At 46.7% G+C, this 62514-nt stretch overlaps 3 protein-coding genes across 3 annotated transcripts; all 3 read left to right on the top strand.

Annotated features, from left to right (window-relative positions):
• LOC121833969 (ras-related protein Ral-a-like) lies at positions 1-18047 on the top strand. Its single transcript, XM_042287694.1, has 5 exons — positions 1-255; positions 7313-7445; positions 9181-9389; positions 11913-12087; positions 16259-18047. The coding sequence occupies exons 2-5, from the start codon at positions 7341-7343 to the stop codon at positions 16370-16372; spliced, it is 603 nt and encodes a 200-aa protein (XP_042143628.1). The 5' UTR covers positions 1-255; positions 7313-7340; the 3' UTR covers positions 16373-18047.
• A 3430-nt stretch (positions 18048-21477) lies between these two features.
• On the top strand, positions 21478-23210 carry LOC121833966. The gene is made up of 2 exons (XM_042287691.1): positions 21478-23053; positions 23139-23210. Exons 1-2 carry the CDS (start codon positions 21695-21697, stop codon positions 23208-23210), a joined length of 1431 nt encoding a protein of 476 aa, XP_042143625.1. The 5' UTR covers positions 21478-21694.
• Positions 23211-32734: 9524 nt separating this feature from the next.
• On the top strand, positions 32735-42468 carry LOC121833965 (zinc finger protein 2 homolog). Its single transcript, XM_042287690.1, has 3 exons — positions 32735-32966; positions 33426-33540; positions 40850-42468. The coding sequence occupies exons 1-3, from the start codon at positions 32892-32894 to the stop codon at positions 42466-42468; spliced, it is 1809 nt and encodes a 602-aa protein (XP_042143624.1). The 5' UTR covers positions 32735-32891.
• Positions 42469-62514: the final 20046 nt, after the last annotated feature.

Raw genomic sequence — 62514 nt, 5'->3', positions numbered from 1 at the left:
ATAAAAACAAAAGTAGGTTAGTGGCGCCACCTCGCGTTATAAAAGAGAACGGAAGTAATCTCCCACAATTCCTAGCGGCGTCCATGACTTTTTTGAGGGAAGTGATCTGGGTGATGCGGCTGTCTGCGACTCGTGATCCTCGGCTGGATTAATCGACAGACTTCGTTCAATTTTTTTCCCGTGGATGATGCGCACCTCGAAGGTCTCCCTGCGTCTCTGAGAAACCGCCACCGTTGGAGCGAAACACACCCGGGGGTAAGGCGGGTAGCTCTCTTATCTAGCTTTCACGCCAGGCGCGGCGGCGGTCGTGATTCCGCACTTGCGCGGGCAAAAGAGAGCCGTTTCTTCGCCCATTTCACCTCAAACCTCGGCACGCTCTCAAAAAAACAAGCGGCTCGTTCCTTTCTCTTTGTGACGGGGCGTTGCGGGTGTCCGACTCAATACCATTCGACGTTCCCCGGGCTCAAACTTTGGGCGTACCCCTCCATAGGCGTACGTACCGTACCGCGGCTTTCGTTGTGGAATCGCTAGGTCGGTCCGTTTTTGCCCGACATTCGCGCAGTTTTGACATTAGACGCTGCAAATGCGGAAATGACCCAAGCTCGTCTCGAAAAGCAAAAAACGAAAAAAAAGCTAAAGCGTGCAGTCTGGTCCACGAAGGACTTCGTGATATTTTCTTTCTATTTTCTTCCTTCACGGCGTTACTCGGCGAGTTGACAGATATATCACGCGGTTCAATGAGGCCGAAGGCCTCATTGAACCGCGTGATATATCGTTGAACCGCTCGCTCATCGGGGCGGAAGCGCCTGTTGGTTGTCGCGAATTTCCACTGCATATCTTATTGGCGGTTATGTCTGGCAGGCGTGAGACGAAGAGACAGCACAGACGATTTCCCCCGCTCGCTCATCGGGGCGGAAGCGCCTGTTGGTTGTCGCGAATTTCCACTGCATATCTTATTGGCGGTTATGTCTGGCAGGCGTGAGACGAAGAGACAGCACAGATTTCGTGCCTAGATTGCTGCCGGCGAACGCGCTACTACTGCAACATCAGTGTATTCTGCGTAGAATCAAACGGCGCACTTGTGAAATCTTACGCCGCTAGCAGAAACACAAGAAGTTTTGTGTGCGTCGAATACTTCCTTTTGGGGCAGACTCGGGTGTTTCCAGGTGTCCGAGGGATTAGAGTTTATCGCCCCTCGAAAGAGTGAGACGCTCCAGCCGTGATAAGCGACTTCCAGGCTTCAACCCACCGCAATACGAGTACTTTGAGCATACCTACTCACATTCATTCTAGCCTGATGCATAAACAGGGGTGCAATTTGAATCGGAAAGCTGCAGCTTGTTAAGCCAAGTCTCCACAAAGTTTTCTTGTAAGTTTTACACGTCAGAGTGGTGTCGAGCATACTGTTAGGCTCATCAGCACGCGTTTAAGCATTTTCTGCCTGTCGACTCGCTAATACCTAAAAATTTAGTTTGCTGTAGCACTAATGTTGAGATAAAACTCAAGCTGAAGAATTGTTTCCTTGTTGATTACAAAACAAGCAGCCCGCACTCAGTTATTTTAGATGTATTCAAGCGAACGACTTGTGCGCGTTACTGGGGAAATAAGAAATGTCATGTATCTTGTCGAAGTGGACTTTTTTCAGGAGATTAGTCTTTGATCGGCCACCTGGCCAGCAAGTACATTGTATACCAACTGATTATCGCGAGGGGTGGCTTTATTTTGGCCGCCCCTGTGCTAAAGAATATGAAGGCGGGTCCTTCTATTCGTAGTGTAAGGCTACATATGCGTGACAAATCAGAGGGGAAGTTTGCAAGCATGTTATACCTCGTGGTTGCCTGCTTGCTGTCTGTGACTGCATCGGGCTTGCCGACTCCATAACAATGCTGCCTTGAGAGTCTCCACGCAGAAAAACCCTAGTCTATATTGTATTAAAATGAATGATCTGCCAAGCATAAAGGTTAGTAAAAGGCCCACCAATATGCTTGGGAAGTTTAATTGAACTTTGTTTCGCCTTGCTCTCGAATGCAGGAGCTCAAATCGTGATTCTCCCAGCCTACTTGTCATTATTGGGCACTAAAACCGTCATCTTGTCATTGAAAACGGCTTCTTGCAATTTACTTTACATTTTGTCTAGAGCTTTCGGGGACATTGTTTGAAGGTCTTTCTATCTCCATATGCTAAGCGTTGAATGTCAAATTTGGTGAGTGGGTCTTGCATATCAACTGCTTCCGGTCCATTCTCACATGTTTTCTAATGCCTTTCAGGCAGCTAAGGTTTTGAGGATTCACCTTGTGCGTCCGGAGACTGCTTGTAACGTAGGCTACCAGACTAGCCGCTCAATGAGTGCTCGGAAGGGATTGAGACATTGTATCCAATTGTCACATTTGTTGTTCGACATCAAGTGTGTAATTTTTAACATGCCGCTGCAGTTTTTTTGTAAGAACTTAACAGACAGCTTCACCTAGAGAAAGTAAGTCCAGAGAGAAAATCGTCCGTAAGCTTCGTTACGGGGTGGCATTTCATCGAGTGCAAACTGAAGTCTCTCATTATGGTTGCAAGGCCTCATTGCCTTCAGAGGCTAAAAGGCACTAAGTTCTCAAACAGGAATTTTCTTCAGCATATTATACTACTTTTTTTTTTTTATGGCAGGTAAATTGCTCCTCATTTTCTTCGTGTTATTTGCTTGTGTAGCTTGCAGTGTAAAGTGCTCGCTATATACAATGAGTAATTTACCTTCACAACTCCGCCGATGTGCCTCGAAAGTATTGGGATATGCTTTTATCCTGTAAAACCTTCTGTGGCGCATTCTTGTAACGAAACAGTCTCTAATTCCCTAAAAGTTTTCACCATGCTTTCAAAATGAATTTGGCTATTCATTGAAAGCTGGGCGCTTTCAGCATGTCTTCTTGAGGTTCTCATTGCCTCTTGCATCGTATTAAACTGACAACCTCTGAATGGATTTTGTGTGATTTAAGCATATACATTTTGTGCAAAGTCCGGTCACTTTGAGTGCTTACGACTAATAAATAGAGCTAAAACAATATTGGGATGACCATGCTTTTAGAATACCTTGTACTATAATACATCAACAACCAAAGTTTGGTAGACAGTGCTGAATAGAACACACATTATGGGTTCTACCAACTCGACCTGGGCCGGCTTACTAGAAGCAGCGCCTTGAATGAGACTGTCTTATCTTAGACGAAGGAAGCACTGCCAAGCCTGGGGCGCGCCAGCGTTTGAGACGCGACTTCACGTGCCACTCCGCTCGTGCGTTAGCTTTAGCAGCGCTTTTTTCGTCTCAGATAAGGCAGTCTTATTTGAGACGCTGGTTCTAGCAAGCCAGCCCTGGATATGTTTGGTGTTGTAAATCTTAGTTAAAGAAAATAAAAATTGTTGAGGGCTCTCTTATTTTTTGGCATTAACTGAGTTAGTCTGCACCATCAGGCCAAAATCGTTCCTTTTTCATTTTTAGTGGATGGAGTTTTTTTGTCTTGCTGAGCATTATTCGCTAAATTGAACTGAAAACTGTTGTGAGGATCTATTTCAGTAGGTGCCCAACCTGGTGGGGGAGTGTTTGTTTGTTCAAGCTATTTCAAAAGACCGCGGTGGCTAGAAGGTCACTACTCTCCTTTGAGTGGGCCCAAAACGTGGTGTAGGGGCTGGCGAGACTGATCTGTGATGATGCCCTTCTGTTGCGGTCTGTGCACGTTAAATACATCCAAGTTCAAGCTGATTTGTTCATCTCATACTGTGTCAATCATCTCATTCCGTGTGGATCACCTCATCCCGTATGGTTCGTCAGCATAAAGTTGGAGTACCAAGCTCATTAGCAAGAGTATTTCACTCATCTTTCTTCCTCGCACAGTATATAAATGGGACAATTTCCCCAAACTGGATTGCTGCTATCGCTCATCCTAACCTGTTTCGAAATTCTGTCTCTGTTTTTGTAATAATCCATGAACTGTTTGAATATTTGTTTCTCATATGATTATTGTTTATTTGTTATGGTTTTACTACCCGTTTTTGTATCTGCTCTCCCCTTCTATAATGCCCTCGAGCTCTGAAGGTATTTCAGTAAATAAAGAAATAAACGAGGGTGTCCCTTAGAATCTTTATTGATTATCATTTGCTCTAATGTAAGCGAGACACTTGTGCAGAATAAAAATATAGATCATCGTGCAGATACAATGATCCTTGCACTTCATAGATACAATGATTTTTACACTTCATATGCTGCTTCAATTTGGCAATATATCCCCAGATAAGATGATATTTACAAAAATTTGTGTTATCCACAAAGGTAGTGCATATGAAAATCTCAGTAACTGTAGACCTATATCTTTATTGCCCCCTTTTTCAAAAGTCGCAGAGAAAATAATCAAGTGAAGACTTTAAGGGGATACTACAACGAAATTTCGGCACTCATTTTTGGGTCTATATGTGTTCAAAGGAGCAGTATCACATCGAACATACTAATATTTTGTTAAAAAAATCTCGAAAAGGAATTTTAAAACGAATTAAACGATTAGCAAAGAGCACCTGGTGGATGTCGCTAACGTCTCGCTTGTAATGCCCGTCTAGGAACCTTGACGGCTAGTGACGGAGGTTGTCTCTGCTCCGGCCACGACGAGAGAAGAGGGGAAGGAGGAACTCCCCTCTTCTTGAGAATGCCTTTTGTGTGTCGCAGAAGTCGCTATTGTCCCCCTACAAGATTATAAAAGATTAACCTGTCGCTCAAAATTCGTACAAAAGCAGCCGCTCCGGTGGCTGGAACGACTAGGCCATCCTCTCGACGTCAGCCTCGCCGTAGCTTTGCTTGTCCCGAGACGACCTACGTCACGATTGCGTTGGATGTCACGTGGTCTCTGCTGGGCCTTCTCCGAGCGCTTGCCAGAGTGGGCCGTTTATAACGAAAAATACAGCCACCAGGCTCAAAATACAAACGTGCGATTGTCATTTACGGATATTGTGGATCATATTCAAACTATTTTTGAACACGACTGGATTATTTCAAATTTCGTTGAAGTATCCCTTTAATCATATCGACAATTGATAAGTCGTAACCGAGCACCAGCTTGGTTTTCAGAAAAATAAATCAACAGAGCCAACCTTGATGCACATTGCAGATAAAATAGAGAACATTGAAAACCATACATACACAGTTTGTATCTTTTTAGATTTTAGAAAGGCATTTGACTGTCAAGCAGGGGCAATGCACTAGAAATAATTCATAGCCATTTGTTTTTACGGTTCCAGTATACAGTTACATATATTTAATTTGCAACTCTCACCAATAATATATGGTGTTCCAGAAGGTTCTGTACCTCTCCTTTTGTGCAAACTTTAAATGAAAAAAATATTATTTTATATGCTGACTATAGAAATATATATATTTTTTTTTTTTTTTTCTGGTAAGGACCTAGTTTATCGGAAACATGTATCAGTTATCTGGCTCAGAGATTTATTTCTGAATAAAATACTATCAACTTCATCTAAACACTAGAAAAACAAAATTTGTTCTGTTTAAGTAAAAAAATAAACATACCTTGTATGACCTAAATATCTATTTTGAAGGATAAAAAAATTTAGCATGTTAAAACAAGTTTCTTGGTGTGTGTGTGTGTGTGTGTGTGTGTTTTTTATGGAACTCTTAGCTGGGCTTTACATATTGAGAAACTAAGACACTCCATATCTAGAGCAATAAATATTTAAACAAGTTAAATCATTTATTACCGAAGTGGTTAAAGTTACAACTATACCATTCACTTATCTATTTATGCCTACGTATTGTTTAGTGGTATGGGGGGCAACAATACAAACTAATTCAAACAAGTTATTTATCTTACAAAAGAAAGCCATTCAATTTATTGGAAACCTTACAAGGTATCAGGACTCAATGTCAATCTTTCAACAGTAGAAAATATGAACTATTTAGCAAACCATAACCCGTAAGTTATCAGTCATTATTTTTAAAGAAATCTGGCAGAATCGATCACTTTTCTTAAACTACTCTCATAAAACACCAGGGGACTACAATTTAAGGTGCAGTTACTATGTAAAAAGCAAAGTTTCTACAAACTATGGTTTGCCACAACTTACATATCTCCTTCCTGACATACTAAAAAATAGTTGAATTGGCTCGCACTATTAGCTTGTTTGAGAGATTAAAAAAGAAAACAGTTAGAAATATATTACCATTGTCTCATGATCTGCAGTTGGTACCCCAACTTGTTAGTCTATATGCATTATTCAAAATGTGTCAAATGTCCTGCTGATGTTCATGAGCGTTTTTTTTTTTTCCCTTTCTTTTTTTTTGCGAGTGCTATATCCAGGTGGTAGGGCCCAATCAGAAGGCAATTTCATCTTCTCTTGCCCTAGCTCCTCAGACATTTTTCCATCTGAAAGTAAAGAATTCATCATTCATAAGCCAAAATGATGGGACAGTCTATATCTTTCTTGTTTAATGTAGTGCTCACGGTAGCAATTTTCTGCAGTCGTGTCTGGCAACATAAAGCATCAAGGCTCCCTTGATTCTATGTCCGAGTGAAGCATGGGTTAATGACCCCAGATAAAATAAACAAGAAAGATAGTAAGAGCTGGTAGGAGGCAATTCGAAATCAATTCCTTGGAAGCGGCAGCTGGTATTTCATGACTGGCTTAACTCTGTTGGGAACCTGTTCTACGCCCCACACTAACATGTGCAGTGCTGTGTTCTAAAATGATGCAAGAAATAGTTTGCAGACACCTAAACTTAAGTGTCAAAGGTGGGACGAACCTTGCTCAGCAATCTTTGGATACGGCTGTAGGCTCCTTCAAGCTGGACAGTTTGAGTCCCCTGTTTTTCAGACCACACTTTTCTATATTGTTTGTCACGAGGTGCTTAGCAGGATTCAGCCGGTATCCATTTCATGCCCCCCCAATGACAAATTGGATCCTCAACTTTTTTTTTTTACTCTTTCTGACCTAGAACCTGGCCCTTCATTGACACGCATGCAGCTTATGTATACAGGTTAGACAGCTCTGATGTGGACTTTTCCACTATTAATATTGAGAAGTTCCAAGGCTTTCGCGTCATGTATGGCTGGCAGCCCCCCAAGGCCTGCCAGCCATTTTAGGGCACAGTAAACATGAACTGATTAATCCATTGATTATTCGTAACAAGAGTGCTATCAAGCGACTTGGCTCATTTCAATTAGCTGGCCATGAAAATGCCAGGGTTTACGTTAATGGTGCCCCGAGTCTCGCGAGAATGCGAAAAGACCGAGGACTTCCAAGTAATGAACGCCGCATTTTTGCGTGTGTGCAGGGAAGCTGGCCCGTGACTGCCCAGCACCATGTCCAAGCCAAAGAATGCCCAGCCTGCGTTGCACAAGGTCATCATGGTGGGGAGTGGAGGCGTCGGAAAGTCGGCCCTCACTTTGCAGTTTATGTACGACGAGGTGAGTACTCCGGATTCGGGTCCGGACTCCAGATCCGGCTCCAGATTTTGCTCCGGAGTCGCCTCTGGAATTTGAGTACTGGCCAACCGTGGCCCACAACCGCGAATGTGTGATAGCCTTAGGGTGAAGTCTGAGCAGAAATAGACTGTCTTCAAAACGCCATTCAGCAGCATGGGTGGTCGCCATCTCTTGGGCATGAGGGACGTTATTGGATCAGAGTCTACGCCAACGCTGTTCTCTGTGCGAGCCAAGCAGAGTTCACACTGAATGCTGAAAAGCCCTTGTGTCCAGTACATGCTCGAAATGTATGCCTAAACAGTAGCGTACTCGGATGATTGTCAAAGTAGCGTCTAGATGGCTCACACTTTTGAAAAGGGTCTATTGAATGAAGGGTTGTGCTGGGATGCGACTGCAGCAAAACTTCCCATCTAGAACACTGATGCTGTTTAGAGTCACTCTCCATAGCAGCTTTGGCCATGAGAGTAATGGCACTAGGCAAAGGTACTACTTCGAGCAAAACGGAATGTGGATGCACAATCCAAGAAGCAGTGATATCTTCATTTTGCCCTTGAGACTCAATGTGAGTGGCAGCTATTTTATAATAATATATATAATTATACTGATCTTTATTTCGTTTCATATTTTAAACTGGGGGAAAGGGAAAAAAAACACTGCATCATAGCTTGTCGGATGTTTTAAGTTTCCCCTACAGATGATTCCAAAACACAAAAAGAGAAACAATTAGGACAACAATGAAGAAAAACCAGCACGTCACTCTGGCGGGAACAAATTTTGCATGACACAAATATTCGCGGCGCAGCAATATGAGTGCTGTAAAGACAAACAATCCCTACCTAATCGCAAAACATAAAAATGTACGTACCTCCGCCGGCGTCATTGCATCAGTGTCCACATTCTTTCTGAATAAATAATTTAATATAGCGGTTAATTGATGGTTTTATTGTCTGTACGGCGTATGCAAGTTTGATTGCCCCATTCACTCGAGCATGTTTATTTGAGCTTTGGGGCATGATCTGGTACAACAAATATATGCAGCGTATATTTTCTCCTCGACAAAATGCACAGCTTCCATTGCACATTCTTTGCTCAATAAAATAGACAAATTCCAGCATATTTTATTTCTCATTGCTGGTAGCACCTTTCTTAGTGCCCATAAGCAGCAATCGGTGCTGGCTATGTTTTCCTTCGGTGCGACAGTAATTTGATTGTTACAATTCTCAAACATCGCATACCGCCGCACATTAAAAGCTGGTTCGCACACCCGCGGCTGTTTACGATTGGGTGCGTCACTACCTCTCGAGACATCTTCCAACCAGAGAAGAGACCGGCATGCTGGCGCCACCTATGGGGTGGCCCTTGAACTACATTTCACAAGAGGAAAGGTTTTGCTGTATTTGCGAGATCAGATGTATGTACTATCAATGAGAGACGGTTGTTGATAACATTCTCGAAAAGTTTACTAAACCAATAGTGAAAGGATGAAGCGCAGAAATAAAATGGGAATCGCGAGTGTCCCAGGGCCACCCGACAGATAGTGCCGGCGCGCTCAGAGATCACAAGAGGTCGTAACGCATTAGGTCATAAGCAGTCGCAGGCATGTGAACTAGCCTGAAGCCGATCGATCGGTCCCGAGTTCAGGCGGGGAGGTTTCGTTTGGTCGTCGTCTTCGGAGAAACGAGACGCTCATGCGGACGTTTGCACACCGCGCTCGCAGTTTGTGGAAGACTACGAGCCGACCAAGGCCGACTCCTACCGCAAGAAGGTGATCCTGGATGGGGAAGAGGTTCAGATCGACATCCTGGACACAGCAGGGCAGGAGGACTACGCCGCCATCCGGGACAACTACTTCCGGTCGGGCGAGGGCTTCCTCTGCGTCTTCAGCATCGAGGAGCCCGAGAACTTTGCCGCCACCACCGAGTTCAGGTGGGCGGTCGGGGACACACTGACCAGAACTGTGCTACAGTGTCTGGGACACGTCCTTGACCGGTGGGGTTACCGTCCCGCCCGTGCATCGAAGCTAGTCTCGAAGTGGCAACGAATTGCCAAATTTTCTGGCCTATGAGTGGCACTTTTGTATAGAAGTCCAGCCCCCTGTAAAAGGCTGTTTTTAGAAAATACAAGGAGCATTTCTGCACGAGTCGTGCCTATGTATTAGTACATTCGGTGCGGCAAAACTGCATTAAAAAGCCCGCCTATGTGTGTCCCGATTGAAGCGTGCTTGTAGGCGAGAGAAAGGTTCGATATTCTTGTCGGTGAATTGCACGAGGGATGTAACCCCCGTGACAAATTTCCGCAGTTAGTTAAAGGGAAGCTGAAGAGGTGAGTGAGGTGAATTCTAATGTATTCTTGTCTCTTGAATTTGAATGTCAAAAGCATTTGACCCAAATCTATCGATAGACTCAAAAAGGAAAAAAAGACAAAAAAAAAAAAGACAGATTGCGGCTGTTTGATCAAAACCGAAACCATACCACTCCGTTCCGTGGCCAACTGGTTCCCAGTGTGCCACACATGCACTATTGCATGGGGGGATTTTTGAAAGTGGCTTATTGCAGAAAACAGATGCGACTTATACGATAGAAAATAGGGTACTTCGCAACGGCGCCCCTTGCATCTGCTCACTTTTTTCTTTGCCACTTCTACAACCGACCATCAGGGTCACGGCATCTGACGGCGTGACATGCTGGCTTGTGTGACTTGCTTGTTGCTGCTCTGGGACAACCCCGGATGCATGGTGTTAGGTTACGCCGAACACACCCAGCGAAAGTGTGCATTGCAGCGTCATCCAAAGCATGAACACAAACGAGCATGTTAAGTTTATACGAGCACATTCTCGACGGAAGCATTTGGTAATGTTGTGCATTTATGTCCGTGCGACCCGAAACATTGCGCAGAAATCTCGAGGCATAAGAGTTTTGGTGCGGCTTTTTGGTGCCTCGATTGACGGACCACTTGTGGAGAGCAATGGCTGTGCTGGAGTGACAGGTTCAGTGCTCTGTGAAACAAACAAAAACTGATGCTCGTTTTGCTGTAGATACCGGCTGGGTTATTACTGGCACTGTGTCACTGCTGCGGGAGGAGCTAAGAAATCCCGGCAAACAGACGATTGAGGTCAGGGAAGGTCAGTGGTTCATTTTCGGTGATTCGAAATGAAAGGATGCCCGAATCCATTTGAATTCTTGGATGTTTTAGGGTTTCTATAAAAGATGGTTCTACAGAGGAATGCGCTTCATGCCACCACTTCATACTCGCTGCTCTACAGGGTTAGACGGGTCCAAGGTGCAACACATTTGCTGTCTTCAATATATTTGCCGTGGTGTCGGACTCTACAGTGTTCTGTACTTCGTAATTATTGTAGCAAATGCTGCTTCGGTAAATTAACTTCTAAGACATTATGTTTGTGGTCAGTTGCTCTGTACTGCGTATAATTTTGAGCTTGATGTGGAATGGAAGTACTGGAGTCTACTGAGCAGTACTGACTTCACCGAAAAGCTTTTCTTGTGCTTCGTTCGAAGGTTTAGCGAGACCTAGCCATTGTAAGTTTTAGTCTGCTTGTATTAAACCACCAAGTTAACAGATGCTGCACACAATGTTAAACCCCGACACTGGGGCAAAGACGGGTCAAACAGAAAGAGGTCTGAAAATAAAGTGGATAGACGACATTTCAATGCTGTCTGTCCACTTTTTTCTGTCCTTCTGATTTATCTATATTTGCCCCAGTCATGTTCAAGATACACCAGTTCAAATGCACTCTAAGCATTTTTTTGTCTGCAGACACCCTTGGCAGAACTTTGGTGCATGTTTAAACGGGCCTCATCGCAACTCCGTATGTAGCCCGTTTTAGAGATGATGTTTAAAGCAGGTGACGCAGTCACATTTTCTTTTTAATTGGCTAGACAAACTAAAGAAATTTCGTGACTGCCTGGAGCTGAGCCGGTTGGTATGACATGATTTCTGAAGGTTTCCAGCTGAACGTAGAAGTAAAAACCAAGGAGTGGAGAAAAAGAAACTTTTGGCCAATTACAGCCCTCATTTTGTATTTTAACCGTCAGGTGGTGGAGGTCAAGAGAAACAGTTTATTTCCTTTATTTTTTAACTCTCACTTAGAAATTGAGTCACATTTGCCAACTTTGTTTGAGTTGGCCTGCATCAATGTCGACAGCTTCGAGGGAAAATTGGATCCCCATTCGGCGGATTCGAACCTTGGCCAAGGTAACTAATCCGAGGCTTGCTGTCGAGATTCTGGTTGCATACGAAAGGATCCTCGGTGTCTCGTTGTCAGCCCAACACATAAGATGGCCTTCTGTTCGTTCCTGGGCCAACAGGGAGCAGACCCTGTTGGTGAAGGGTGACGACCTGGTCCCATTAGATCTTCTGATGGTACAGGAGTGGTTACTCAGTTCTTTGTAGAGGCATGCCAAATGACCGCTTGGAACCCCTTGGACGCAGGGAGCAGATCCTGCGGGTGAAGGGTGACGAACAGATCCCCTTCATCCTGGTGGGCAATAAGGCGGACATGGAGGACAGCCGCAAGGTGTCCCTCGAGGAGGCCCAGGAGAGGGCCCGGCTCTGGGGGGTGCCCTACGTGGAGACCTCGGCCAAGCACCGCACCAACGTTGACAAGGTGGGGGCCTGCCTCGGAGTTCCCGTCAGCAGCTAGGCTATGTGGCACAAGTTACCACCCTGTACAAGGGGTAGAACCACTACCGTTCGTCCATCCAGCTTGGAGTTCATAACCGTAATCCAATCCAAGAAGCTCAGATTCCAACATAACATAGTTCAGAACCATTTTTCAAAAGCTTTGGTGCTTAGATTTCATAACCATAATTCAATCCAGTGCAAAAAGCTTAAGTTTCATAACTAAAATCCAGTTCAATCGAAAATGCTTGGATTCCAACATCAGAAAGTGCTTGGATTTCAAAACCATGTTCCGATCCACTCCCGTAGTGCTTGGATTTCATGACTGCAATCCAATCCAATGCAAAAGGCTAAAGGTCCATGCGCGCATTCACGTTTGAACGCGTTTGAGTGTGTTGCGGAGTCCTTGCGGCCAGGAGCGGTCGCTTGCGGTGTGATGCGCGCCTTCCCGCAATGCTCCGTAGCGCGACGTAAGCGAGTAGAGACTCTCTCAACTTTCCGAAGCGTTGCGGTGCGTTCGACCAATGAGAAGCCGAGAGAGGAGAGGAGGGTGACGTGTCCGCTCGCGCCACTCGGCCGACTCGGCGAGGCATATCTGGTTTCCCGCTCGCAGAATTGCTTTTTCGTTTTGGGGAGAGGTGGGGAGCGTATTTTCCAAGGCTGCGGTGGTTCAAGCTTGACAAAACGTCGGGGAAGCCAGAGGGATTGTCCCAAGATCGAACACTTCGACGCTGTTGCTGTGCGCCGCGATGTTGCCTTGGATTTCGCTTACTATTGGTGAGCTGCTAGCGACGATAGCGCATTCTTATTGGCTCTTGACTGCGGTTGACTGCATGTCAGCGCAACTGTGCGTACAAGTTTGGCGCAAGCGCTCTTCAGCAACGCAACGCGTCCGCTTGCCGCTACAGAATGCACCGCGCTCAAATGCGAATGTGCATATGGGCCTTTAGATTTCATTTGAATATTTTAATCCAATCTCAAAGCTTGGATGTTATCATCATGTAGTGCTTAGATTTCAAAACTATACTTTGTTCCTGTCCTGTAGTGCTTGATTTTCATAACCATATGCCAATCCAGTTCAAAAAAAAACTTTGATTTTGTACCTGGAGTCTAACATTATTCGGTCAATTCAGTTGTGGAACTCCTGCAGGGGATAGCCTCTTCTCCTCTTCAAGCTTGCCACCCACAGCCGTGTATTGGGAGAGTTTGGCCATACATTGGTTTCAATAGGCGAGCATCTCGGGGCCAACCACAGGACGCGATATAGCCCCTAGCGGTGATCATGAGCTCTAAAACGCGACTCGACTAATTTCAGCCGTTTTAGCGTCGCTCGAGCAAAAAGGTATAACTCTTGGTGACTGAAAAGTTGGCGCATGTGAGGTTTTCGTCACGCCCATATCCAAGGGTAGGATTAATGAACGTGCACTCCAAACCAGGGCTTACTTGCTAGAAACAGCGTCTCAGCTGAGACGGGGAAAAAAAGCACTGGCTAAAGGCTAGCGCGCGGGCCCAGCGGGACTCCGCGTCTCGAGACGCTCGTGCGCCCCACTCTTTGCACCGTTTTCTTTCAGCCAGTCTCAGCTGAGACGCTGTTCTAGCAAGCCGGCCCAGAGCAAACCGTCACCGAGAGGCCGAGATTGAACGCCTCTATTTTACGCTTGAAATGTTGTTTCCAATATTGTGATGTCGTGGTTTGCTGATTGGTCAACGTTGTGTCAGACCATTAGTTTACGCTCTAACCACGGGGGGAGTATTCGGCGCTGGTGGCGACCTTTGCTCTGCCCATTGGCCAAACTCTCCTAATATGCGACTCTGGCCACCCATCTTTTGAAGTGGCTGCATTTCAAAACTTTATTTTTTAAAGACTTTACGGTAAAGCGCCACCCATGTACTGTGCTTCGAAACCTGTAACTGTAGTTATCATAGCAATTGTCCCCCCAGGAAACGGTGGTGCGCCAAACGACGAGAGGCGGACCTTGGGGGGAGAGGGGGTGTTCTCCTTGTGGAACAGCGTCTAAGTGCAATAGGTGAGCGGCGTTTGGCGACTTCTGGTTCATTAGGAAATTTTGTTTAGCTGCTGACAAAACGACGACAATGATCTACAAGCCTGTCTAAACTTGGTTCTGAAAACTTTGCTCTGGAAGTTTCTGAGTTATGCTTGCACAGGCTTGCAGCTCATTGTCATCGTTTGTCAACAGTGGAAAAAAATTTCCAAAGGAACTGGGAGTTGCCAAACTCCGCTCACCTGCTCCCTAACTGAGTTGATCTAATAATAATGTTGCTATAATCCAATTCAATTGGCTTGGGTTTCAACATAACATAGTGCTTGAATTTTATGATCCGATTCAATCCAAAATGCTTAGATTCCAGCACCATGTGGCGTTTGGATTCGCTGGGGACGATGGAGAAATGGACTGTAGGAGGGTTGCAGTCACTAAGAGGAAGTTGGAAGATAGGTCGACGAGGAATTCAGGGCAAAATTTAGAGGGTGTGCACGTGTTGTAGGCGAGGCGATGAAAGCTTTGACCTGATGTAAAGGGTATAGCCACTTCAGTCCATCTGTGCATCTAGTCGGGGTTAAAGGGTGACTGCAAAGAAAAAAAAGTGTATTTTTGAATAGCCTAAAGCATGTCACAAAACAATTTTTCCACCCAAAACAAAAAAATTTTTACAGCAATATTTATGGCGTGGGACTGATTTTAGTTTGCAGTTATTTCGTCTGTTTTAAATCGCACACCACAAAGTTGGTACTGTACGTCACGGATTGGCTGCTATACGTCACGGAGTGACATATAACAGCCACTCCATGTGCATAGAAAAAGCGGGAGTTTCAAATCTAGAGAGGTTGTGACTCCGACTAAATTACGTCCTGTGGCTTAAATATTGCTAAAAAAAATTGTTTTTTTTGCGGAAGATTTGTTTTGTGACATGCCTGTCCAAATTAGGCTGTTTAAAAAGACACTTCTATTTCTTTGCAGTTACCCTTTAAAGGGACTCTGAACCGAAATTTCGAGGTCACTAAACAAGGCCGGGCGCATAGGCGGGAAGCTGCAAAACCAAAAAATATCACTCGTACAGCGATATATCTAACGGATCGCCGTATTTTTTGGAAAAGAAGTGCGAAATTGAACCCGGCCGACGATGCCCATGAGACAAGGCACGTCGCAATTCCCATTCTCTCTCCTCCTCGCTACGTCCCGTCAAGCTGGTGAATCGAAGCGAGGAAGAGAGAAGCAAGGCCGCTTCTCCTCATTCTCAAATTCTCCCGTAGGACAGTTATGTCGATGAATTCGCTTGATCGCGCCCTTCGTTTCCAAAAGTACAGCCATCCGTTTGAGATATCGATGTACGAGTGATGTTTAGAGTTTGTAGCGTCCCGTTCAACACTTCTACAGCCTTACTTTGCGAAATCCATATTTCGGTTCAGTATCCCTTTAAGGTGCTTTTAAAAGGAGCTAGGGGAAAAAGCGGTGCCGGAATAAAATGCATACTCCAATAAAATACGGTAAAAACAAGGCTGGATGCTCCGCTTCCTCCACCCAGCATGCTTGGCCACACCACATTCCGACTGCATAAGCCATCTGCCAGTAGTATTGGGCCCAATGCTTAACATAGTGTAAAGTTCACTGCAGACAAGTTAAGCCACAACATTATGACTAAAGAGATTTGTGTTTATTGTTACAAGATATAAATAGCATGGAAAGGAGTTAGACAAACATGTGTAGACAGATATCACTTTTCAGATAGCTTACCAGCAGACAACACTCTCACTGTTTACATTCCTTCAACCTTGCATTTGCGATGAGTAAGCAGTAGCAAAGCGCACTACAGGCGTAATATTTGACAACCACTTGAATCGTGTGTTCTTATACATATTTTTAATCGTTACCAAATAGTGCCCTGTGCAGAGTATATGTTTATGCCTACCGTAGATTATCTTGTCCCCGAGACTTGTGCGAAGGAAACATCTTTCCCTCTTGTATTGTTAAATGTAACCCTTTCCAGCCCTGTTAGTTCAGGAGTCTGGCTTCAATAGAAGCCAGTTCCTTTTTTATGCTTAGCCACCACAAACCACTTGGGTTATCTTTGTTGACGACGCATATACACTCACCGTCTGTCGTAGTCCTGTTCTCTGATGTGCGTTCTGTTTCCTGCAGGTGTTTTTTGACCTGATGCGGGAAATACGCAACCGCAAGAAGACGGACAAGACGGTCAGCAACGGGCCGCGCAAGAAGCCGCGCCCCATCAAGAAGAAGTGTGTCATCCTCTAACCGAATACCCGCAAAACAAAACCCCTTACTTTGTTCACCTTTCCGCCCCCCCGTGACCTTCGAGCGTGTGCCGCCATTTTACCGTTGTCGTCGTCTTTCGTTGTAATTTCGAGCTTCAGTCGTTTGTTGTGACGGCACGCGCGCCTCTTTCGGAACGCGCATTGTCGTTCCATTCCCAGCTGTTTCATCTCAAACACCGGGCAGCGGGCTGACCGCAGCCTCGGAGCCCCCTCTTCCGTTTATACCTTTCCCCTTATGCCAGTGAAAACGGAGGAGCTTCTTTTTCTCCAAAACAAGCCAAGTTTGTTTCATGTTTTTCTTCTTCTCGTTGCGTACGTTATATTCGTCCTGTTACTTTTTAAAGGCTGAAATGATTCCAGTGTTTACACGAGCTTGTAGTGCCCCTTCCCGGCGAGCTTAACGGCACGCTTCCGTTCGGCTCGAATCGAAAAGCGCCTACGACGGATGTGGTTGCCGAGGCGGGTGGACTCGTTCCCTGCGCCGCGGCCTTTTCCGGACGCACTTCCGTCGTCTTAGGAAAGGAGTTGTGCCTTCGTGCCTTCGGCATTTGTATTTATTTGTACCTCTGGAAAGAACAAACGGGCAAAAAGAGAATGAACAGTCGAGGCACATTCTGAACTTCGTTTTTGTAAGTTGGCAACCAAACGTTGCTCCTACAAGCTCACCAATACGTCGAGACGCCAAAGGTGGTGCCGTTCGGAATCGAAACGGAGAACACTGAGCGGTGGCAAACCGGTGCATGACGTGCTACTTGGTTAATGGCTTCCGAGACGAGCTGGTGGCTCTCTAAAACCGAGCGCTGCCACTTGTTCGGAAAGATGCTGCTTGTCTCAACAAAAGGGCGTGGTCGCCGGGTGGCACGACATGTAATCGTCTGCTGCTCGTATGTTTTCGCATTAGTTTCGGACGACTGCGCCCCAAGTGGGATTTTAAGGCTGTCCGAGAAAGGGTAGTAGTTTAATGTAAGTAGATTCTAAAGTGTGCACAGTAAATTGAGGAATGGCATTTGCAAGGAAAATTGTGCGAAGGAAGGCTTCGTGCTGTGGTGCAATAAGGACGTTTCTGCCCTGTTGCCCGCAGCACCCATTTGGGCTCGTTCTATCGTATCATAGTGGGGAATGCTGGTGTGTTATTACTTGTGTGGCTGTTTAGGCTCAACTCCCGCTCTGATCGGGCAAATCAAGTTTCCCGCTTAGCAGACCTTTAGGCATACCAGTCTTGGTTTCCTTGCTGCAGCATTGAACGAGCCCCTAAAAATGCGGAAATGCTCCTCGCAATTGGTGGCTGGCTTCTCTTGCTACGAAACCAGCCATGGCCATCTAATCTTTTTGAGCAGCTTGGACACGCGAGCTATCGTCGAGTTCCACACGTCTTTTGCACCCACGAGCTTGTCCACGCTCGTTCGGCCGTTCATTTCGGGGAGAAACTGGCGTGGAGAGTTTGTGGTGTTCTGCTGGCCCCAGAAGCCAGGGAGTGTTTCTCGTGTGCCAAAAAGATGTGTTCTTTTGGAGGGTTCTTTTGCAATTGGATGTTTATAGAAACAATGCTTTGGAATTGGTATAATAAGCTTGTTTGAGCTCAAGGCAGGCAATTTGGCAGGCTCTCAAGTTGAGCACATTGAGGAATAAATTGTCACTGCAAGAGTGCACCTTGATGCAAAGGCTCTTCTTTGTATTGTGCTTCTCCGATTTGCCAAGTTGTCCTAAAAAATGGTAAGTCGCCATACGTTACATTCAAGTTGTCTCGGGAGGAATTTTAAGGTCATGTGACCGGCTCCGTGGGGACAAGTAACTAAATGTACCGAGCATTCCAAGCAAATGGCTGCTGCAAGTCCGTCCTCTCTGATTATTCAAGTTCAATTTCACGCGCAGAAAGGTTGAACAGGCTTGAAATGCAAGTTAAATTAGTCACATTTGTGTTCTTCAGGAGCGGCATATAAAGTTATTTCTGTGAAAGGTTGTGTTATGAAAATGTTGGGCAAGGCTTGTGTCTGCCGAGTGGAATCTACTGGAATGCTAGGTACTTCCTCTCCATGGAGCTGGTCGCATGATCTCAAAGTCCCTCTTGTGGCTAGTTTCTCCGTCTGGAGAGATGCAGACCTTCACCAGCAAAATGGTCTTCGGGAATGGCTCGATTTGACCGGTCTTCCGACTGCAGTGGGCGGTGTCCACGAGACAATCTACATATTGGTATAGTGGGGCTGTAAATGTGTATTGGACATTGATGTGCTTTTTGTATGTCATTTGATCTGCCTAGCATTCACCTGCTTTACTTGCAAGGTGTCGCAACAGACGAGAAGAAGGAACTGAAACCATTTTGTGCCTCGGAGATGTTGGCTTTACTGCATCGAAAACGGGTGCAATGGACTCCGAGCGAATGCATCACAACACGGTGTCGTTATCCCTACGAGCCGTTGCCAAGGCTGTCGTTATCGACAAGTGCATGGGGGCTCGACGCGAGGTTAAAATTTGTCTTGTGAAAAAGTTTATTTTTTTTAAAGCAACTCGAAATATTTAATGACAGACTTTTATTGCTTTAATGCCATATGCATATCACAATGGTAAGAACTTGTGAAGATTACAGCCTGTTCTGCTTTCGTAGCAGACGTCGCGATGGATTCGGGGGTCCCATGGCCCTCTCTGATGGAGCCCGTGACTGAATGAGTGGGAAAGCGGCTGTCCTAAGGGGGAGGGGGGGCGGGCAACTTTCTGTGGCAGAAGAGAGGAGAAAGTGCGACAAGATTGGAGGAATTCGAAAGGTTAAGTGTGACGAGAAGTTGCTCAAGCGCTTGTAAACTTTAGTTTTATACAGTGTGCAGTTCCAGTATTTTCCTGCAAATTAAACTAGAAAAGAAGGTGCAGTCCTTAGAGGTGATGTATTACTGCTTGAATCGCTGATATCCGCGTTTAATCCCCACCGTCCCCAAGCGGCCCCAATGCATGGGCTCCAACTAAAATGGGCCGTAAACGGCGCTTGCAGTAGCAATCAAAACTTTTGGTTAAAGGTATATTTCACAGGTCAATTTTATCATGGAAAATTATAAAGTGTAGCTCCCTTTCTTAAAAGAAAAAAAATGGGGCCGAGAAACTGGCCAGGGTCAACGGGAAACGGCGACGCAGACCACCGAGTCGAGTGGCGGGCCGAGTTTGGCGCAACCGTATCGTAATGGTGCTCCCAGGGCGGCCTTGTTGGATCCAAGGCCGCACTGCGGGAAGCTACCGTCGCTTGTGCAGGAGATCGGAGGCGCGGATGTGGCGTAGCAGAGAACATATGCCGACGTTCAATCATGTCGCCTGTTTCTCTCTATGCCCTCGGTGGAACATGGTAGCCGACGAAAACGTCGCCCCCACTGGGGTCGCCCCCTCGCAAGCCGCAGCTTCTCGTTGTTGCTGGTCCGACTTCGAGGTGTCCGGACCGGATGCGCCGGTCGCGTAGTACTCCACGAGCGCAGCAGACGCGAGCAAGGCGATCGTTCTCAGTGTCGTCTGCTTTCCGGTTTGGAATCGTGTTTTAAAACATTGCTCGCGTTATAAAACGACGCGATTATACTGTACCCAGTGGATACACAACGTTCAATGGTCAAAAAACTTTGTAGTTCGTTAGATTTTAGAGTAGGGCGTGTATTTCGAAGCAGTTCGTTAGATTTTAGCGTAGGGCGTGTATTTCGCAAACGCAAAGCGAGAAACACGATTCGTCTGAAACTCTGCGCGTGCAAGGTCGCTTTCCCTCTAAAGGTCGGATCCAGCAAGGAAAAGAAACGCAATACCAGCGATACTCTAGGTACCAGCAGAGCCTCTGTGTGCCGGTAAAGGCCCGGTGCCGTCGACGTCGTGAACAAGCGACATGCGTTCGATCAGAGCCTCTGGTTCGATATTTTGCTCGGATACCGAAACAAGCCAACGAAGCGACCAAGCCATATGACCGAGCCAGACCAAGCCACCAAGCCAGTCATGTAGCCGAACAAATGCTTTCTTCGCGTCACAACTAGGGGTGTCGCGAACCGGCCGCGGTCGAGTTCGACCAGGTTCGACTTTTTCGAACTTTTAGTGGAAAGTTCGACGAACCTTGTATTGAGGTTCGACTCGTGTGCGCATGCGCGACAGGCTGGCCAGTTGGCTTCGGATTGGATGGTAATGGCTAAAAGATGAATTAAGTGCAGCGCTGATTGTCTATTTTAGTCAATACAGTACTAAACATTAAGTTATTAACTTATTTAGTGATTAGAATTAGTTTCTTTTAATTGCAGCTGTTCAAAAAATAAAATAACCCCTTGCATAAAAAAAAAATCTCCAAACTTAGACATGCTTGTATTAAGGTCTGGCCACACTGTCCATAAAGTAGACCTGTGCGCCGCCGCACCGCGCCGCCGCCGCCGCCTGTTTTGCTTTCGCCGCCCTGCGCCGCCGCCGGAATCCCCAGAGCCAGCACGCCGCCGCCGCCGCCGCACAATAAATTCAACGCGCCGCCGGCGCCGCCATCTTTTTCTTTTTTTTTTTTTTTTTGAGGGGGGGGGGGGGGGGGGGGTATTGGTGTTTTTTTTTCTGCTGTGTCTGTATGCTTTTTTCCCTTTCATTTTTACTCCTGTAAATATATCAATAAATGTAGAAGTTCCATAGAAAACGGAGACACGGAACGATAAAAAAAAAAACGGACAAAACAACAAGTCTCAAACACAGTTTGTAGTTTATTTGAACAACGAACGTTGTTACATATACCTCGAGACCCTCACCACCAAAAAAGAAACACCTCCTCTTCACTAGGTCACCGAGAGACGTACACTCAGACAGAACCCATATGATGCATGATTCAGACATATCTAAATAATTCACACCAACCAGCCACCCTGATGACCTCGCTTGAGGGCTGACCAGCCACATGCGATAACAGGCAACTCCAGCTCCACCACAACCCTTACAATTCTTAGAAAACCCATAAAACAAGACCTTATATAGACACAAAAAACGCTTCATATCACTGTCCAGTGCTAAGGACGGTGTGCTTACACAAGGGGCCAGATCAAGACACCCCCAGTAGTACAGACGATACAGTCGGACAGCTCGTTGAAGGGGTGGGGGCATGCTCGGAGGGGTGGACGATCGGGCATCACTGGACACCACTCCAATCCACTTGGCACATCAATGCCCTGGAGCTGATGGCAGCCTTCCTGGCCCTTCAGGCGCTGGCAAAGAATGTGTCTCGGGGCTCCATCCTCCTCGAGCTAGACAACACAGCAGCAGTAGCGGCCATCAACAGGAGGGGCAGCACCTGCTCTCCACAACTCACCAGGATAGCCCACAAGCTATGGTCGTGGTGTTGGGCGAGGGGAATATCAGTCAGGGCGCAACATATTCCGGGGCACATGAACACGGATGCAGACCAAGCATCCAGGAGAGTGATGGATGCCAGCAGTTGGAAGCTGTGCCCGTTCACATTCAGCAGGATCAACTGTCTGTGGGGCCCCGTGCACACGGACCTTTTTGCAGACTTCTCCAACCACCAGGTGAGGCACTACTACAGCTGGAAGCCGGATCCTCAGGCGGCAGCAGTGGATGCTCTCAGCCAGGACTGGACGGGTCAGGGCCTCTATGCCTTCCCACCGTTCAGCCTTGTGAGCAGATGCATTGCCAAGTTGCAGAGCTCCAACAGTCCGCTCATTCTAGTAGCTCCAGTTTGGCCATCTCAGCCATGGTATGCCTCGCTGCTGCACCACTCATACGAGGAACCGCGTCTTCTTCCCCAATCACACGACCTACTGCGCAGCCACGACGGGCAGGTACATCCAATGCTCAGCACGGGGAGCCTGACACTAGCAGCATGGAGACTGACCAACTCCAGCAAACTCATAGCCAACTTTCGGAGCAGGCTGCACACCTCATTGAGGCATCATGGAGGCGGGGAACACAGCTCACCTACACCTCTTGCTGGCGCAGGTGGGAACGCTGGTGCCATTCAAGGACTGTTGATCCCTTTTCTCCCACTCTAACACAGGTGCTCAACTTCCTCGCTAGCCTCTTTAAGGAGGGCCTGGCGTATCGCACTATAGGGTGTTACCGTTCTGCCTTGTCTCAGATCTTGCATAACTTTGACGGTTGCCCTCTAGGGGAACACCCATCAGTTGTGCGCCTTATGAAGGGAGTGTTTAATTCTAACCCCCCCAAACCCCGATACCCCACAACTTGGAGGGTTGAAACGGTGACAACCCTCCTGCAGTCGTGGGGTCCTAACAAGGATCTTAGCCTCAAGATGCTCACTAGCAAGCTAGCTATGCTATTAGCCCTTGCCTCAGCAGGCAGGACGTCAGACTTGTGCCTGCTTTCAACATGCCACATCCGTAAACAATCCGCGGGTTGGGAGCTTGGGCTCAGTGGCCTCAGAAAGACTTCTGGGGCATCTAAACCCCTTCCCACCCTCTTCTTCCCAGCATTCGAAGAGGTTCGGGAATTGTGTCCAGTGGAATGCTTGCAGGTGTACCTCGAACGAACTGCAGGACTCCGAGGCGCCCACACGCAGCTTCTGCTCACTACGCAGAAGCCTTTCCGCCCAGCAGCACGGGACACAGTAGCTCACTGGATAAAACACACACTAACGTTTGCGGGCATTGACACGTCGGTTTTCAAAGCGCACTCAACGCGAGGAGCGGCCACCTCCAAAGCTGTGGAGGTCGGAGTACCACTTGCCGACATCTTAGCAGCAGCCGACTGGTCCTCCGAGGCGACATTTAACCGCTTTTACCGACGGCAATCAGATACCCGGGCTCACTTTGGAACCCATGCAGGTGCTGAGAACACATGCGAAAGCTTTGAACAAGCAGTTGTGAACTTGATAGTAAGTGCGACAGAGGCTGAAGTATAATTACCAGTTCTGACGAATGGTACTTACCTGAAGTTAGAGCGGGAATTATACGAAGCCTATGGAAGCACTTACTATCAAGTTCACACTCCCACCACATCCCTGCCCATTTTCGGGGTAAATTATCACATTCTCTTCCCTGTCGCAGGTCGAGGTGGTTCAACATGGCACCAGAGGTAACGCATAGCGAGAGCTCCAACCATGCAGGTGCCATCACCAGAACAGGAAATAAAAGTGTTCTGAGTGCACAAGTGCCTATACTCTATCTTTCTTGTGGGGGCCCCACCATCTCAATGCAGCCGCAAGCTGTGCTGTAACCATTAACTCGGAAAGATGAAGACGGAAGGGGAGAATACTTCCCTAAGGGGGAGCGCCTAGGGCGCCACCTATTTTTTATTTTCAAAATAGCTTTGAAACGTTGACGTCAGTTCCGGTATAGAAGGGAAAGCAGTTGTGAACTTGATAGTAAGTGCTTCCATAGGCTTCGTATAATTCCCGCTCTAACTTCAGGTAAGTACCATTCGTCAGAACTGGTAATTGTTGGGCGAGTTGGTATTGTGCGTGAGAAAACATGATTGCGCTTTAAGACATAGACAGAGGAAGAACACCACAGAGCGCTTACTTTAAACTGATTTAATCCAAGAGCATCAGCGTAGATACACACTGCGTCACTGCACCACATCTCAACCAAACCGTGGCCCCGCCGCGGACCGCAAATACACTATCTCTTCTTCTGCAAAGTCAATTGAAACCACGCATGACTGCATGTGAAAACCATTATTTGCTTCTTCCAGTGTTCTCGCTAGGCACAAAGATAAGACTTTTAGAGAGATAATTGAGGCGGACGCCATCACCGGCACGTGCTGTGCACGTGTTTTTTTTCTGGCACCCCTGAGGACCACCCGAAAAGGAGGTTAACCTTTCTAATTTGTGCTGAGCTTTGAAAACTAAATTTGCACAGATCCTCTTTGCCACTGATATAAAGTTTTGAGAGATTCCAAGGTAGTTAGTTGGACACACACACATTCTTTACAACCGGCTTTTTTCCCCACAGGAGCCGGATTAAACGTACGTTCCTCCTTACACGTTGAGCAACTGTGACAATCCCATCCTGGTGTAATTGTTAAAATGGTTGTGAACGAAAATTGAGTTTGGCAAAAGGTCTTGACGGTTTTTATCCAGAAATGCCTGACAGAGATGGAGCAAGAGTCCATTGTCACTCAAAAGCTCTGAGCAATTCATTGAAATATTGAATCCGCATCATGGAAGAAGGTGCGATGTGACAACTGTAGACATCAAGGACTACTCTATGGATAAGTCGGAGCTCTTAATAAGGGTCAGGAGGTGGTGTGATGATAATCTAGTAAAGTTGCAGTCTGCCACTGGGATTGATGTAGATAGTTTTATCAGCATTCTGGAGTTTCATTTAGAGTCCACTGCCGCAGACCTTGGTGGTTCTCTTTTTATTCAAAAACAGGGTGTGTGTATCCGGTCGTGAATCGCTCCAGTGTTTTCCGAGATTTTTTTTTTTTAAACGAGACTTATGTTTACGTTGACATGGTTGTGCGGTCCTTGTCGAGTGGACCGCACAGCCCTGCCATCGCAACAGTCGAATTAAGTACTTATAGACCTACTGTTGCACACGGAAAAGGGCCTGTGCTGGAGGTACGGCAAGGAATCAGCCAAGCCTCTGTTGGCAGCTGACAGCTGCCGCTTGAAAATAGTTACGAGTGGTGTAATTGCGTCTGCGATGGATTACGCCTATAAACAATCCCGTATGTTTTGGGTTGGTGAGGCAGTTGAGTTGCAAAAGATGCGTCGTTTGGAAGCGGGCCATCACCACGATGTAATTGTTAGAGCTGTGCTCAAGGTGCTGAAGGTTTAATCCGGCTCCCGTTGAAAAGGCGGTTGTGAAGAATGTTGTGTGTGTGCCTTACTACCATGCAATCTTTTATAACTTTATGTCAGTGGCAAAGAGGTTTGGAGTAAATTTAGGTTTCAAAACTCAGCACAAATTATAAAGGTTAGCCCCTTTCTGGGGCTCCTCAGGGGTGTTAGAAAAAACATAAAAACCCAGATGTAACTTGTCACGTAGGAGTGGTGTACGGGACCCTCTCATTTCGTCGAAACTCGTTTCGTGGAATTACGTATCCCAGACAACTTTTCATGGGCACACGTTTCACGGACACACGTTTTGTCGGCACGATCGTTTCATCGACACTCGTTAAGCGAATTGCACGCTGTAGGGACATCTCGTCACGCGTGTATCATATTAGTAAGGGTTCTGATGGAGTTGCCTGTTTTCGTATGTGGCTGGTCAGTCATCGAGCGGGGTCGTCTGGGTGGCAGGTTGGTGTGACTATGAATCATTTGGATCTGTCTGAGTGTCCGGCTTTCAGTGAACTACACTTTAAAAAAAGGGTGTATTCTCACACCCTTTGTCCCATATAAGACATCCCAAAACTTCAGACGTCGATCTGACAGTACTAACTTTCACAAGAGGCTTAAAAGCCGTGTGGTACAACTTATTAAAATAGCTAATGTACGTTTTACTGACTACAAAAAAAAAAAAAAAAAAAATCGGGGTTTTTTTGGCTTTACAGCAAAACCTCAGTGTTTTCTTTCTGTGGTCTTTGATACGTACTTCAGCTATTTAATAAGTTACATCGCTTCATTATCAAGCCCCTCGTAAAATGTATGGCCGTCTGTGCGCTCTGCGTCGAAGATACCCTTTATTTAAAGAGTTATTTTTTGATGGTGAGGGTTTTGACTCTTGACGTATATATAAGAGCGTTCGTTGTTCAAGTAAACTATACCCGTTTTTTTCAAGAAAAAAAAGAGAAAGTTTTGAGCATTTTATTTATTTATTTATTTATTAAAGTACCCTCAGGGCCCAAAGGCATTACAGAGGGGGAAAGCACATACATGAAATAAAGATGTTCGTATACGCGACGCAAAGTCTTACGAGATTTGGTTGTCGGAGAAAAAAGTGATGATTTTGGCGCTGGAACGTGCATGCACGTCTTGATAATATATATATATATATATTAGAGTCCAGCATCATATATCTTAATTCTCCACATAAAGGTGGAAATTAGTAATGGTTCGTGAGGATTCAGACTCTTTTTACTAAAGTTCTTGACGTGAAAACGGGTATAAAAGTTGTGTTTGAGACTTGTCTTGTCCGTTATTTTTATCGTTCCGTGTCTCCCGTTACTATGGAAGTTCTTCACCGGCTCGCCTGTGTTTTTAAAGTGTTATAACGAATTAAACGGAATGAACGGTTTTGTAAACTGCAAAACGATTTAATGAAAACTTTGTGAAATAATTTGATGCAAGCCGGGCTATATTCGCGTCCGTTTTTAGGCTTCTTTCAAACGTATTTTATTTTGATCCACACGCCTGGCTTGTTCCTGACACATCGTGTTTCTAGGGGTCCTCCTTTCTCGTTTTCACGCGTAGATCCAGCATCGGGGGTCGAAGTCGAGCCCCCATCCGGTCGAGTCGGGGAGGCTCTCCTAATTACGGGTCTTTGCCGCCAGCGTATTTGCTTACACTCCCGAGCTCAAAATCCTTGCGCCCTCGCACATTTTGTTAATGTTGTCATGATCCTCTCGTTATGCGTCTAGCCATCGTGGAGGGCGGCGTCGGCGTGATGCGCTTGTAATCGGAGGATCTGCCGCGGTGCAAGGCGAGTTGGTTGAAATCGACGTCAATAACTGCAGGTTGTTCGTGGGAAAAAAAAAAGTGCTATCGTGCGGGAGCTTGGCGGCAATCCGGTGTGCCTTGCGGAGCAAACCCGGAAATGGTGTAGGTTTGATTGTTCACGTTGGTGATGACAACGCGTACGGTCCGTGGAAAAGCAGGCCAAGTTTTGAGGTAGGAAGGCCGTTCGTGTGCCATACCCTGTCCCTGACGCTGTGTGGAGCTGGTCGATGTTTTGCATCGTAGGAGGAACGCTTCATGCCGTGAAGGTAAGCGAGGTTCGCGTTTGCAGCGTTGCAGTTCGCGCGGACGTCGCCGACCTCGTCGGGAAGCGGGGAAAATTCCATTGGTCAGCGTGCCAAAGTTGAACAGGAGTTCAAACGGTGATGTCTGGAGTCCGGCGTACGGCTGCTGGTTCACTTGAAAGCTGGTTGCCTGGAGGTAATCGCTCCAATGGTTGATGTCGCCGTTGACGTTCTTTCGCGCAGACATGGAAGGATTTTTCCGTTGGTGCGTTCGACAAAGCCGTTAGCTTCGGGAGCGTAAAGTACTGTTAGGGACGCTCTGAATGTGCCTGTCGGCGAGGTACCGCGAAGCCGAACGAGAGGTTAGGACCCTGTCGTTGTCGGTGATGACGGCTTGCGGCGTACCGCGTGCTCGATCGACTTGTTAGGCACGGGGCGCGCGACAAGCGCGTGGTGAGGTGGGACGCGGGGATAAAATACCTGTTGTCGTCGGTCCTCGTCTTGCGGAGGATCTCGGGCCGCGGCTGCCAGCCGGCGACATATTCTCTTACAAACGAGGGTAAATAAAATGCCGAAGTACCTGATTCTTCTAACGGATGTACTCTTCACAGCGAAGGCAATATCCAGAAAGCGAAGGCTCTCCAGAAAAAAATAAAATAAAAAAGTGTGTTGCTTTTTATGGTATTTGCATCTTGTTTTCTAAATTCAAACGACTCTTTTCTCTCTCCCCCTCACTCTCTAATTTACACCCCTCCCCTCCCTTCCCTCTTCCGCGCCACGCCGCCGCCGATCAACAAGACAAGGCCGTAGCGCTCTTCTCGTGACGTCGCAAAGGAAGGCCATCGGGGGCGCGCGTCGAAGCGAAGGCAACGCGCGTGGATCGACCGTCGTAACGCGTTTTTAGTCACATACGCGTGTCATATTAGCTAAAATGAAAGCTTCACATAGCAACGGGTATAGAAAACATTTTATTACACGAGCAAAATATTACACCGCTAAATAATCGGTACGAAATGGCACGACGTATGCGTATAAGCACATGACGTCATTTCCGATACCCTCCAGAGAAGAGGGGGAGAAGGAGCTCCCCTCTTATCAGGACCCTCCTTTGTGCCTTCCGGATTTGCGCAGGCGTCGCTATTCTCCTCCCAGAAGATTATAGAAGATTAACCCGTCACTCAAAATTCTTACAAAAGCAGCTTCCCTCTCCTCCTTTTACTTGGTGTGCAAATGTGTGCGATGTGACGTCAATGCAAGGAGCCTATAGACCGACACGCGGAGCGGCTCTGTTTACCAACACGGCCGGAAGGCCGCGCATGCGCGGTAGCTATGTGGGCAAAAGCAGCCCGGCTCTCCGTGTTTTCGCCATTGCGCTCTATGGCGTGCGCTCGTTGTTGACGTTGTGGGGACGCTTGTATCTTTATTTGTGCGTCGCATTTCCTCACAACGTATGTCGTATGCTATGCCCGACTATTTGAGCTCGTTGCCCGAGCCTGAACGGTAGCGATATCGAAACAAACTGTGCGTGGACGGCGTTGCCTGCGAGGATCCGTACGCCGTAAACAAGGCCTGCTGGACTTCCGACGTAAAGTTGCTGCCTCGGAAGACGACGGCTCAGGTCGTCGTTTATTTAGTTTTTTCGCCAAGACAGTTCACGGCCGACACGGTGCAGGCGTACAAGTCCCTCGAGGTCTACGATTACATCGAGTCGGTTTCCGCACTGCCGGCGGGATCAGCGATCAGTAGACTGTGGGTCTGCGGAAGTGTGTGTATTCATTCATTGATTAAATACACAGAGCGTCTTCAGGTCAAGGTATGATATTTTTCCTACCCTCATGACTACAAGGCATTACAAGCAGTAAAGGTTTGTCCGTTCTTCAGTCTTGGCGGTAACAGGTTACAAGTAACGGCGTTACCAGGAACGCGTTACTTTTTTCAGTAACGTACGTAGTAACCTACTCGTTGCGTTTTCGACACAGTAACGGGTAACGTTCTATGTTACTATTTCAAGTAACGCAGTTACGTTAGCCGTTACTACTTCCCAAGTCTCAAAGAAATTACACTTCAATTGTTTCCGTGTTTTAGGCGTCAAGCCATGTTTTTCTTTGCGTTTTTTTCGTAAGTGTTTAGGTGAAACCGTAAAAAGAGATAAAGTAATTATGTTCAGTTTCTGCATGAACATAATGTTTCTTGATATATGACCTGCATCGTCAAAACCGTAAAATGTGTTAAATCATAATTTAAAGTAACGCAGAAGTAACGTGCGTTACTTTTTATCGATAGCGGTAACGCATTCCTTTTATTTTTAGATAACGTAGCTCAGCAACGCGTACCTTTTATTTGCAAGTAACGAGTAACGTATTTCGTTACTTTTTTTTCGGCAACGCCTACAACACTGCCGTTCTGTCGCCGACCCCCTTCTGCTCGGTAGCACGGGCGTAGCGAGCCTCTGACGAGCGCTTGGCCGGTGTGTTGAGCGCGAACACCGTGGGAACAAAATCCGGGTGGTCTCGATCACAGCGGCTTCCCTGCACATAAGGAAGACTCGGGACGGAGACTGAAATGGAAGCCGCACTTGCCTCCAAGATAGTGTTTGCCGCACAAACGGTCGTTCGCGCGAGGCAACCATTCTTTTCGATCCATGGATATTATCCACCTTCTATGCCTTTCAGAGTTCGCTGGGAACTTGTGGAAATTCATTCCACTAATTTTTCTGTACCTTTCGGTGCAATTAACGGCAACACAGCTTCGCGGCATGCTGAAATGCTTTGACGCCCATGCGAAACGTGCGCGCTTTTGCCCACACCCCCGGCTCCGGCGCGATCGCAGCGCCGCCGCAGCTCCGTGACGTCAAGCCCGCGTGTCGGTCTATAGAAAGATGATTATTTTAAGTCGAAAACATTGAGTCATGCAATTATTGTTGTAGGAATGCATATTTTATACAGAAACACTTCGACAAAATGGCGAGACACGCAGTGATTTGGAAACAGCAAAACAGAACAGTTAAAAATCATTTAGACGTAGTCAACGCGGACAAGGCAAGGCAAGTGTTTCTCACGATCATGTAAGCGACGTTATCGCGTGAAGTCACTGAATTCTTGCATCATACCCCGGCCACATGGCAAAATTAATGCAATTTCGATTGAATGACATTATGGGGTCGACAAATCCGCTTGCGGCGCTCGTATAATCACTCAAGACCGCGAGCTCATTAAATCCTATATAACTGAATGAAAATATATTAACTTTTCCGTGTGGCAGCGGTACTAAACGTGCTACTTAGTCTACAAATTTACCTCTCCCTATGGGCTCGAGCTGTCTTAGAACAAAACATAACTTATTTTGTATATAATAATACTATTACCTTAACAGTTAAGATTCTAGTATAAACGCGGTAAAGGTAATACAATAACCTTAGTATAAATAAACACAGAACCACAAACAACGCACTTTCAATAATCACAAACTTGTTTTTCACCTTCCAGTGAAAGCTAGATTACCGCGCATATTTACAAAGAGTAATGCTATATGCACTGCGGAGTGCAGCTCGGCCGGAAATTGCTATATGCACTACGTTTGTCTCGTATAAAATGAATGATCACAACGAGTTTTTCCAACCGGTGGCATAGCGTAGGGGTTAGCGTGTCTGCTTCGTACGCAAGTGGACGCAGGTTCGAATCGTGGTGATCGTACCTTTTTTTTTTTTCTTTTTTTCTTGAACGTTGTTTTGACGAGGCATTTGGCGATATTCATATTTCTTTTTTGCGATGAACACTAAAAAAAAAAAAAAAGAAAAAAACACCGAATGTTGTCGACGAAACTTCGCAGACTTCGCAGATCCGGGACAGTGGGGCTTGGGTTGCCGGCTGGACGCCGCGAAGCGGCGTGTACTGGTTAACTTTTCTAATTAGCAGCCGCATACTGTCGCCGCGAAGCGGCGTGAACGCAGGCGGGGGGCTGGGTTAAAGGCCGTGGACCAGACTGGAGATTCTGCAAGGCAGAAGATCCTCCTCACCATGGGGGAGGAGGAAACAGGCAACGGTGGACAGTTTAGAAGGGGGGAAAGGAGGAAGCCAGGGAAAAGTGGAAAGCGCGAACTGGTCGTCGGCCTTTAACGAGCTCCCCAGTGATACACGCGCAGTTCGAAAAAGGGTGGCCCGAGCGGCATGAGCTCTCAGCGTAGTGCATATAGCAATTTCCGTCCAAAGTGCACTACATAGTGCATATAGCATCGCTCATTTACAAATGTCGACGCAACTGCATACGAATTAATGTGGCGATGCAGGCGAGTTGGTTATGCATGTTGAAAGTAGTGAAAGCGCACAATAAAGACAAATACGAAGACGGAGAGGCAAACAGGACGAGCGCTGTGCTCGTCCTGTTTGCCTCTCCGTCTTCGTCTTTATTGTGCGCTTTCACTACTTTCAACATGCATACGAATAACGACAAATAACAAAATTGCAATCTATCATGCGATTAAAAAAACGAGTGCAGCATTTTACTTGCGTCCTACGCGACCAAAAAAGCCCGTAAACAAGTTGTTTCTCACCTTTCAATCGTATCCATACGTCCCACAATATCCCTGACGAACACATTTGAACACGAACTCCAATCCTCTCTCTGCCGAGAGAGGTCTATCGATTAATCGACCAGAGTCTTCGTTGGCTAGTTGTCACACGTCACTCAAATCGTAGCAGGACTTGTTTCACGAATCCACGTAAATGCCGTAGTACCCAAGCGAACACAAAAAAAAACTACCCGAGACTACGGTGATGACAGAAATACGACGGGAAGCAAGTCTCAAGAGTACCACACACGAGAGCAGCGGCGACGAAAGGCTTAACGTTGTCGACCCATCTCTTGCTGGTGTGCGCTCCCTGCGACAATGACTGGATTCCTTTTCGGTTTCCTTCCCTTCTGAGATGTCTCAGCGTTCCTTTTCAGACAGTCAGCAGCTCACACACAACGTAAATTTACCAGAATCGGAGCCATGTGCCATGTGGCATCGGCAGCATCGCAGCCGGTCCTTTCGAAAAGTGTGGGGTGCTGCGGAACTGCACGTAGTCCCGCGGTTACGGGGATATTCATAAATATAAATTTGGTATTCTCAACCTTGGAAGCGCGTTGTATATTACGTTTATATTATATATATAATAAATTGTACAAGACTGCGCCTTTAAAACGTAAATTAACGTCGGATAAACGCGCATGAACGAACACCACCGCGCCGCTTTTCAACGATCATTGTTTTCACGTCGATAGCGTATTCTCACGTAGTTGCGCCATGGACTTCCTTGCTCCGCCATTGTGACGTAAGCTCTCAGAGCGCTATGGCCTTGTCTTCTAGGAGGTGTTGCGCCGATCCGTTGATCCCCGCGCCGTCAACACGCCGCCGCCGGAGGTACAAACACCGGCGCGCCGCCGCCGGCGATTTCTGACCGGCGCACAGGTCTACCATAAAGTCGAACCGGTCGATTCTGGTGAAAAGTTCGAAGGTTCGTCGAACCGGTTCGACTCAGTCGAACCCCGGAAGTTCGACCAAAAAATCTGGTTCGACAAAAGTTCGCGACACCCCTAGTCACAACAAGCTGCGTGGTGAGACAAGTGAGTGATTTGCACGCAAGATTCCAAACTCGACATAATCGAAGACGTCAACGAACCGATGTCCTCTGGCCGATCTGCTTGGAGAATTTCTAGGCATGACTGAACGGGTGTTCGAAAACCACTTCTCCGACCACGACGGCAGCTCGGACGTCGTTCTGCCGGACGGAGAGGTGCGTCCACATTTCTGCATTCCCGTCAAGCTAGGGTAACCAGACGTCCCGTTTATGGGCAGGACAGTCCCGTTTTAAAACAATGAAACAGTGTGGAAAGCTAACGACGAAAGTCACTTGTCCGACTCCGGAACAATGTGCCCATAGTTCACTTTTGTACCCCCCCCCCCCCCCCCCCCCCCTCTTATAAAGGCCGACGTACAACCTCGGTTTCTTGCAGGGAAAATAATCATCTTATCTTTCCCCTTTTCTAAGCTGCGAGGGAAGCTAAGTTGGGGCAAGGTAAAAAGTGGAGAGGATATAGTAAAGGAGGAGGCGAGCAAAACTGGAAAGCGCGAAGTGTGTATCGGCCTTTAAACCAGAGCCTCCCGTTTTTTACCCTGAGGAATATGGTCACCTGACTTCAAGCGCGCTGCCAAAACGCCGGAAACCGAAACTATCGCGGCCGATTTGTTTCAGTTCACGAACAAGTTGGAGCGGGAGAGGCGCGTCCTGGAGCTGGCGGGAGTGCTGGAGAAGGACCTTGTCAAGCACACCAACTGGAATGACGTTTCGGTGTACACCGGCACCACAGGTGTGAATTAAGGCTTATCGAGCATTAGTTCGCAGTTTCTTGTATTAGGAGCAGATGCAGGTGCTCTCAGAGTGAGGGAGGGATAAGGGGAACAGAGAGGGAGGAGGGGTTAGCGTATCAGGCGTATGGGAAAACACGGCTTTTCGCCAAAAGTTTTGGCAGATTTATTTATTTGAAGTTACCCCGCATCACCAGAGGCATAGCAAGGGGGGTACATTTTTGCGAAAACAGAAGTACACTTCACATGTATCAAAACAGAAGAAAGACCACAAGCACTCAGTTAAAAACTGTGGACACATGCGGAATTCAAGGGAGGAGGAGGAGGAGAAATCGCGCCCCTCCCCACTTCCCTCTAAATCCACCCCTGTTACTACAAATGCCATTCCGAAAATCAGTTTGAGCGAGTTGTTGGTGTCGTGCGCATACCTAATGCATGGGTGCCAGTCTTTCTGCAACACTGGTACACCCTGCACGTTCCTAGCCACCCAAAGTGCAAAAAATATCAATATTGCACATTAAATCAAAAGGCCGGATTGACCGTTCCAATCAATGGCAGTACGTGAAAAAAAAAAGGAGTTTTGAAAGATGACGGTTCTTGACATCGGGAGTCTTACATCGAGATTATGGCCAGTACGATGATGGCGGCATTCTCGAGGATTGATGTACTTTAGTCTGAGACACGGGCTGGAGAAAAATTTGTGAAGAAGAGATAGCCTTGCAAGTTTGCAACATTGGGAGAGGAGTGGGAGCCTGACAGGGGTTCGAAGAGATGTGATGGTTGTAAAAGAAGAACAATCCGGATAAATAAAATTAAACACTCGATGCTGAGCCGTTTTAATGTTATTTATGAGGTAGGCTTGATGGAGGTACCAGATGGCAGATCCGTATTCAAGTCTTGGGTGGATAAAGGATGAGTAAGCAAGCATTTTTAAATGAGGAGTGGTCATTTTCAAGTTGCGCTTCAAATCACCTAAAGAGCAACTAACAGGGGAGATGTATGACTGATATGAGTGACTCAGAAAAAATCAAATGAAAGCAAGATATTTATAAAATTAATGTTTTACAAGGGAACGCTGTTCAGTGAATAGAAGAAATTTGAAGGTTTAGAGCCACAAGTAAAGGACACAGTCTTGCACTTTTGGACGTTGAGGGACATCTGCCATGTTTCACACCGTGCTAGGATGTGGATGAGGTCATCTTGGATGAGCAGGTGATCTGATGGATTAGTCGCTTATGATATGCTCCATTACTTTGCACGAGCCAATTGTTAGGGAGATGGGACGATAGTTCCAAGGGGAGTACTTGTTGCCATTCTTCGAAATTGGGACAATCTTCCTCACCTTAAAGTCCGACCTACAGAATCGTCTTCTACCGGGGAGAAAACCGGTTCCCAGTTTCATTCCCTCCATTTCCACTCGCCCACGTTTCCCCTCCTCTCCATACAGGAGCGGATCTCTGAACTACTCCCGGTAGAGAGGAGGAGGGTCTCCCTCTTTCTCAAATGGAACAAAGGAATTGAGGGAAAGTTTGCTTCTTTCTGCTTGTTGGTCGGCCTTTAAGGCCCGTTCACACATTTGCGACTTCTTAAGACCGAGTGCCTTGGAACCTCTTAAAGGGGCCCTGCAGTCCAATTTACACGTCTACCTTTTTTTCAGTTTCCACGTCTCTTGTAATTCGGGCAACGCTGCGGGCACAGAATGAGTAACTAAATATCAGTGCATCAAATTTTATCCGGACGACTCGGAAACCTTTTCCCACTTTGGAAGAGCTGCCCAAGGGTGTCGAACGCGCGGAGCATGGGACGAAATCGTGACTTTTTGGTCCTTAAAGGGGCAGTGCAACGATTTTCAGACTTTGGCCAATTAACTGCGGAAATTAATCTGCGTCACCTATGAAACGAAAAACTGAAAGCTGCATTTTCTTGCGAGCGCTAGTTCTTATTTAAAAAAAAAATGAAACAAATTGAAGGTCGAAGTGCCTCTCAACTCTCCACGCCGACTTTCAAGTGACGTGCCTGGGGGTTCACGTGGTTTCCCCTTGGGCCCTCTCTTCAGAGACTCCAGCCGCTTCCTCCGCGATTGTCGACTTTCAAAGGATTAGCCTCGTGAAGGTCGCGGCGAGCGATAAACACTAAGGACGGTTCGCCACGGGGCTGACGGCGAGTGTAGCAGAGGAGGGGGACAGGGTTTGTTGACTTCCGCGTATCCCCCAGATATGCCGCCATTTTAGTTCCCGTAGCCACCACCGGCGGCTGCAGATCGGCAAATCATTCGTTTTTTGCCTTGTGATTACGCAACAGAATAGCCTTTTTTTTTTTAAAGTGATGCGTTTTTGGTCACTTGGGCTTGTATGAACATATAAAAAATGCAAACTGGCAATTCTTTCAACATTAAAACCATTGCACTGCTTCTTTAACGTCAGCCGAGGGGAGAAAGCTGTTCTGTTCCCGGGCAGCTCTCTCTCCTCGCAAATACGATATAGGTAGCTCCGCTAATGCTGGAAACTCTCCCGAAAACCTATGGGAGTGGCGGCGAACGTGACAGTGGCGCCTCTAGCGGACTCGGAGTCTACGGAAGCAGGCGATGCAATGGAAAAGTATAGGCTCCACGACGCCCTCAAGCTTTGCGTGCCCCGTTTCGTCACTACGGTCAGTCCGCTTGCAAAGCGGAATCCACTTATCGCAACTACAGCGACAAATAAATAACAACACGTGCAGAAACGAAGATAGAGCAGTTTATTTAGCAGTCTCAAACGCCACTCAATGTATGAAACGCATTTGAAGCGCATCTGGGAAGCAAAAAAAAAAAAAATTGTTTAGCTACTCGATTTTTGTTGTAAGAGGTTACTGTTTATACGTTACAAACTGCATTGTCACCATTTCTTACCTGAATAGCTGGTTATTAAAACTGCTCAAACAACATGTTAAACTTACCAGAGCAAGCACACCAGCCTCTGCGGCATTACAAAAACAAAAGGTAATGAGAAAAATGACCCTGCAAACACTTTCAGAACTTTGCAGAAAAGTTGGAGTCCTTATCCCAGACGAAAATAAAAAAAAATGGGGGAACAGTCGCGAACAACGGCAAATGAAACAAAAAAGTTAGCGGACGATACAAAGATACAAATCGCCTAGCAAAGACCTCCTTCCACGACGACGATCGCACATGGCGTTGGTAGGAGCATTGAAAATTAGCAGGTGGTTCTCGCCGTAGGTGTTGGGGCAGCAACAAACAAAGTGAAAGCAGCGACAAAACTATTAAAAAAGAAAAAAAAGTGAAGCTCTTTTTTCTTCTTTTTTTTTTTTCACTTGCGCGTTATTTGTTTGTTTATTTTCTTTTGCGGGCGGTGTTGTTAGGAACTAAGAACAAAATAGAGGAAAGGAATAGCATAGTTTAGCTCACACTGCATCTGGCCTGTTGTCCATAAAGTTCTCAGCAATCTCCGCGGAGTTGTCATAATCGTCTGTTGAGGTGTCAGTGGCGATTGTGAAGCAGACTTGGATACTCTTGCAGTTCAATTTGAAGTAAATAAATTACTCCCGTTTGTTCGGTCTTCGGGAAGCGGAAGAAGGACTTTCCACCACATCACAGAAACTTGTTTTTGCAGTGGTAAGCAGCACATGACATGCCTGCCATCTCCAAGTATGCGCTGGTGAATGCCCGAAGGCGGCCGGTTGATCAACCAACGATGACCCATTGCAGACATGACCGCGTATACTCAAATAAAATCTGAATAGAAATGTAAAACGAGCTTACACTTTTTAAGATATTTATTAAGTATCAAAAAGTACATATGAAGATTTCGGATCAGAAGCTCAATTGGAGGCGAACATAGGTTATCACAGACGACAGTGGAAAACAAAACAATAACAACAAAGTTGCAGACGGCCCTCCAGATGTCCGGGCATAGCGTAGCAGACGAATCGGTGGTAGTAAGCGACGAAGCGAAGGAAAGAAAGTAAAAACTAAGGCAAAAAAGGGAAAGGAAAATATGCGAACTTCAAGTAAACACAGGAAAGAAAAAAGCTAACAAAAAACATAAACGCAGGAGGAAGAAAGACCGCGGTGGTATGGCATCGCCTCAAGCATAAAAAGAAAGTAGACTTTGAAAAATGGTAGGAGGTGCACAACCATCCAACAAGTGCTTTTTTTTTTCTTTTTTCTTAGTTTCAGTAATAGCGTTAGATTTGCTTGTGCACAGTCGACTTCTTCCAGAGCATACTAACGTTGCAGTAAGGTACGTAGTTCGAAATTGCCTTTTGCTTTTTCATCCGGAGACGATCGGGATTAGCCAGCTCGACTATTGGACGAAACGGTTTTAAGCAATACATTCATGAGAAATTGCAATTGCAACAACAAAACGAATTGATCGATAAGAACAGTAAAGTTGAGAGGTAGCTATGTTCTGAAATTTTTTTACATTGCCCTTTTTCAAAAAACGGCAAAGGTACATTAGTGTTTTGCCTGACTTACGTAAGTTCTGACAGAGTGTTTTCTTCAGGAGAGCCCGAAAATTGCGCCCTACAAGCTGAACATTCAAAACAGTGAATACCCGTGACACTTTTTTTTCTATTGGTCCTCTCGCACGGAGATGGGCAAAACCAATCTGTTGTGGAGAAGACTCCGAGCTCGCCAGGGGCGCTGCGATCACTTTTCGCCCGTGATCCGCGGGAGTTGCCAGTATTGGCTTACATGGTATTTGTCCTCGGCCTCACCTCTTTTCCCCGTCTTCCCCTCCCTCCCCACATTCCTTAGTCACTGCGGCAAGGGGAATCCTCCGGCGAGGGAAAAGGGGGGACAGGGGACCAAGGACGTCATGAAGGAGGTTATTTTGTGCCTGTTTTTGTAATTTTAATATATGTTTATAACTTTTAAAATAAAGCGAATTTCGTGAAAATAAAAAGTTCACTTAAGTTACTACGTTCAGTGCGCTCAGGTTCAGTGCAAATTAAAAAACCGCAAAAATTTGTTGCAGGGCTCCTTTAATATCTCTTACGACGAGAGGACACACTGGCGCCATCTGTGGGGTAGCAGTGGGAACATGGCGGTCCCACATATTTTCTATTTCTCTTGCGCATCATTCTTTCTTTCTTGGGTCGAAAAACTTTTGTCAATGTTATAAACAACCATTTCTTATAGATATTATGCACATTTGGCCTCGGATATTCCGCGAAACCTTTGCTCTAGTGAAATGCAGTTCCAAGGTCACTGCATGCCGTAGATAGCACCAGCGTGCCAGTGTGTTCTCTCATTCTAAGAAATTTTAAGATGTTTCAAGGCACTCGGTTTTAAGGAGTCGCAAGTGTATGAGTGGGCCTTAACAGTCATAAGGCAGAACTCTTAAGCAGAAACTAAAAAATCCACAGGCAAAACAAGGACTGTCGGAAGCAATACACGGTCGTTCTCACCCTTGCTACGGCACCTCTGTATAAACAAACACCTTGTGTTTCATGATTGCGCAAACACGGCCAGCGGTCTTAACTTGTGTCTCCACTTGGCTTGGCTCGGCTTGAACTGGCCAGTGTACCTCACTCTGGTGTGGCGCGTTGTGTCGGCCACATGCATTGTACAGACATGATGGTGACAGAATGTTTTCAATGTTTCCTATACACAAACTCATCTCTGTTACGTCACGGCGCGGTGGTGGCGCGTCGGTCGCACTTCCGGTCTGGGGCTGTGGGTAGAAATCCCCATGCCAGACGTGTATTCCTGCGTTGTTTTGAAAGGAACCAGACAAAAACCTGCCTTCTCGTCAAAACGCCGCGACTGGGGCCATAACAAAAGTGTCGAGAAAGGTTTGAATGTCAGTTTTCACATGCTCGGCTCGTCCGAGAATCTGGATATGTGTCGTGAAAAGGGAAAAGCAGACGCCGTCGGACTACGATTGCTTGGGCGGGAAGCACTTTGGATTGAATTCACGGATACTTGTGGTCATGAGATTTATTTGTTTTGTTCCAACATGAACGCCATAAAACCGTCAAGTTGTGCGAACCACGTGCAAACTTTGTTCAGTGCGTCTTCAATTTCAAACGGCGGCCAGATCGTTCGAACTGTCGTCTGCTCTTTCAAACGTTTCTGCTTGTCGTCTGCTCTCTTAGACGACGCCGGCCCGTAGACCAAATGTTGGCCCAGTACTTGCGGTAAGAATTAAGTGCAGGCCTCAAAAGACTAAAGTTTGAAGGTTGGTAAGCAGGCTCGATGTAAACAGTAGATACAAGGAGATGTTGATCATTGTTACCAGTGACCATCACAGAGTTGTTATGCCTACTTCACTTGGTCCGATTCGGCTTGCAATTTTCAATATCAACGTTGACCATCTCAGCTACGGTTCACGCTTTTGTGGCCCGAGCGGCGTCACGACTGAAAATTGCGAACGAAATCTCATCATACGAATTAGGCTGTAGCGTACATACTGCGGCGTCCACGCGGAATCAATCGCCACATGTCACATTATTCACGCGAAGTTTTGCGGTGTAACGAGCCTCAATAATTTCGCTGGCGCCGCTCAAGTTGTCAGACATTGCCCAGGAAGACGTAGAATCAACAATTCGATCGTGAAAAAGGGCAGGGGGACTCACACCGACGCCGACAACGTCGCATTCCAATGGTTTGTTTATGGGCGACGGCGAGCTTCTTGCCCACACCCCCACGCGCATGCGCGGCGCCGGTGGCGTCCGCTAGGGGCGCTCCGGTTTGTTTGTAAACATGAGTTGGTGTATTCCTGCCTAATAACTTACCTCCCCACACCCCCTTTTTGTTTTCTGCACTTAATCTTCTGCATTCAGTCGGAGGGATGGCTTTCTCTCTGCTCAAGTGCCTCATGGCCGAGCTCAATTCTGAATATAACGCGAGGTATGTTTCGGAGCACATAATTTTGAGAAAAAAGAAACTTGCGTAATACTCATGCAAGTACGGTACTTCAGTGTTCATCTGTAAGCTGTCAGTGGTACACCTTTCCAATCCACTCACAGACAGGCAAAGAAAAGGCATAAAGAATGTGAAGATACTTTATGCCAGACAGTGCCAATTCAAAGTGCTCCTTGTTCTTGTCTAACCCCATTCAAAGTGAAAACTACCGTGTGGTCGTTGAGCCTGTGTGAAGAAGCAGCAAGGGGGGGGGGGTATTTTTCTGATATTGTGCCGGGGGCTGCATGAAACTGCTTCGCATAAGGGCTGCACATTGCCGACCCCTACCTTAGTGTAACACACAATAGGTTTCATTTTATAAATTCTGTCGCAGTAATGTCGAAAAAGGGAAAGTCGGTCTATTTTGTCTTTTATAATAGAGATGGTCATGTTTGCTTGCGTAGGTGAGGGAGATACATGCCCGAAGGAGATCAGCTGCCTATCAGAGCCCACGACAGGCATTCTCTTCAATTGCTGTTTCTGCACCCATGTCACCAGGGATCAGCGTGGAATCCTCACTCATCTGGTTGACCACGGTGATGAACAACTCAAGTGCCAGTACTGCTTTGAGTTTTTTTCCAAGGAAGAAGATTTGAGATGCCACGCTGAGATTCACAAGCCAGAAAGAAATTTTGGCTGTCAACTAGGCCCAGCAGCATTCTGGAAAAATAGTCCATTGGTCAATCGCGTTCAAGCCCACACTGGTAAAAAACCTCCCAGATGCCAGGAATGCCTGCAAACACTTTCTCTGTGTAATTGCCTGAGGTCTCATATACAAGACCAGACGAGCAAAAAACTTTTCAAATGTGAGCTATGTCCCCAGGCCTTTAGGGAGAATGCAAAGCTGACCCGCCACATTCGGACGCACACAGGCGAGAGACCTTACAAATGCGAGCACTGTCCCCTAGCTTTTAGCGACACTCAGAAGCTGACTTGCCACATTCGAAGTCACACAGGTGAGAGGCCTTACAAATGCGAGATATGTACCCAAGCCTTTAGCCATAGAGGAAATCTGACACGGCACATTAGAACGCACACAGGCAAGAGACCTTGCAAATGCAAGCAGTGTCCCCAAGCCTTTAGTCGGAGCCTGAAGCTGACCAGCCACGTTCATACGCACACGGACGAGAGACCTTACAAATGCGAACAATGTCCACAAGCATTTAATAGGCTTGGAAACCTGATCCGTCACATTCGAAAACACACAGGCGAAAAACCTTACAAGTGTGGGCTATGTCTCCAAGCCTTTAGTGAGAATGCCAAGCTGACCCGCCACATTCGAATGCACACTGGCGAGAGACCTTACAAATGCGAGCAGTGTCCCCTAGCCTTTAGTGACAGCCAGAAGCTGACTCGCCACATTCGAACTCACACAGGTGAGAGACCTTACAAGTGTGAGCTATGTCCCCAAGCCTTCATCTCTAGAGAAGATCTTAAACTACACATTCGAACGCACACAGGCGAGAGACCTTACAAATGCAAGCAGTGTCCTCAAGCCTTTAGTCGGAGCCTGAGGCTGACCATCCACATTCGAATGCACACAGGCGAAAAACCTTACAAATGCGAGCGATGTCCGCAAGCATTTTGTGCGCGTGGGAGCCTGGTCCGCCACATTCGAAAACACACGGGTGAAAGACCTTACAAATGTGAGCTATGTCCCCAAGCCTTTAGTGAGAATTCAAAGCTGACCCGCCACATTCGAACGCACACAGGCGAGAGGCCCTACAAATGCGAGCAGTGTCCCCAAGCCTTTAGTGACAGCCAGAAGCTTACCCGCCACATTCGAAGTCACACAGGTGAGAGACCTTACAAATGTGAACTATGTCCCCAAGCCTTTAGCCGTAGAGAAAATCTGACACTGCATATTCGAACGCACACAGGCGAAGGACCTTACAAATGCAAGCAGTGTCCCCAGGCCTTTAGTGAGAAGCTGAAGCTGACCCGCCACATCCAAACGCACATGGTTAAAGATCTCACAAATGTGAGCAGTGTCTCAAAGCCTTTAGTCAAAGTGAAAAGGTGACCTGCCATTTTCGAATGCACAATACTGAAAGAGAAGTTCAAGCAATGCTTCAAGTCTCGTGCGTGCGACGCATTCAAATGCATGAGACACTAGAAATGGTATGTCCCATGACTTTTCCGGGTCAGCTGGGCCGAGCAGAATTTTTACAAGAAATTGGCCGTGGAATTTGCAAATAGCAGCAGTCCGAGTTTCGCTCCGAGTCTGGTCAGCCGTACAAACACAGACAATTGCTTGCCTTTGTTGGCAGTTTGCACAAGGCTTTCTTTACATAACATATACGATTGGGCCAATTGGTTCATCATTTGAAGTACAAAGAGCACAGACACGGACAGCCAAAGAGGACAAACGGCACTGGTGTTTGTCGCCTTTTACTCTTTTAGTGTCTTCGCACTGTTTGTGCTTTCTTTACTGTGCTGCTTCCTAGCCACTAGAAGTTGTGTGAGGAGAGGAGGTGGATTTATAGTAATGCATTACCTTTAAAGGGATACTTCAACGAAATTTGAAATATTCCCGTCGTGTTCAAAAATAGGTTGAGTATGATCCACAATATCCGTAAATGACAATCGCAGATTTGTATTTTGAGCCTGGGGGCTGTATTTTTAGTTATAATTGGCCCACTCTGGCAAGCGCTCGGAGAAGGCCTAGCGGAGACCATGTGACATCCAATGCAATCGTGACGTAGGTCGTCTCAAGACGAGCAAAGCTATGGCGAGGCTGACGTCGAGAGGATGGCCTAGTCGTTCCAGCCACCGAAGCGGCTGCTTTTGTACGAGTTTTGAGTGACGGGTTAATCTTCTGTAATCTTGTAGGGGGACAATAGCGACTTCTGCGACACACAAAAGGCATTCTCGGGAAGAGGGGAGTTCCTGCTGGCCCTCTTCTCTCGTCGTGGCCGGAGACGAGACAACCTCCGTCACTAGCTGTCAAGGTTCCTAGACGGGCATTACAAGCGAGGCGTTAGCGACATCCACCAGGTGCTCTTTGCTAATCGTTTAATTTGTTTTAAAATTTCTTTTTGTGACTTTTTTAACAAGATATTGGTATGTTCGATGTGATGCTGCTTTTTTGAACACATATAGACCAAAAAATGAGCGGCGAAATTTCGTTGTAGTATCCCTTTAATAATAATGCAAATGGAAAACAGCCTTCACTAACCGCCTCAGCCTGATACATCTCGGTGGCCCCTATCTAGAAAGGGACTAGACCTGCCTGAATACTTAGTGTTCAAAGCATTTGTGTGGGTGCCTCTTATGGAGTTGCCTCAGGAATGAAAACTGTAAAGACAATTTTATGTGACTTTGTCAGTTTCAATTATATGCAGACCTTTTGCATTGAAGAACGTACAGTCATGACTCATTAATATAAACACCTCTGTTTGCCCAAAAGTTGTCCAGAATGTGAGTTGTCCATAATAACAAGACAAAATTTTATGTATTTGCCCAGTGTGTCCTTGAAAATGGTGTCCATATTAAATTGATGCTGAAGCGGTTCTGTATTTGAGGAAGAACATGTAAAGCAGGGGTCTCAAACACGTGGCCTGTGGGCCGTATGCAGCCCGCGACTCGCTGGGACGCGGCCCACAAGAAACCGGCTACGAGTCCCAGTTCCCATGTCTCAAGTGCTAGAAATGGCATGCGCCATAGTGATCTGATCTCGTCGATTACTTTTCGCTCGCTTTTAACGGGTTCACATAGTTTATTCTTATATGCGTTCATTGGCCCTTTGTTTCGATTTATTTTTTGCTTCCCAGCTTTTTGTAATGCACAAAAATTCTGCTACTATAGTCCGTTGCAACCTAAGAACGAAGGGCGAGGGTAAGACAGGCCGGGGAGGAGAAAGCAGACGGAACACAGGAGAAGAGAGGGGGAAACCTCCTTCTCTCTTTAGCGTTCCGTCTGCTTCCTCCTCCCCGGCCCGTCTTATCCTCGCCCTTCGTTCTTAGGTTGCAACAGACTATACACTCCGTGCGACGCGACTGGCGCGCCGCCGCGCGGCCGGTAGCGAAGGTAGGCAGTGAGAACCCCGGAGAAAACGAAACCAAAACCACGTCGGCGTACGTTGGTGCGCATTGAAGTCGGAGTGGCGCGGTTGCGCTGGGTTCACAGCATGAAGTGCTGCCTGTGCTGCGTCATTAAGTGCTTCAATAGTTATGCGTCGTATCTCGTGGAGACAAAGTTTCACAGTTTTTCACCTCGCCAATGTTTTCTGGGACAGCGACAACGATGGAGCCGTGCCGTACGACGCGAGAAATTTGGTCTCCCGATCATGTCTGCCACTGTGTCATCACGGCTGACATATTCTGCACTGCCGCTTTGCGCTCTGCGTTTGTTTTCGTACCAGTAACGCCTACATGTGTAAGCGCCGATGGGACGAACTGAAATGCCATCCCACACTCGCGGGTATGAAGTGCCAATTTCGTTGGAGGAATGCCCTCCAAAGAAGTTTCGTCCCTATCGTACGTGTCATTGATATTTCCGGACAAGTATGGCGCGCAATCTGTATTTCATAAAGAAAGATTCGAACGATAAAAAAAGTGACAAATATAAATCTAAAGAAAACAACAATGAAACTCGGAATCACTGGAGAATCGACGTTTGAGTATGGAAGTTTATGTGGTGTGCTTTCTTTCTGGATCAGCCTCCTTTTGGATGTGAAAACGCTGACACCCTGAGTTCTGTAGACAACAATTTTTTTTCTCGGCTTTAAAGCCACCTATCGCAAAGTGGTTTGAACTGGAAGTACCGTCCACTGGTCCCTTTTTACCAGTAAAGTGTGCACCTCCCACGATGAGTGGTATTATCTTGACAGCCTTTGACGGTCAAAACTGGTTCCCATTTAGTTACTCCGCCCAAACTAAACTTCCACCTGGTTTCGCTATGCCAACTCTTTTTGTTATAATAAGTGTTGTGCCAAGTGACGGTCATGTTAAAGTACCTGTGCGCCGAAAATCAGCACCTCGCACAATAGGTTATTACACAACAGCTGACCGCAAAAGCCCTTGGCGGCCAAACCGTGTGTTGGCCGACAGCTTTGTTTTCTCGGCTTTGGAACTACCTTCCGTAAAGTTGTTTCAATTGGAAGTACAGTCCACCAGTCCCTTCCTACCTGTAAAGTCTCCACCTCCCACAATCAGTGGTATTCTCTTGACAGCCTATTCATGGTCAAAACCGGTTCCCATTGAGTTATGCCGCCCAAACCAAATTTTCACCTGGTTTCCCTATGCCACCTTTTTCTTTTTGCATACTAAGTGCTGTGTCATGTTACTGTCAAGCCCAAGCACCTGTGTGCCCAAATCTGCACTTTGCACAGCCCGCTATAACACAACATTTTGGGTCCAATATTGGATATCCCGTACAGCTTTATTTCTTTATTCGTTAGAAACATAACTTTCACACCTGCTGTCTCAAAGAAACTTGGCACTCTTCGTGCACAAACAAACTTAGTGAACATCTCACTCGCCTCCAAATATCATCGTTCCAGCAGTCCTAGGTTTACAGCGACGAGCGAAACAAATTTCCCACTCAGAGCAATTATGGTGGCGGCCGTCTTGTTTTTCGGAAAATTGCTCCAACTCCTTTTTCGGCCGCAACTAGAGAAATTACCCCTAATAACGACTCAAACTCAATATATAAGAAGTGGAGAACAGCTAAATGCCCTTCTGCCCCAGCACTCACGCAACGTCACCCTCAACTTATCGGCTCAAAAAGCTAAAGTTTCGTCCGCGCGCGCTTCCGCCGCCACAGTTTGGCATGCGAAAAGGCGCCGCAGGCTGCTGAACGCGCCTCACAGTCGAACGCCAGCTCCTCCGCTAGCGGCGCTGCGCGCGTTTTTCAAAGCGCCCCCTATAGTTCCGGCACGGAGTGTATAGGTTGCAAGCGCGAGCTGTTCATAGGAGGATGCATCTCTGCTGTGCGAACCTCTGGTAAGCAGGAGTAACTGCTAAAAATAAAACTACGAGCTCTAGATTCTTGCCTTCAAAAAAATATCACCATTAATTAAACAATTATTTGTTCGGAGTGTTGTAATAAAAAACGCCAGGAAAGCGAAAACTGTCAAATTAACTTATTGTTTTTTTTTAGAGACTGAGCAACGAGAACGACAGTGTGCTTGCTCTCTTGTTCTATTAAAAAGCCAACGCGTTGGCAGAGTGGTGTCATTTTAGTTATTTTTATCACATCAGGTCAGGGCCCAAAATAGTCATATAAACATATACAGTAAAACCTCGTTATAACAAAGTTGAAGGAGTGATCGTAATTATTTCGTTATAACCATTAGTTTGTTATAGCCAATGTCCATTTCTTCCCTATTAGCAAGCAAGGGGAATTATGATTGCTTTGTTATATCCATTAGTTTGTTATATCCCATTTTGTTATAACGAGGTTTTACTGTAATCTAAAGATGTCGCTGGCAAAACTGAGTTTACAGAAAAGCATAGAGCACGAGGTCTCGTCTTTTGACCCCCCCCCACCATGCGTCCCTGTCTTATATCGGCCCTCAACCTTGCCGGTATGGGCTATCTGGCCCCCACACTCAACTGAGTTTGAGACCGCTGACTTAAAGGTACACTGAAACCCCCAAAATTTGTTTTGTTTTTCTTAATGCGATTTATTATGGTGTCCAAAGATTACCCAATGAATATTTTGCTATAGAGTCGCATATATTTTTAATGAAGTAAAAAAACGCAACTGCTCGAAATTGGACTGGGGAGGAAGAAGAAATATAGAGAAGGAGAGAGTTGGTGGAAGTCACGTGGCTGTGCAACTTTTTTTTTCTTCAATCAATGTATTTGCGGCTTTTTAGAAGCCACAAAAAATTGGTATCCTATTTCATTTCTCTTTTTAATATTGAGTGCGTGCATTCTATGATTGATGAATTTGATTTATATTTGGTGGTTGTGTCTAAACCATAGAAAACGGCGTGTGACCATGAAGAAGAGAGTGAGCGCGACTTAAACTGGCCAGTTGTTGTTCGGTGGTTTTCGGGCGGAAAGAAAACGAATTTCGAACCGTAAATTGTGTTCTGGGTAGTTGGGCTCTCATATTTTATCTACAAATAAAAACCTTGGCAAGCATAAATACCCTGTCAGTGTCCCTTTAAATTGTCTTCATTTGACCTCCAGGATCATGAATGTTGAGATTATTTTTCATTTGGTACATAGAGTCAGCAGAAAATAATTTTCAAAGTACCGCTGAAGCCTGTCTTCCGTCACAAAAGGAGTTTTCGTAATCTTTGCTCTCGCGCATCTTCAGCGTCTATCAAAGCTATGCTCGTGCATTCTTGCTATTTTCAAGAACTTCAGAAAAAGACGTCACGACTGGTGTCAGTGCAAGGGAATATAACTGACAAGCTTGTAATCGCACGTGCTGCCCCCACAAGCGACATGCGCTTGGTGACTGAAAGATCTGGGTAGGACGTAACGACTGGTCAGAGGATTTTATATTTTCTCACATTTAATTACATCTTTGGGGGAAAAACAAACTTGATATTCGGATTCGCAGGATAAAAATACTCAAAATTCACCTCTATCTAGCTTTTTCAAGAACCTCTTCAGCTTCCCTTTAATGAGGCACATATTAACGAGACATCACTGTATTAGAAAATGCTTCGGATAATAAATGTGTTAAAACTCCACTTCTCTTTCTCACTTTGACTTGTGCCACCTCTGTGCAGTGCCAGCTCTGTGCATGTCCTGACACAGCAGGCCAACATCCATTCAATGCTGTTTGTTTCTTTTTAGTAGAATAATTGGAGGATCGGTGGCCGAGTGGGCTAGCGCACACCAGCTCTGAGCACGTGGAGCAAGGGCTCGCGCTGCAGAACCCAGGGATTCTGGGTTCAATCCCTACCCTTGCCCATTTCGATCTAGATGAGCATTGTACCGGCGTGCGGTTGTGCATCACTACTGCGTGGTGCACGACAAAAACCCCATGCTAGCAGTTGTACAACGCTGGCTAATTTGCTCATTTACAGCTGAGAGACAAGTCGCCCACTAAGGCAAGGCAGACTAACTTCCGGCTGTATAAACATAAACACAGCAATTTACTTTGGCAGGATAATATGGGAACCAAAATGGCAGCAAGTGCGAATACAATGAATTCTCTATCACAAGTGATTGCACAAAGTTCCTCTTGCCTGATGGCCAACACTTGTAGCTGTGAAAGCGATAGTTCTTTATGGAGAGTAATTGTAGACATTGGGAGCATTCGATTTACTTGCACCAGCCATTGCCAGTGCAAAAAAGTAGCTCGGTACTGAAGCAGGATGGGCAGTGTACTTCCAGCGCAGTCGTAAATCGAATAGGTTGATGTGCTCTTAGTGTAGCTGGTGCAAGTGGTGTAGGTAAATTGAACTAGCTTACTGAACATTTCTCTGGTCGCCTACATGAATCGCTCGATGGGAGTTGGGTAGGCATGACAAGTCAGCTACGCTGCATTGGTCTGTTTGTGGGGCGATGCTGTACGATGTGATAAAGAAGGGGAGCATCGTGGAAAATCTGTCCCAGGAGATATTCTTGGTTTCTGTCCTGTTTGGTATTGCATATTTAAAGGTCTTCCCCCACTAAATTTAGCAGTTTTTTTGTGTTGTCTAGCGAAATAAATTATTGTTTTGCGGGGAGGTGGCAATTTTGGCCATTTTCATCTCATCTTGGCGTTTTTGTTTTTAGAGCGCAGCTCTTAGGGGCCCGTTTCCAGCCTGAGCGGCGTCGCCGTCGCCGTCCGCGTAACCGGGGGGGGGGGGGGGTCATGTGACCCCCGAGATCACGTGACCCCCCCCCCCCCCCCCCGAGGTCACGTGACCCCCCCTCCCCCGAGATCACGTGACCCCCCGGGGTCACGTGACTACCTGCAGGTGACGTCAGGTGACCGGGGTCACGTGACTACCTGCAGGTGACGTCAGGTGACCGGGGTCACGTGACTACCTGCAGGTGACGTCAGGTGACGTGACCCCCCTCAGTACCCTTCCCTACTCCTCCTCAAGAGCTGCGCTCCAATTCGGCGTTACAGGGATTTGTAAACGGCTTTCATTTTTTTTTTTTAGGTGTAAAATGTTTAATTATGCATCTGTGAGATCCATAACACGCCACAGTCGTTTTTGCTTCCTCTCAGCAGTGTTTTGGTATGTTGAAGTAACGCTTTTGACGTCATCAAGATATCACGGTGTCGAATATCGGAACACAACTCACTGTTTTCTGAGTGCAAAGTTGTATAGCTTGAATGTGTCAATGCGCCTTTGAAGCCTTTGTCATTGCTGCGAGGTAAAATGTGCCCGGTGAATTATGCTCAAAAGTTTAGAAAGGACTGGCTACAAGACCCTAAACTTAAAGACTCACTGCTAGAAGTTCCTGGTGACACTGGACGAGCCAAATGCCGGTATAAAAGAACGGAACTATCTGCGAAGCGCATAAATTTGGTCGCACACGCTGCAACGATATTTTGGCCGTTGCTTCTTTCTCTTCTGGCAGGCAGACGACTGTACATGTTGAACGGAAGTCTGACCAGTGCTGAAGGGTCTTTTGCCATGTTCGTATGCGCGCACTCTGCAATTTTGGCTTCGGATCATTCAGGTGAACTATGCTGTAATCAGTTTTGGGACAGCGAAGGGGCTAAGCAAATCCAGCTTCACCGGTCCAAATGCAGTGCATTGATCAAGAACGTTCTCTCTCCTTACTTTGTTGACGTGTTGCTTTTAGACCTAGGATCTGGAAGCTACAGCCCAATTCTAGACGAGTCGACAGGCATATCGGTGGCCAAGCTGTTGGGCGTCATTATCGTCTACTATGGTGAGAAGGCTGGCGAGGTAGTCTCTATCTTTCTGAGCTTAGCAAAACTCGCCTACCCGAAAGCTCGGTCCATTCCCACATGAAAATAAGCTGCAGCTTCCAGCTGGAAGTGAAGATTTCCAGCCGCTGACGTCGAGAGGATGGCCTAGTCGTTCCAGCCACCGAAGCGGCTGCTTTTGTATGAATTTTGAGTGATGGGTTAATCTTTTATAATCTTGTAGAAGGACAATAGCTACTTCTGGAACACACAAAAGGGATTCTCGGGAAGACGGGAGTTCCTCCTTCCTCTCTTCTCTTGTCGTGGCCGGAGGCGAGAGACTCACCGTCACTAGCAGTCAAGGTTCCTAGACGGGCATTACAAACGAGGCGTTAGCGACATCCACCAGGTGCTCTTTGCTAATCGTTTAATTTGTTTTAAAATTCCTTTTCGTTACTTTTTTTAATGAGATATTGGTGTGTTCGATGTGATACTGCCCCTTTGAACACATATAGATCATAAAATAAGTGCCGAAATTTTGTTGTAGTATCCCTTTAAAGGAATACTACAACGAAATTTTGGCGATTATTTTTGGTCTGTATGCGTTCAAAGGAGCAGTATCACATCGAACACAGCAATATCATGTTAAAAAAATCACGAAAAGGAATTTACAAAAAAACTACCGCATCTCCACGTGGTGAATGATGTTGATTGGGGCGAAGCTCTGGTGGTGCATGTCTGCGTAGACGCTGAGCCGCAGCATGCCGAGTTTTTCGTTCGTTTTCATCCATGTCACGCTGCGGTCAAATGCTCAAATGCGTATATAACCACGTTCCATGCCACAGATTCTCTTTCTGACATGGATGAAAACGAACGAAAGGCTCGGCATGCTGCGGCTCAGCGTCTACGCAGACATGCAACACCAGAGCTTCGCCCCAATCAACATCATTCACCTCGTGGAGATGCATTTTTTTTTTTTTGCCCCACGTGCTCGTGAGCATGAGACCTGACGCTGGACATCGGACGGACATACGGACATGGCTAGCTCCTAAGGAGCTTCACCCCTAAAACAAATGAAACGATTAGCAAAGAGCACCTGGTGGATGTCGCTAACGCCTCGTTTGTAATACCCGTCTAGGGACCTTGAGAGGTAGTGACGGTAACTGTCTCGCCTCCGGCCACGACGACAGAAGAGGGGAAGGAGGAACTCCCCACTTCCCGAGAATCCCTTTTGTGTGTTCCAGAAGTAGCCATTGTCCCCCTACAAGATTATAAAAGATTACCCCATCACTCAAAATTCATACAAAAGCAGCCGCTTCGGTGGCTGGAACGACTAGGCCATCCTCTCGACGTCGGCCTTGCCCTAGCTTTGCTCGTCCCGAGTTGAACTATGTCATGATTGCTTTGGATGTCACATGGTCTCCGCTGGCCGTTCTCCGAGCACTTGCCGGAGTGGGCCGTTTATAACGAAAAGTACGGACACCAGGCACAAAATACAAACGTGCGATTGTCATTTACGGATATTGTGCATCATATTCAACCTATTTTTGAACACTACGGGTATATTTCAAATTTCGTTGAGGTATCCCTTTAAAACAATCACACTTTATAGACGTCTTATGTGCATACCTCGTGCCATTCCATACCGATTATTTAGCGGTGTAAATTGTTTGCCCGTATAATAAAATGTTTTCTTTTCTAAATCCCTTGCTGTGTGCAGCTTTCATTTTAGCTGATAAGACACGCGTATGTGACTAAAAGCGCGTTACAACGGTCGATCCACGCGCGTTGCCTTCGCTTCGACGCGCGCCCCCGATGGCTTTCCTTTGTGACGTCACAGGAGCGGTACAGCCTTCTTCTCTAGGTGGTATCGCTTCAACACACATTTCAATGACATATTGCACCAAACAAGAGGTCAGCTGAAGGCGCACTTGAGGCCACTGATCAACACTGGAAACAAAGGCACGGTGTGCCCAGATGGTTGGGACGCGTACGTCAACAAATACTTGAATGTACTTTTGAACTGCTTCGTCAAGCGAGCAAACAAACAATCCGCCAAAGTCACTGGGAAAAGATATGCAAAAGCAAAAAGGTCACACACCGCTTGCACATTGAGATTGCAGTGTGCGACCAAAAATATGGTGTGACTCTTGTTTACCGAGCAGTGTGAGCTGGGAGTACGTTATATTTTTCCTCGGTTTTGTTTTTAGTTATTAGTAATGTCGCGAAAGCAAATAAACGAATGTATAACAACCAGCTGAAAAGAAAGTGAAGCTCTCTTCTTTTTTTTTTTTATTAGTTTCGTCTTGTTGCTTCCGCTTTGTTTGTTGTGAACTCAACACCGACGGCGACCACCAGCTACCCGTTTTCAATGCACCTACCGATGCCTCGCGCGTGAGATGCCAAAGATGCTGCTGCTGCTTTCCATTTTTTTTTATTGCTGGGTATATTTGTTTTGTCTGTTAACTTATTTGTTTTATTCGCCATTGTTCGCAACTCTTCCCCATCTCTTTTTATTTTCGTCCGGGTTGGGGATCCCAACTTTTCTGCAAAGCTCGGAAAGTGTTTGCACGGTCATTTTTATCCTTAGTTTTTGTTTAGTTCTTATGCTGCAATGGCTGGTGCGATAGCTCTGGTAACATTAACATGTCGTTCGTGCACGTTTTAATGATCACCTATTCAGGTAACAAATTGTGTCAACTCAGTTTGTAATGGATCAACAGTAACCTCTTACGACGTAGTTCGAGTAGCTAAACGCCTTTTCTTCCGCTTCCAAGACGCGCTTCAAACGCGTGTGATCCCTTGAGAGGCGTTTGAGACCGCTAAATGAACTGTCATGTCTTTGTTTATGCGCCCGTTGTTATTTGTTTGTCGTTGCAGTGCGATCAGTGGATTCCGCTTTGCAAGCGGACTGACCGTAATGAATGTTTCAGCTGTTGGGGCGACGCCGCTGTCACGTTCGCCACTGCTCCTATGGGTTTTCGGCGGAGTTTCCAGTATTGGCGGAGCTATATCGTATTTGATGTCGTGTTTGCCCGTTGCCGCCGTCACTCATAAATCGCCGCAACCTTTTCAGCCTTTCCACTCTGGCTTGCCGACTTGCACCCGGCCATTACTTCATTCCCACTATAAAACAGCTTCGCTGGTCTTTTTGTCTTCACCAAAGTAAAAAAGCTGAAAGTTTTTTTTTTTTTTTTTTTTTTTTTTTCTGCTCCTGTATTAGTTTGGCCTTTTATAGGGTGTTTTCAGATAAGTTCGGCAGACCATGTCTGATGGCCACTTTTAATTTTGGCGAAAAAGTTATATTTTGTAGACTCGATGCCCATCAGAACGATCGGAACAAAACCGAAACTTGTTTTTCAAAAAAAAAGGTTTGTCTTTGCGGAAAAACAAAATTAGAAGCACACTCTCAGTGCCAAGCGAAGTTGGCCCTTCGGACACCTCTCCCAAAAACAGTTATGGCTACGGGTCTATAAATATTTACACACAAACTATGTATAAGGGGGATTGACTCAAAATATCATTCAATAGTGACGACAGTTACGTAGGCAGGAAGGGAGGGGCGTCGAACCTCCCTCCCCCCCCCCCCCCCCCCCCCCCCCTCTCCTTTCGAAATGTGCCGATGAAGGTGCATATTTGGGTGAGTTTTTCCAAACCAGAGGCCGACAAGGTTTGGATGCTTGAAACACACATGAGGTGGCAGCTCGTTGATGACGAACTGGATGGGCCAGACGGAGGTCTTTGATGACGCTAAGACGGGACTACCATTCGTGTTGATAGTCAGCGTCAAGTCATCGACTGCCAACTTAGCCTCTTCGCATCTTTCGGTAATCCCGGCCGAGGTGCCCGCAATCTGACGGAGGCTTATTGCGGAGTAGGCGCCGTGTAACCGAGCCTTCGGTTGCACGTCAAAACATCCTCGGGTGGTCCAAATTAATCCTCAGTCCTCCGCTGGGGCGTGCCAGATGCCCGTCGTTGGTTTGGCACGTAAAACCCCCAAATTTTATTTCGCATCTTTCGGTATCCCTTGCCCGTGGTGATGTCTGTGATGGAGTCATCGCGAGGCTTACAGCAGGTCGAAGCTGGTTCTCCCCGAGGGCATCCTTGGTCTTGCCAATAAGGAACTTGACCTGCTTCTCCTATACAGCATATCGAAGAATGAGCCTTGTGTCCTTAGCTTCTTTTGAGTTGCCTAGCTTCTGCTGGCAGACTTTGCACTGTCCTGCCGCGCCTTCCATCTTCGTGACGCCTTCACAACTGCAGAGGTAATGGTAGTTAACCAGATCCTCAATTGGTTTTGCCAGCCCAGAGTTTCCGAAAAACATACTTCGTCTGAGGCAGGACATCTTTGCCGAAAATGGTGTTAGCATGAAGATGCACTGCCCAATGCGCGGCCGCCAGTTAACCAATTTCCAACGATAAATGACATTATTCTGGCAATCGCTCCTGCCTTGGTCGTCTCTTTGTTCGGCAGTTTTTCCGCAAAGAAATGTTCGAAGCACGACGAACGTATGTCCTCGAACACTGGCCCTGGCTGGAAGTCGGGCGGCTCATCGCCGAAGCCGTCGCTGGCCGCGCTGCACTCATCGTCGGGCGTCTCGATAGAGTCGCGATCACTCGGGGAGTCACTCGGTGTCTTCATTGACGCTTCTTTTTGATGGCACTGGAAATGACGCGCACAGATCTTGGGACGACGCGCTCACATCTTGGCTGCTATCGGAGTCCATCGGCTCTTGCTCGTCTTCGCTCTCCAGAGCGCCACCAATGTTCGAGTCGTCGGATATTTCCGGTGAACTTGGTGCTGATAGCGGAGCCTGCGAAAATCTAAAGTTCCTGCTTCTTTCAGCCGGCGGGAATACGTCAACTTGGCAATCGGCGATTCCTCGTCCACATCGAGGTACCGCTTCCATCGCTTGTATGATGGAAGACTTGTCATATTGCTATTGAAATTAACAAGATGTGATATTACACATCGCGTCCAGCGATTCAACGTACAAAATAACGCGAAATGCGGTAAGCACTAGTCGTGAGCGCGGATCCACGAACGCGATGAAACGAGCAGACTGCTGCAGTGCTGCTTACTTTCGTTTAGAGGTTTGGGAGCAGACGACACAAGCCACGCCCACCGTAGCCAAACAGCCATGTCGAAAAACAAGTTATGCTTATTGAACCGAATATAAGCTGCCTTAGCAAATATGTGGTTAAAATAATGACGCCTAAAGAAAAAAGACATTCAGTGTATATGAATATATAAATATAGTTTTACTTATCGTGTTGACGTCGCCGAAGTAAGCCAATTCAGAAATACTTTATTCCTTCAGCCAATCCAATCCAATCCAGACAGCTTGTTTTTTTTGTTGCCTTTTCTGTAGTCTGTTTGCACCAAGGTTTGAACCTCGTGCCTCGTCAGCCCAATGTTCGCGTACGTACGGAGTACGAGCAGAACGGCCAGCGTGCCATTCTGCCTGCCTCGCCTTTAAAGACTTCGTTCCGAAGACCGCAATTGACTTCGATAAGTTGAAGACGAGGGCTACTATCCGGCATTCGTGAACGAAATGGCAGGTAAGTGATAACATTGCTCCTTTGATAGATTACTGTGGTAGAATTTTTGAAGCATGCGAATGTATGAAATTTCTGTAACGCGCTATCGTATGTTGCACGGTGTCGTCTCCCGCGCTCTATTGTTTCCTTCCTCGAAGTGGATATTTTGGCGGCGGCCGGCACAGCAGCTCGAGTTTGCGATATGCGCGATGTTTGTAGAGCCGACGGTCGCAGTTTCATGGTACGAGCGTTGTTTTTTAACCCGCATGCTGTGATGGCTTGCGTAGACCACCGCGAACAATTGGGGGGTTGTGTGGATATTTATACAGCGAGTCGTTGGTCAGCCATTTTAAAGTTGCGACGAGTCACTCGCCGTAGATGAGCAATTTAGCCAGTGCAGTACAACCGCTAGCCTAGAGTCTTTAACGTGCACCACGCAGTAATGATGCACGACCGCACCGGTACGATGCTCATCCAGGTCGAAACGGGCAGGGGTGGGGATTGAGCCCAGGATCCCTGGGTTCTGCAGCGCGAGCTTTCGCTCCACGTGCTCTGACCTGGTGTGCGCTAGCCCACTCGGCCACCGTATTAACTAGAGATGCACCGGTCACCGATTCGTCCAAGAAGATTGTGGGCTGGTTCTGTTCTGCATTGTATCAACGTGGAACACTGTTCTCTTTCAACGCGCGACTTAAAGTGAAAGCTGACATTGTAACAACTCCAATCTCCCCCTGCTCACCTAGGCTGCTTCAGTGGCCTGTGCATAGATTTTTGATAGCTGAAATTAATTTGGGGCTGTTTAAAACCATTGGGGAACAGCGCATGTGGGGTGAAACATGACATTCATAAAACATTTTTAAAAGAGTAAAGCTATACGCACTCACTACGTCGTGCACCTCGACCGGAAATGGCTCTAAGCACTACGTGGAGAGCTCATGCCACTTGGGCCACTCTTTTCGGACAGCGCATGTATCACTGGTGAGCGCGTTCACCCCACCCACCCGCCTGCGTTCACGCCGCTTTGCGGCGACAGTGTGATGCTGCTAATTACAAAACTTAAAGGGACACTGACAGGGTATTTATGCTCGCCGAGGTTTTTAGTTTTACGTGACATATGAGAGCTCAACTACCCAGAACAGAATTTGCGGCTCGAAATTCGGTTTCTTTCCGCCCGAAAACCGCCGATCAAGAACTGGCCGGTTCGAGTCTCGCTCACTCTCTTTTCCGCGGTCACGGGCCGTTTTCTAAGGTATCGATGCGACCACCAAATTTAATCAAAGTCGTGGGTCACTGAAGGGACACACTCAATATTAAAAATAGAAAAAAATATGAAACCCATTTTTTGTGGCTTCTAAAAACCTGCAAATACGTTGATTGAAAAAAAAGTTCCACAGACAACCGGAAGCATTCTGTGCGTGCGTCGTTTCGCATATCGTGGGACTCGCAGGGACGGCGATGGCAGCGGACGACGGGCGTGGGACCTCTATTGCAGAACTGTCGTTCGCGGTACCGGCGAATTCTGTCCGCCTTTAAAAGATAAATTTGGGACTGCTCAAAAGAATTGGTATTCGTGCCGTACGACACGCCCGACCACCAAGCCGATTTGCACGAAGACGTCTCCGAGCCGTCACTCCCTTCTTGTGGCTGAAGACATCGCTCGCGCAAACGTCAAGCGCGACGTGTCTACTTCGAGTTGAATATGCACGCGTATGATTTCTTTACTAGGTGAGAATGTCGCCAATGCGTGGTGCATCCCGACTTCGACCCTGGAGTGCTTTTGCTAGAGAAAAATCGGCAGCAAACTTTCCAACTTACAGTTTATCGGCTGATTTGTTACTAAGGAAAGAGAACCTGCAGTATCGACATGCCCCAGTAGCTCAGTGGGCAAGACGTCCACTTTACACGCGGTAGGACCGGGTTCGATCCCCCGTGAAACTTTTTTTTATAATATTTTCTGATGTTTACATTTCTTTTCTTTTTTTTACAATTATTACTGAAGAAACACACACACAAAAAAAAGAATAAACAAATGTTATGGACGACACGTCGCTGAATTAAATGGTATGGGATTTCCTTTTTGACGCCTGCGAACTCAATGTAATCACTTTCCACAAAATGCAAGGAGCATATAAATCAGGTAGCGTCCGCTTTCCGAGGTGCCCGTAAATGGTCTACAGGAAATGCAGCCAGCCATTGGTCCCGATCCCGTTGATCTTTCGGAAACTCTGTCGCACAATGCCACTTCTGTTTCGGACGCGGGACATGTGAGCCAGCTCTTCACGCAACATCTTGGGTGTATTCTTTTCGGAGCCGATCAAAATTCACCACAGGCACTCACTACTCATCTCCAACTCCTCAATGTACGAAACAACTCATCTTGGAGTACAGAACAACGAGCGGAACATACATAACTGCAAAAGAATCCCACGGCGAGCAGTTCCCATACGCCGCATGTCGTCTGCTACCGGGAAGGAGAGAAAAAAAAAAAAAAACATACGGTCGGGTGTAGCCACGTGACTTCCGCCACTCCACTCTCTTCTCTCCACTTCTCCGACCTCCGTCGGGTTTCGGTTTCGGTTTCGAGCAGTTGCGCCTTTTGGCTTTATTAAAAAAATACGCTACTCTGTTGCAAAATATTAATTGGGTAGTCCTCCGACACCATAATGAAGCGCCTGGCAAAAAATGAAAAATATTTTTTGGGGGGTGTCAGTGTCCCTTTAACCCGTACACGCTGCTTCGCGGCGTCCAGCAGGCAACTCGAGCCCCGCTGTCTCCGATTGCACTTCCCATACCATTTAGTTCTGCAAAATTTCGTCAACAACATTCATTTCCTTTTTTTTTTTCAGTGTTAATGTACCTTTTTCAGAGTTTGGTGACGATCGTGGCGCGCCCTCGCAGGAATCGCTCGAAACAGTTTTGTTTCGAGCTCCCACCTCGTTGCTTCGTCGTCCGCGCCAGCGCCTGGCGTGTCTCCCGGGTCGTGTCAGAGCCATCCGTGTGTTCACCTGCGCTCTCCGGTGGCGTTTTTCGGCCTTTCGCAATTCTGAACGTGTCTTTCTGTCGTCGCTTCGCGCACATCTTTTCTTCGAAATCGCTGAGCACGACCCTGGAGGATAAACAAATGCCACTGTCTACGATACAGGATACAGACTACCGATGGATAGACCGCCGACGCCGCATCGTTTCCTACCGTCGACTTGGAGTCACCCAATCGTCACTTGAGTGTCGTTTCGTGCAAACAACTGAAAAAGGGGTCGGCTTTCAAGCTATTCGGGCAACTTAACATCTGCGAAGTTGTGAGGCATGACGACTATGAAGCCAAGCCGCTAGCCGAATAGCGGAGGGAGTCAAGCCGAACTAGCACTGTCTGAGCGACTGAGCGGACGAGAGAGCCACCAAAAATGGCGCCTTTCCCTTTCCTCCTCTCTCTCTCTCAGAGTTGGCGCATGCGCCCAGAGATCTCTGAAAAAGGTCAGTTGTAAAAAAGACATGTCGTAAATATCGCCAAATGCTCGACGAAAACAATTGTGTGAAAAAAAAAATGTATGCTTACTGTGGGGATTGAACCGGGGCCCGCTGCGTATGAAGCAGACACCTTACCCCTGTGCTATGCCACCGCCTCGGAAACTCGTCCTAATTATTCGTTTTACACAAATTTTGTGTACTGCGTTTAGCCATTTCCGGTCGAGGTGCACGACATAGTGCGTATAGCTTTACCTTTTTTTAAAAAGACTAAAGCCATACGCGCTTATTCATGCATCTCGACAGGAAATGCCTATAAGCACGACACAAAACTTGCTGGGTCTCGTATAAAACAAAGGGTCAAATCCAGTTTCTGAAGCGGTGGCGTAGCGTAGTGTAAAGGTGTCTGCTTTATATGCAGGGACCCAAGTTTGATCCGCAGAATGGGCATGCTTTTTTTTTCTTTTCTCAAACATTTCTTTTTCTTTAAGATTTGGCAATATTTGCATTTCTTTTTTTACAATTATTACTGAAAAAAAAAAAAAAAAAAAAAAAAATGTTGTCGCAGAAACTTTGCTGAACTAAATGGTATGGGACTCCCTTTCCAGAGGTGCAGTGGGGGACAGCGGGACTTGGGTTGCCGGCTGGACGCTGTGAAGCGGCGTGTACGGTAGACCAAGTGGGTTAACAGGTTTGTAATTAGCACCCGTAGAACGCAGGCGGGGGGGGGGGGGGGGGGGTTTAATGCGTTTCCTCGTGATACACGCGCCATCCGAAAAGGGTGACCCAAATGGCGCGAGCTCTCCGCATCGTGCGTATAGCCATTCTCGGCCTAAATGCACAACGTAGTGCCTGCAGCTTCACTCTTTTAAAAATTGTACTGAAATTTGATGTTTAGACATTCTCTGTCTCCTTTCTTCTCTCACTAATTTTTTTTCTTTTTTAACCCCGGTCACTGGTTTCAACCATTATGAATGACGTTCATAGCATCTGCAACCAGCAGCTCCACAGGCTAAAGAAAAAAAATACATTTGGGGACCAGGACCGCAGACCTCACGAACTTTGACAACGACCAGCCAATAAAACGGCACTGCCGGCAATTTTCATTTCAAGGTGCTATGTTATCCGCTGCCAAAATATTCACTTCCTTTCTCGAATGGTTGAAAAGACACCTTCCATTTTGTCTCGATGAAGAAGAATTGGTGATGGTGACACAATACCGGCCCTCTGTGCACCATTTGGGTGCTCAACCAGTTATGTGAATGGATTGCCAGATCCATCCGACACATTACTATTTCCCCCAGCCAAAGAAATTACCCACAACGGTGACCTACGGGCCTGCATGAACTCGCTATCCATCATTGTATTCTCTTCATGTAAACTTTACTACTTCTACAATTAATTACCCCCATATCGTCCCTAAGTTTTGTTATCACTTGATCATCACTGCCAAACACATAAACCTGTGTCACTTCCTATGTATTATTTGGACATTGAATTCAAAAGGTTTCACGCGTCTTTCAGTTTCATTGGCAGTCACGCTTGAAAAAGGTGCTAGCGATACAGGAAATTCAAGGCTATATGGAAGGTCAAAGAACATTTGTCCAGTGGCGAGCTAAACACCTAAAAGTGTCAAGCTGATACAGTTAAGCACTGTAACATTTTTCTCATCCAAATGTATACAGTGGGCTGTGAATAACTGTCCTACACTTTGCAATATTGACGAGCAATGAACTGACACGGACCCACTTGGGAAAACATTGCGTCTTCACTAGAAAACAATAACTGGGGTGATCAAGGGGGTGATTGCAGGTGCCGAACGAAGGAGTTAAACACGAGAATAGAGCATCATAAGGAGGAAAGACAGGGATTCCAACAACAAGGTTTTTCATGTGCCAAAGGGGGGATAGCGTGTGGTAGGGACAAGTAGATTACTGCCAGCTGTGGAATCGTTCTACAACTCTGACGAAATCCTGTGGGATCTGGACAAGCATGCAGTGTCATGCGGTGTCTACTTCATCTCTGGCCAACAAAGTTGCCTACCACCCGCTGTCTCTGCATGACAGCACTGGTGGTGAAACTTATTTACGAATATAGTACAACCACTACATTACGAGCTGAACCGGGATTTTGTACCAAGCGGGTTTAACTTCAGTCACCCGAGTGCTGCAAACCCGACTGCATGGCACTGGCACTGGATTTGGCGAAGACGGATGTCTGATGTGCGCGGTCTTTAGTACTTTCCTTATTTGTTCTCTCCCTTGGAACCCCATATATTACCTGGTATGGGTAGCTAAGACTCCTCATGAGTGTTCTATCACCGGTGCATAAGCATCTACGGTGCACCTTAGCTGGTTGGTGCTTGGCGGTGGAGTGGTCGAGCTGTGTAAATGTCAACTTCACTGGCTGCCTTGTAGCTTTCACAAATTGTGCATCATGAGGATGCACAATCATGTGACCTAACACCGGGGAAGCGTTACAGCTTTGAGGTGTGATCAACCCTTTGCGGTCATGTGTCGGGCCACGCCCGACATTGGAGAAACACACTTTCGATCAGGAGTTGGGCATTGCCCAATACGCATTGACGTTGAAGTTGACGTTTACAGGGCACGACTGTTCCACCACCATGCACCAACCAGCCAAGAAGGCGCATTGCAGATTCATTTTCATTGGTGACAGGACGCTCGCAAGGAGTTTCAGCTGCCCATACCAGGTAATGTATATGCTTCCAAATGGAAGAAATGATTAGGGAAGATACTAAATACCATGCATACCACACACCTGTCTTTGCCAAATCCAGCACTTGTGCCATGCAATCGGATTTGCAGCACTGCATTGACTGAAGTTGAACTAGCCTGGTACAAAGTCCGGGTGGATTGAACTGATGTGCTCTTTTGCTTTTCAGAGAGCTTGGATAACCTGCACATGACATTGAGGCGTGGCAGGTCACCTTTGCCACGGGTTATTTTGAGGAGGTTGGGCCAGCCACCCAAGGATCCCTCTGCTGCAAGCAAGGTAATCTTACAAATTTGTTTTCTTGTTAGTATTATAACCAAATTCTATTTTAATCAATATGTTAAGTGGAAGAGAAAGGCAGAGGCCCAACATGCTTAGCTCTCAAGCATCCTGTCTACTTTGAACCGAAATGGCAAAGCAGCAATAATAAGGAAACGGGCTAATGCATGTTATTCCATGTTTGTAGTTGCCAAAGCAGTAACACAAAACCAGAACCTTAAGATTATAGCGTCAGTGCTGCTCAAGGCGTTTTTTTTTTTTTCCATCTAAT

This window comes from Ixodes scapularis, unplaced genomic scaffold, assembly GCF_016920785.2.
Source record: "Ixodes scapularis isolate PalLabHiFi unplaced genomic scaffold, ASM1692078v2 ptg000154l_1__unscaffolded, whole genome shotgun sequence".
Classification (NCBI taxonomy): domain Eukaryota; kingdom Metazoa; phylum Arthropoda; class Arachnida; order Ixodida; family Ixodidae; genus Ixodes; species Ixodes scapularis.
The sequence above is the reverse complement of the archived record's forward strand: the minus strand, read 5'-3'. Positions and strand labels throughout refer to the sequence as shown.

What these genes read in the sequence shown, in the direction of transcription:
- LOC121833969 (XM_042287694.1), top strand. Translation starts at nt 7,341, where the DNA reads ATGTCCAAGCCAAAGAATGCCCAGCCTGCGTTGCACAAGGTCATCATG. An exon ending in TGCAGTTTATGTACGACGAG is followed by an intron (nt 7,446 to 9,180) that starts GTGAGTACTCCG and finishes CCGCGCTCGCAG; the next exon opens with TTTGTGGAAGACTACGAGCC. An exon ending in GCCGCCACCACCGAGTTCAG is followed by an intron (nt 9,390 to 11,912) that starts GTGGGCGGTCGG and finishes CCTTGGACGCAG; the next exon opens with GGAGCAGATCCTGCGGGTGA.
- LOC121833966 (XM_042287691.1), top strand. Translation starts at nt 21,695, where the DNA reads ATGGTCGTGGTGTTGGGCGAGGGGAATATCAGTCAGGGCGCAACATAT. An exon ending in CCACCTCCAAAGCTGTGGAG is followed by an intron (nt 23,054 to 23,138) that starts GTCGGAGTACCA and finishes GACGGCAATCAG; the next exon opens with ATACCCGGGCTCACTTTGGA.
- LOC121833965 (XM_042287690.1), top strand. Translation starts at nt 32,892, where the DNA reads ATGACTGAACGGGTGTTCGAAAACCACTTCTCCGACCACGACGGCAGC. An exon ending in TCGTTCTGCCGGACGGAGAG is followed by an intron (nt 32,967 to 33,425) that starts GTGCGTCCACAT and finishes GATTTGTTTCAG; the next exon opens with TTCACGAACAAGTTGGAGCG. An exon ending in GGTGTACACCGGCACCACAG is followed by an intron (nt 33,541 to 40,849) that starts GTGTGAATTAAG and finishes TTGCTTGCGTAG; the next exon opens with GTGAGGGAGATACATGCCCG.